General features: G+C 39.2%; 2 protein-coding genes and 1 pseudogene across 2 annotated transcripts; 2 read left to right on the top strand and 1 right to left on the bottom strand.

Moving 5' to 3' along the window:
• Nucleotides 1-2,951: 2,951 nt before the first annotated feature.
• LOC142441446 (olfactory receptor 5K3-like) lies at nucleotides 2,952-3,881 on the bottom strand. Its single transcript, XM_075543426.1, has one exon. It carries the CDS (start codon nucleotides 3,879-3,881, stop codon nucleotides 2,952-2,954), a length of 930 nt encoding a protein of 309 aa, XP_075399541.1.
• A 29,872-nt stretch (nucleotides 3,882-33,753) lies between these two features.
• Nucleotides 33,754-34,722, top strand: LOC142441447 (olfactory receptor 5K1-like). Its single transcript, XM_075543427.1, has one exon. The coding sequence runs from the start codon at nucleotides 33,754-33,756 to the stop codon at nucleotides 34,720-34,722; it is 969 nt and encodes a 322-aa protein (XP_075399542.1).
• A 25,971-nt stretch (nucleotides 34,723-60,693) lies between these two features.
• On the top strand, nucleotides 60,694-61,600 carry LOC142440585 (olfactory receptor 5K3-like; annotated as a pseudogene).
• The last annotated feature ends 10,489 nt before the right edge of the window (nucleotides 61,601-72,089 follow it).

The raw sequence follows: 72,089 nt of genomic DNA on the forward strand, positions 1-72,089 counted from the left end.
AATAAGGGGTCTTCAAAAACGCTGTGAAAAAAGCCATTATTTTTATCCTAAGAGCTTTATAAAGCTGCCTCCTGTGTGAATATACATATGCACACAAGAGCATAGGCATACATATGCCTACAGATATATCTTTACATGAACACATGTACACACCCATGTCCCTTCCTCTGCACATTTATGCTCACTTTTATTTATGTATGTGGGAGCCCTGATGGTGCAGTGGTAACACACTGGACTGTTATCTTCATGGTTGTCAGTTCGAAACCACGAGTAGCTCCATGGGAGAAAGACTGGGCTTTCTACTCCAGTATACAGTTACAGCGTCGGAAACACACAGGGGGTCACTAAGAGTTTGAAATACACCCATGCATATTTTTTGGTCCTAAATGATATGGTTGTAAAATTGTCCATAAAGTGTAAGAAAAGTGTCACCTCCTTTTTATGCATGTTAAGTGTAATCCTTTATCAAGTTCAAGTTGTGCAGATTGCACTTACATCCGATATTTCCATTCTCATCACCAAGCATAGCATACTATTTAGAGAGAGATTTCCCCTCCTCCTAGCTTCTCCCTGTTCACCAGAAAGGAACATTGCTTCTTGTATGCATACTTACTTGCCTTTTCATAAAAATGAGGTCATACAAGGCTTGTACTTTTGTGATTGAATTTTTCATTCAGAATAATGCCTTCAGATTTATCCATGTTACATGACTTTTGAGGACTTGTCCTTATTCTTTATGATTGTGTATTCACTCACAGAAGTTTTTCACAAACTTGTTATACTCCAAGTATGACAAATATTTATGTAAACTACCACAGTAGTAAAAAGTAATGAAAAAGGACATTGTCATCGGGAAATATTATTGAATGCCCAAATATGCGAGACTGTTTTAAGTTCTGATGATATACAATCAGCTATGATTTGGTTGATACTGACAAGAAGATAACACCTTGATTTTGTTATCCAGCAATTGCAAAGTGCTACTTGTTTCTTTTTTAAAATGTTCTTTATCGCTATGTACCTCTTTCTTTCTTTTCTTACACTTCCCAGTGTCACCTCTTGAGAACTAATGTTTGTATCATTGCAGTCACCCCATTGTTTCTAGCTTCTCTGTCTAGTCAAATGCCAAACCAGTTTTCTAAAAGAAATCATATTATTCTACTACCAGGATGTTTGATGGCTTTAAGCAGATTCAGTTTCCCTAATGTGTAGAAGTTCATCCTGCTTGGTAGAGTCAAAAGTGAGCAATAAAGAAGAAGGCACCAAGTGAGATGGCTTGTACACAATACCTTCCACAATGGGCTCACATTTAGGGGCTATTCAGAAGATTGCACATGACATTGCACAGATTTCATTGTGTTCTGCATACAGTTGTTAGGAGTCTAAACCACCTCGACAACTGTAAGCAACAACGTGACGTAGAACATGTCAGGAAATGGATTCACTTCCATCCTGGTTTCCTGCACTCATCGGCTTTCACCAATAGCATTGCCAGTTTTCTACCTCTACCCCCCACCCCTTCTTCCTCCTTCGCCCAGTGTTCACACACATGGCCATCACTGTTGTCTGTGCTCGTGCTTTTATGCCTATCCCCCCTCCAAAGTGAATGTTTCAGCTTTGAAACATCTCATGTCTGTGGATAGTTTAAGACCCAGTATCTCAGGCTACATCAATCTCCATTTTCTTTATTCCCAAGCACATACCTAACACATCCCAATATTACACGTGTGTAACCTACATAGATTTCCACTCCTCAATATGTGTATGTCCAATTTCCTTACTAATTTTAAGAATTTTGAGATCTTCTGTGACTTAAATTTCTGTAAAAAAGAGCAGTAAAATAGTATGGGCAAAAGGTTCATTGATTCAGATTTATTGGGGTGCCTACATGAATGTGGGAAAGCTACTAATATTTCAAAGAGGATTTTTTTAATTCTTAAAAGCATGGACAATAATGCACAACTCATCTGAAGGTAATTTATAGAAAATTTCCAGTTTGATGTCTACCAGAGGGAATATTTTCAGTAAACTAAGTTTCTTTCATATATGTACATTTAATTGATCAAAAATATTTTTATTTGTCATTTTAAAATTTTCACAATTTGCTGCCTGACATGTTGAGCTGAGCAGCAGCATCTGGTTTCTGTTAATGCTAATAATATATCAAATGTTTACATTGGAATTGGTTCAGGTAATTGATTTTTCTAATAACCAAACAAGCAAGGCTTTCTAAGGGGAAAATCATTTAATTACATTCAGGAATTGCACTGTCATGCATCATAGACAACTATCAATCTATGTGAAAACATTCAAATCATAGGACTTTATGTATAAATAGCAATATTTTCAGCTAATGATTTTAAATTATAATAGAAGCATTCTATTCCAGAGAGTTTGAAAAGCAAAATGACTTAACACTAGAATTACAGAGGCCCTTGATTGGATAACCTGTATTCTTTATATGTCTATATTCAATCATCAATTATTTGGAGAACCAAATTCAAAATCGTAAGTTATTTCTGGTAGATGGTGTGGTTTAAGTAACCCATATGAGACCTTGAAATGAATGAGACTTCTTAGTAAGATTATGCGTAGGGATTACATAAATGTGCTACTGATGCTAAATGGATTCGTTTCCATCTTTATTTGGAAGCCTACCTTTCTACACTGAATTTTATGGCTAGGGGTTGTTGAAAATGTTGAAATTTGTGGTTAGTTCCTCTGTGACATAATATATGACCTTGGAAGCAGTCGTTTAAATCACTGAAAAGAGATTTAGAAAAATATAGGTTAGCAGAATCACTTCTCTCTGAATTCATTAAAAATAACCCATAATTTAGTTTTTAATATGTGATATGCAACTTGGTCATTTTCCATTTTCTCAGAATCATTGATATTGAAAAGTTTAAATAAAATTAATTTGTCATAAGTGATATTTACTTTAGAAAATTCTAAGATTTTCTCTTCATAAACTTTTTCATAGCATTTATTATTTCCTTATTCCTTAGACTATAAATAAAAGGGTTTAATAAAGGAATTATTATTGTGTAAAAAACAGCAACTGGTATTTCTTTGTCTCCTTCTTTGACTGAAGTGGGCCGAATATACATGAACAGAAGAGAACCATAGAATATTGAGATAGAAAGGAAGTGAGATGCACAAGTGTATAAACTTTTGCCTCTTCCCCCCTTGGATTTCATTTGGAAAATAGTGAAAAGAATGCAAATATAAGAAATCACGACTATGGCAACCGTTAAGATTTGAATTAACCCTGCAATGATCAGTATCATCAGTTCATTGATATATGGGTCAACACAAGAGATTCTATATAATGGAAGAACATCACAAAAAAAGTGATTGATCTGATGAGACCCACAGAAGGTTAGCCTAAATAAAAGTCCTATATGAACCACAGAATGCAGGTTCCCAGCTATATAGGCTCCTATGGTCATATGATAGCAAAGTTGCTTTGACATCATGGTGTGGTACTGCAGTGGTCTGCATATGGCCACGTAGCGGTCATAGGCCATTGCTGCCAGAATAAAGCAGTCTACGGTTTCAGCAAGGCAGAGAAAATAAAACTGTACCATGCATTCATAGAGCGAAATCATTCTGTCCTCAGAAAAGAAGTTCTGTAACATCTTGGGGGTGATGGCAGAGGAGCAGCAGGAATCCATCAGAGCCAGGTTGCCCAGGAAGATGTACATGGGTGTGTGCAGACGGCGCTCCGTGGAAATCAGCACCACCAACCCTAGATTGCCCACCATGGTGATCAGATAGACCACAAAGAACACCACAAACAGCAGGGCCTTTAGATCTGGGTATTCCGTAAATCCCATTAGGATAAAGTTCATTGTCGAGGAGTGATTGTCCTGGATCATCTATTCTCTGATGAAATAAAAATTAGGGAGATGGGATACTAATTCAGGGTGTGCTCATTTGTCTTTTGAATTTCTCTTATACAACACAGAGTACAGCCCCATCTTCAAACTTTCTTTGCTGTCTCTAAAACACGCATACATACTTCTAAGGAAAATTTGTCTTCCAAAAGCATTATCTTAGATGACCTCAAGAACTGAAGCTCAGGATTCACAAGAATACGTCAGTATTTCCAGGGGAATATTTGAAATGAAAAAGTTTGTGTTTAAGAATTTAAAGAGTTAAGATACGATGAACAAAACCTCTAGATTTATTGTTCTTGGATCATTTGCTGTCAGTTTTTGTATTGATGATCTTTAATGAGTACCTAAAATCAACTTTATACCTTGCTTCACCCGAGTAAACATTTGTTTGGTATACTATGCAGTGAGTGAATGTTTTAATAAAGCATTCTATAGATGTACTAAATGTATAATTAACCCATTATGCTGTGACAGAGCATATTTTCTGAGACAAGTTGTAAATAAATTTTTTTCCTGTAATTTTATTTTATTATTATTTTTAATCATTTTATTGGGGGGCTGGTACAATTCTTATCACAATCCATAAATACATCCATTGTGTCAAGCACATTTGTATATTTGTTGCCATCATCATTCTCAAAACATTTGCCCTCCACCTGAGCCCCTGATATCAGCTCCTCAGTTTTCCTCCTCACCCCCGCACCCCACTCCCTCATGAACTCTTAATAATTTATAAATTATTATTATTTTGTCATATCTTATTTTGTCTTTTTCCTTATTGGAATGCTTTGCATTTCTAACGCCAGTGTCTTTTTGTTTTACCATAATGAGATCTGGTTACAATATTATATAAATTATGACCATATTATAAGATTTGATATATATCCATTTGTATCCTCTCCAGTTTGTTCCATAGTCTTCTACCACTTTCTAGACAGTCAAGATAATTTTCTCTCTATTTACATTTGTTGGTGTTCAGTAGTCATCAGTTCATATTTCAGGAAGAAAAGCTTTGCTTCGCTGAAGACCTCTGCATTTCTTGTTTATCATGTGTATAGTTTAGGATGGCACTTACATTTTTCTGTCCCATATGCAGCAAGAGCTCTTCTGCCTTAAGCTTTTATCCCATTTTCAATTCTTTATCCCTCATCTCAGTGCCACACCCTCATTTTCATAAGCGCTGACTGTCCTTTCTATGGACTTACTGAGTTTGAGTCAGAGCTGACTCGTGGCTATGCTGTGGGACGGAGAAGAACTGTCCCACTGAGTGTCCAAGACTGTATGACTTCACATCAACAAACTGTCTTACCTTTCTCGCTAGGTGCAGTAGTGAGTTTTAGTTTCCAACTTCTGAATTTAGATGTCCAAAGATTACCCTTTGCTCCCTACTCATGCTATTATCCCTTAGAAATAGTTATTTCAAATATATGTATTTGGGAATTTGATGAAATAGTCTTTAAACTTTTTTATTTAAGGCACAGTATGACTATAATGAATATTATTTAATAGAGTGTTAATTCAATAATCTGGACCACACTGATCTCCATTTCCTGAGTCTTAAGCATGTGTTATATTTTCAACATAACCAAGAATTTCTAGTATTTATTCTTTCTTATGTGTATACATGCATTTAAAAATAAATCTTAAGCATTTGAGATAATTGCTGACTCAGATTTCTATGTGCGAAATTATAAAATGCTAAGCTAAAAAATGCTGAGGTGCTGTAAATCTTGACTTCACCATGAAGACCTAGGACAAATGAACTGCTCTTAAGTGGCTCAACTATGTCTCAACAAAGTAAGTGAAGTTTTTGACATCTTCAGAGATTACTTGAAATTTGAAGAACAGCCTACAATGAATATTAGTTAATGTTCTCTTTTTAAAATTAGGATTTTTATTATTTGATTTGAATTAAAAACTTTTGTAAAAATATGGGCAAGACAATATTTGTAAGTTAATGTTCAGGTATACAATTTAGTGATATTTATTTTTAATAATGCTGGGAAATATTTTCTACCATATTTCCTATCTTGAAATATTATATATTACAGCACAATAACTTGTGGATTAATACAGTAAGGAAACTCTTAATATTTTATCAAATATATTTTAATTTTAATATATTTTTAAATTTAAAATATATATTGTATATTTTAATTTTCTAAACTTTTAAAAGAGAAAAGACTAAATATTTTGAGAATTTTTTAGAGTAAAATTTCTTTGGCTTATAATGGTTATATGTCTAATTTTTATTCATAGTAGCAACACAACACAAATAATAATGTAAATTTTATTACAGTTAAAATAAATTAATTTTTCTATAATATTAAAAGTAATTCTTAATCATAAAAAGAAACTGGCTAAACCTTTTACCAACATTTTAAAGTGTTAATTATAAACTATTAAATCATCCAACTGAATTAAGAATAACTTTAAACATATCTTAATTATTTAATAGAAATATTTCATGCTTCTCCCTGTCTGCTTTGTAATTCTGCCTTATTCAGAAATTACAGTAGTGTATCTCATCCTAGTTCTCCAATTATTCAACTTATACAGATGATAGAAAGTAGCTAATAACTTGAAATCTAAAAACAACACAAATAATAAAGTCTGAGCATTAAAAAATATATAAAGTTCAATATTAAAAGAAAAAATCAATTAGAATATTTACCCAAATTTCTCTGAGAAGGGTTTGTAATAGATGATTGCTTCCCTTATAGTGTTAGGACCAACAGAAGTTCTGCATATAAATTTTGGCCTCTAAACATTTGGGATTAAAAGAACAAACAAACTAGGTGACTAGTAATAGGTCAATGACTGTAATTATAGTGCAAACTTCATTTTCCATCCAAACCTAAGGGATTTACTGGAATTGACAGCCATGTATTTCTGTGGGGAGATTGTCTTCAGAACACCAAAACTATGTGGCATTAATTAAAAATGCTTCATAAGTCACTTTGGTTAAGAAAATGACCTTCACTAAAATCTGTGGTGCTCATGCTGCTGACTCTTAAGAATCATTCTAATACAACCATTAACATACAGACTTAAGAGGGTGTTCTCATGTGTTCACTATTATATTCTAAACACCTGGATTATGCCTGACCCTTTAGAGCACTCATTTAATGTTTGTTGAATGAAAGACCAAAAAAAAAAAAAACCCTGACAGTCCAATGCTCAAGAATGATTAATGGTGCCTTATTATTTTTCAAACCGAATCCATTTTGTGTGTTTTGGTATTTCACAGACTACATACCCCACCTGCATCTAGTGTGGCTCGCTTTCTTCCTTTCAGTTCAGGTCATTTTCCCAGGCCCATTGCCTTACTGCCTTTCTGTGCACTCGGTTCACCTTTGGTTCAATGAACTTGTTTGTAAAGTTTCCCACTTTTCATTCCCCTCATACACAGTTTTGAGCTCAATCTTACCTCCCCATGAGGACTACTCAGGCCCCTTACATCATATTGATCTTTCCTCTTTCTGACCTACGTGTCACTTGCTTGCCACCCTAACACACTTGACAATAACTTACTAAGTGTAACTTATATAAATGTTCCACTACACTAAAATATTATGGGAGCAGATCCCCCCCGCCCCGGAAAAAATTGGAAAACAGCTCATCTGGTTGGAGCTTTCGTCGTATGCATTTCTTCTGCTAGGTGAGCATCCAGCAACTTTCTCTGAGTTAGTGCACTAAGTGGCATCGCCTGAGAAGGTTCTTTCTGGTCACAGTGAATTTTTTCACTCAAACCTCCTTTTTGGTGTTGGGTGATTTAAGAGAACTGCATGCCACCGTAAAATTTTATTTCCTGCTAGGGAAAAATGCCACAGAAACCATTGTGATGTAGAACACAGCATACAATGACAGCATTATGGGGAAAACTCAAGTGTACACGTGGTTTACATGTTTCCAAAAAGGTAAAATGATGATTGATGATAAACCTCTGTCAACTTTCCAAACAGATGAAAATGTTGACTTGTAATGCATTTGGAGTTTGTTCTATCAGGTAGCTCAGACTGTTAATCAAGCTTTCTATTTAGAGGTTCTAAAAAGGTTGCATAACATTGTGAGAAAAAAAGGCCTGATTTTTCCCCCTGGAAGAATTTACTTTAGAGGACAGCACTGAAGCTGCATCTACGGGAGAGGGACATGGCTGATCAGAGCACACGGAAACAAATTAATGTGGGGTGGGGGGGGGGAGGGTGGAACACATCATGGCCCACCAAGCCTGGAGGACAATATCCCTGCCAATGCACAGAGTGGGCCACTATGAGACATGACGTCCCTCACTGACCCACGCCCTACAAGGGACAACACTGGAGACAGGATTGGCCAGGACTGACCCCAGGACACCTAGGCAAAACAAAAAAGGAAGGCAGGAGAGCAAATGGAAGGAGCAGAGCATGCAGCTCCCGATGGATTGCGAAGGATAGACTTTGGTCTAGAGTGTAGCACACCATCAGATTTGACTGGAGGACATGCCTAGAGATAAAAAAAATCAGACCTTGATCTATTTACAGGGTTTTCTTTCTCTTTTAAATTTAATTTTTTTCTTTTTTATTTAATGTATTCTTCTCTGGATCATTGGTTTTCTTTTTGTTGTCAGCGCTGTGTTCTCTTTTGTCACTTGTCTTGCTATGCCTTTTGGCGGGGTGCATATTTTGTATATTTTCATCTCTGCAGCTATATCTAGATAAAATAAGCTAGATGAATAATCTGGAGGAGAAAACAACGGGACTGATGGTTCTGGGGTAAATGGGAGAGGAGGAGGCAGGGAAAGGAGGTGGTGTTGACCAATCCAGGGACAAGGGAGCAACAAGTGATCCAAAATTAGTGGAAAGGAGGGTGTGAGAGGCATGGTAGAGATTCAGCAAGGGCAATGGAACCGAGAGAAATTAAAGGAAATAGAGGAAAGAACTAGGAGGAAAGGGGTTTTTAATAGAGGTCTAAATACAGGCATGTACATATGTAAATATATTTATATAGGATAATGCGGAATAGATCTATGTGCATATATTCATAGGTTGAGTGTTAAGGGAGCAGATGGACATTGGAACTCTACTCAAGTACTTAATCTATGCAAGGGCACTTTGTTCTATTAAACTGGCATCTCATGATGCCTACCTTCCCGATATGATCACTGCAGACAAATGTGTGCATAAACAAATATGATGAAGAATGCTGATGGTGCCCAGCTATCAAAAGATATAGCATCTGGGGTCTTAAAGGCTTGAAGATAAATAAGTGGCCATCTAGCTCAGAAGAAACAAAGACCACATGGTAAAAACACACTAGCCTGTGTGACCAGGAGGTGTTGAAGGGATCAGGTATCAGGCATCAAGGAATAAAAAATCATATCATTGTAAATGAGGGCGAGTGCAGAGTGGAGACCTAAAGCCCATCTGTGGGCAACTGGACACTTCCTTACAGAAGGGTGACAGAGAGATGAGCCAGTCAGGATACAGTGTAGCAAGGATGAAACATTCAACTTTCCTCTGGTTCTTAAATGCTTCCTCCCCCCACTATCATGGTCCCATGTCCACCTTACAAATCTGGCTAGACAAATGATGTAAATAGGTACAGATAGGAACTGGAAACACAGGGAATCCAGGACAGATGTTTCCTTCAGGACCAGTGGTGTGAGTGGCGATATCAGGAGGGTGGAGGGAAGGTAGGGTAGAAAGGGGAAACCGATTACAAGGATCTACTTATAACCTTCTCCCTGGGGGATGGACAACAGAAAATTGGGTGAAAGGAGACATCATACAGTAAAAGATATGACAAAATAATAATTTATAATTTATCAAGGGTTCATGAGGGAGAGGGGAGCAGGGATGGAGGGGGGAAATGACGAGCTGATATCAAGGGCTCAAGTAGAAAGCAAATGTTTTGTGAATGATGATGGCAAAAAATGTACAAGTGTGCTTGACACAATGGATGTATTGTGTATTGTGATAAGAATTGTATGAGCCCCCAATAAAATGTTTTTTTTTTAAGGCCTGACTTGTGGAAAATGGAAGACTGGTTTTGCCACCACAACAACACGCCTACTTCATGCAGCCATCTCAGTGCACCAGTTTCTGGGGAAAAAAAATAGCATACTCCTTTTGCCCCCTGACTCACCTGATCTCGCCCCATGAGACTTTTTTTGTTCCTACAAATGAAGAAGAACATGAAAGGACAGTGATTTGATGTCCTTGAAGATGTGAAAAAAAATGAGGGAGGTACTGTCAGCCATCCAAAAGGTGAGTTTTTAAAATGTTTCCAAGAAAGGAATTGCAGGTTTGACACATGTGTTAAATGTAATTGAGAGTAATTTGAAAATAAGGTTGTTTTGTTTAAAAAAATGTAAATACATTGTTTTGAAAAAAATTCTGGTGTCTTTAGGGGACCCCCATGTATTTGATATAAAACACTAAAATAGAAATGCAAAAAAGATAGAGACTAGGTAAAAGGATTCATTCTAAAATGTTTTCATGTATTGATGATAGAGCTTTGTTGCTCACTAATACTACTATTAGAATAATAGTAACATTTGTTAGATTCATATAAAAATGTATACATACCAACCAAACCAAACTCAAACCCACAGCCATCGAGTCACTGCTGACACAAACAACCCTAAAGGACAGAATAGAATTTCCCCCTTTGAGTCTCTATGATTACATGTTAGGGGGTCTCATCTCTCTCTCAAGGAGCAGTTATTCTGTTCCAAACACTGACCTTACCATTAGCAGCCCAACTTGTCACCCACTGTGCCACTTGTGAAGTTAAGTGTAGTATATTATCTTTGAAATCTTTGATACAGTAATTCGAGGTCCGGCTTGAAAGTATTTCCTGAGTTTCTCAATGTCCTAAATAGCTGAGGGTTACCCAATGCAGACATGGCTGCTCAAACGGGAGAATAATACAAGCGGTAAATTCATTCAAGAAGAGGAAAGGGCTCTTCAGGGAATTCAAACCAGGCACAAGCAGGCCTGAGCTTTGGGTCCTGGATCTTAGACATATCTGAAGGGGGAGGAAATGTAGAGTTTATGGCAAGGCTCCAATGGAGAATGACAACAGACCCCCTATAGTTTTGAGAAAATAACTTAATGCCTACAGTAGATACTTATTATTAGTTACTCAAAAGGAACTCCCTGGCACATAATGAACTTTTAGTAGAGAAAGAGCTCCTAATCCTGGGACAGTGAATGATCATAAAAGCAGAACTACACTTTATGACTAGAATTAGTCAAACTAACCAAGTGCAAGGTGGCTTTCAAAACACTCATGAAGATGAAATCCAATTAAAAGATAATGGAATTCTTGCAAGGGCTTTTCAAAGCCCCTTCCTATACACCCACGCAGAGACAGAAACAATCCATTATAAGTGAAAAGTTGTAGATCCAGGATGAGGCAGGAATAGGGTCAGAGGACAGACAGAGTAAGCTGCACACACAGGTGAGTCAGAATTCATGTCACGCATCACTATTGCACTTACATCTAGCCTTGCACTCATAATTCTGGCCTCACCAGTTGATACAATATTAAATGCCAACCTTGATTCTTGAATGATCAGCTTGGCAAGCTGATATAAACAGAAACAGGTTGCTCGTGAGCTACCATACCTCCTAGTAATGGTTTCAAAAGGCAGCAGAAAAAGGAAATTACCACTGTGTAATTAACTAATCTTTTATTTATGTTTTATAGAAAAAAAGTTGGCCAAAATACAAATATGTTGGGAGGAAAAAAAAGATACAAATATGTGGTGTTAGGGTAGAGGGTGGTTGATGTTGATCAGTGATATACACGGAGACATATAAACATATCTGTGGAAGATGTACATGAATGGATCTACTAGAGTAAATATGAAGTATAGAAAAAGGTATATGCCATTTTCAAGCTGAGACTACGTATCATGGGATTGACATTAACAACGAGACAGAATGAAACAGCTTGGGTCCTCCAGCTGAGACCACAGCTCAGATCATACAGCTTTGTCATGCGCTTCACTTTGACTTGAAAATACACAACTTGCCAGTGAATGAGACCAATGTGGAACCCATAATAGGACAACACACCTATATGTCTTAGTCAGGGTAGATTACAGAAACAAATTCATAGACACTCATATGTGTATAGGAAAGAGTTTAATATACAAGATTAGTTGACATTGAGAAAACATCCCAATCCTGTCCAGATCAAGTCCATAAGTCTGATATTAACCGATATGTTTGATTCCAATCTATGAAGTCTTCTTCTGATTCATAAACCACATGCAATGATGCCAAGTGCAGGAAGATCACAGGCCAGTGGGTGGGAAATCTTGTGGATCCAGTGGCGTTGTAAGCATCTCAGTGCTGGCAGGTGTCTCCACGTGGCTCCTCCAGTTCCCAGGGCATGGGGTCTATCAGCAAAGTGCCATGTGTCTTGTCAGTAGAGCGTCTCTCAGGGAGTGGGAAGAGAGAGAGGGTGTTTCCTATCTCCAAGGAGGAAATACAGGAATTTCCAAAATCCTCAGGGGAAGGACATGCCCACAGAAAGGCCTCATTATTTATGACCCAATTGACAGATGAGACTCAACTCCTTCACTCTTAATCCTTGCAAGTACCAAACTGACACCAGATTATGTAACTACCACACTTGGTGACAATTTAGCTACTATAAATATATTTGACCTTGAAAAGAGTAGAAATTCACTTGACAGGATATAGTACATAATACAGGTATTGACTATCTTGTCATATCAAGATCTCATGAGGTTTCATCACCTGCTTCACATTACACGCTAGTATGCTGGATCTGATGGAGTCGGACCCAGCAATGCTTCTGAATGTTTTTCATTTGGAATCAGAATTGACTAGATGACACTTGACAGTAGCCTGCGTGGTCTTGAACTCTAGAGCACTGGTTCTCAACCTTCCTAATGCTGCGACCCTTTAATACAGTTCCTCATGCTGTGGTGACCCCCAACCAAAAAATTATTTTCACTGCCACTTCATTATTGTAATTTTGCTATTTATGAATTAAAATAAAATATTTGATATGCAGGATGTATTTTCATGGTTTTCCAAATTGAACATCATTAAAGCATCATGATTAATTACAAAAATAATATGTAATTATATATTGTGAAATATTTCTTTCTAATTACAAATAAATGAAATCTTGTCTGGAAGCATGGTGTAGCATGGGTAACAGTCTTAATATAACAACAGTAAACTACATTACTACATTTTGCAACAGTATGTGTGAAAAGCCAATGTCAGTGAGAAGGTTGAGATAACTTCTTTCTCACTGGGTCAGAAATTCTTGGGGCAGTCTTTTCAAAAGCACAATAAAGATCATCATCATGATCATCGTCGTCATCGTCGTCTTTTTCTTTTTTCAAATAATCATTTTACTGGGGGGCTCATACAACACATCACAATCCATCCATCCATTGCACCAAGCACATTTGTATGTTTGTTGCCATCATCATTCTCAAAACATTTTCTTTCCACTTGAAACCTTGGTATCTGTTCCTCATCTTCCACAACAAGTCTACTTCTGTATGTAGACTCGAAAATCAACAAGCTGGAAAACCCTATTTCACAAAGATAAGTTGGAAATGGAAGAAGAAGGTTCAACACAATATCAGACAGAACAGGATAAGACTGCAAACACTTGATCCAGAATTTTGTACCTGGTATTGTAGAGGAATCAGTTCTCACTGCATCGCTGTTAATGAGTTAAATTAATTCCTCTTGTGCTGTCTCAGGAACATCTTCAACTTTGATTGTGAATGGGATTCTGGCAAGTGAAAATAGGGTGTCAGGTAGATTTGGAAAGTGCAAATATATTTTGTCTGCATCCTGTGCAAGTCTTCTTTCACATAAATTATCATTTTAATCCTTTATCTGGCTCAATTTCATGTCCCTCAATGAAAGCAGATAAGGTAGGCAACTTGTAAATTTTATTTTCATCCAATTATATATATATATATATATATATATATATATATATATATATATATATATATATATATCTCCAAAAGCTGAAGTTTCATTTGGAATGATGAGATCTTTTCAGACAGCTTGAGGCATGTTGCATTTGGTCCTTGTAGTGATAAATTTAACTCATTCAAGATGGCAAAGATGTCAATCAAGTAAGCTATTTTCTGAAGTTCACTTTTATGGCTGTAAAGTGCTTTGAACTGTGGTCTTGTCGTCTGATTACAAAGGTTTTGAGTGCATCACGAAGCTCAAAAAACACATTTTAAAACTTTTCATTGACAATCATTTCACGTCAGTGTGAAATAGCAGAGTATTATTCAGCACATCCAACTCATTGAACAGTTATGAAAACAGTAAAGCATTTAAAGTGCTCTCCTTTACAAAATTGGCAGAACTAGTGATGGTTTTCATTACTTCACCTAACTCCTTTGTAAAAATATTATTAACACTTTTATTAAATGTCCAAATGGTTATGTTTTGGGATACACGGAGTTTAATAGAATAGCAGAATTATTTTTACTATTTTTTAAAAATCATTTCATTGGGGGATCATATAAGCCTTATCACAATCCATTCATACATCCGTTGTGTCAAGCACATTTGTACATTCGTTGCCCTCATTGTTGTCAAAATTTTTGCTTTTAACTTACCCTAGTATCAACTCCTCATTTTCCCCCTCCCTTCCTGTTCCCCTCCCTCATGAACCCTTGATAATTTATAAATTATTATTATTTTGTCATGTATTACACTGTCCAAAGTCTCCCTTTTCTGTTATCCATCCCCTAGGGAGGAGGTTATATGTAGATCCCAATAATCGGTTCCCCTTTTCTACTCTACCTTCCCTCCACCCTCCAGTATTGCCACTCTCACCACTGGTCCTGAAGGGATCATCTGCCCTGGATTCCCTGTGTTTCTGGTTCCTATCTGTACCAGTGTATATCCTCTGTTATAGCCAGATTTGTAAGGTGGAATTGGGATCATGACAGTGGCGTGAAGGAAGCATTTAAGAATTAGAGGTAAGTTGTAGGTTTCATTGTTGCTACACTGCACACTGAATGGCTGTGTTAGACAGGGTTCTCTAGAGAGACAAAACCAGATTGCTAATAATTTTATATATATTTATACAGATAGATAGGTAGATAGATAACATAAGAAATAAACAGTTAGTTAAATTATAAAGCAATACAAATGGGTCAGTTCAACTCACTCCCATAGACAGTTGTGAAACACTGGAAGTCCTTCAAGTCTTTTGGGCTACCAAATAGTCCTCTGTCAAACAATTCAGGCCATCCGGACAAAGGCAGTAAACAGAAAAGCAGGTCACCAACAGTCATCCAGATGACAGGGTCTGCCAGTCCCCAGCTCAAGAGATATAAATTTCAATGGTGTGGCAAAGCAGGTCCTCAAGGAACCTTAAATAATTACAGCAACACGCTCCCGGGTTAGGTGTCCCACAGGTCATGTAGCTTGCAAATTGAGGCACAGAACAAGCAAAGCAGCCACACACTGGTCTGATGATCAAAGAGCAAGACACGAGAAAGGCTAGGCTCGCTGATCCATTTATCTCTCTGTCCTTCAATTGATGCCACATGTGTTTATGGGCCAGATAGGCGCAATAAATTAACTACCTTATTGGCTCATCTCCTCCCGGACCCTTCTGTAAGGGGATGATGTCCCATTACCTACAGATGGGCTTTGGGTCTCCACTCTGTACTCTCCCTCATTTATAATGATAGCGTTTTTTGTTCTTTGATGTGCTTCTCCCATGTGGGATTTGTTGCTTCTGAGCTAGATGGCTCCTTGTTTACCTTCAAGTCTTTAAGAATCCAGATGCTCTATCTATTGATAGCTGGGCACCATCAGCTTTCTTCACTACATTTGCTTATGCACACATTTGTATTCAGCAATCATGTCGGGAAGGTGTGCATCATGAAATGCCAATTTAATAGAACAAAGTGTTCTTGCATCGAGTAAGTATTTAAGCTGAGGTCCAGTGTCCATCTGCTGCCTTACTACTAAACCCATAAATACATGCATGTAGATCTATTTCCCATCATCCTACATAAATATATTTACATATGTACATGCCTATATTTAGACTTCTATAAATGCCCTTTGCCTTTGAGTTCATTCATCTAGTTCCTTTTATTTTCCTCTTGTCCCACTATCGTGCTCTGCCTTCATTTGGGTTTCAGTAATTTCTCTTGGTTACGTTGCCATTGATGAATCCCGACCAGGCCTCCTACACTCTTCTCACCATAAATTTTATATGACTTGTTCCCTTGTCCCTGGGTTTGTTAACACCCACTTCCTTTCCCTTACCTCCCCCCTCCCATGTCCTCCCATAACTGTAGGTCCTGTTGTTTTCTCTACCAGATTGTTTATCCCACCTAACCTATCTAGATATTCCTGAAGAGATAATAATATGCACAAAAAACAAGACAGAGCAAAACAAAGCAACCAAACCAAACAGCAACAACAAAACAATAAAAAAAATGCCTGTAAATAGTTCAAGGCCTGTTTGTTGAGCTTTAGGAGTATCTTCAAGTTGAATCTGATGGGATGTCACACTCTGGCCCCGAAGTCTATTTTTGGTATTCCCTGGGGGACTTCCTTGTTCCTCTTTCTGTTCTGCTGCACACCCTTTGTGGGAAGCAACATTTCTATGGCTTTAGTTTTGCTACATGTGTTTTTACTTAAGAATCTTAAATGATAAAATTCAGTGGGATAACCTACAGTTTAACTTGTTGGAATTATTCTGGAGACCAATATTTATATTCTTCCCATCTCTGGGTTTCCATCCCCCTTAGCTAATACATCTGCTGGCGTTGATGGCTAACCTGGTGGGATGACACAGAAGTCAGATCCCGACACCTTCCTCCGAGCGGGGGATCATCTCTCTACCCTGAACACAAACACGTGAGCGGAATCCTCCTTTTTATTCCTGACATGAGTCAGACGCGGCTGCTGATTAGAGCGCTCTTCTGGGTTTCTGTCAACATTGCGGAACAAGTGGATTAAATTTAGTGAAAGCGAGAAAAACAACTGAGTTTATAAAAACAACTTTCTCGAGAAGGGGGAAGATGGCCGACAGGGACACCCGCATACTCTGAGAGCTCCTCCAAACAAAGCAGGATTGGCGACCAGGTAGCTGAATAGTAAGAGTCTGGTGAGTGAAATATCCCCCTGGGTCAGCACCCCAGTCCTACCCCACGTATTTGTCCGGAGCAGGGGTCTAGGTGAAAGAGGACCGGACTAGTGGGACATCTCTGGCCACTAAGCTGCCGTGAGCTCACTGGCGACCGGCTTAGGCTCCATCCCCAAACCCGGCGCCTAGGCCAGAGCCACTTGCCTGCCCTGCCTACTCCAGCGGCCCACTCCCCACTCCCTATCGCGGATCCCCACTGGGAGAGAAGCTTTCCTCTCCCGCAGTTCCCCTCTCCCCACAGGGCAGCGATCTGCCCTCGGGCCCACGTCCCTCCCTCCATTCATCCAAGCTCAGGGGAGCGGACCCGCGGGTTGTCTGGCGACCCCCACGGGGGACCATCCACCCGCACCGCTGCCGCGGACCTCTCCACCTGCCCTCCGTGCGCTGGCCTCCCACCCCCGCCCGCCCCCGCCAGCCCCTGGCAGCCTAGCGCCAGCTCCACTCCTGGCGGGGACCCTGCGCTGAGCACTTCCCGCCAACAGGAGCCATAGCCCAACCTGCGCCTGTCCCGGACCCTGAGCTTCCGCGGAGCGCCTCGCCCCGCGCTGCTGAGTCTGCCCACCAAGGGCCCCCCCCTGCGCAAGGCACAAGAGTAGGTGCCCTCCCCAGGGTGCTGCGGGGACCCCAGCGGCCGCGACTCTGAGCCTGAGCAGAGGAAGGGCACCATTGCCCCCTGCGGTTTCGCGCCAAGCCTCCTTTGCCAGCGCCATTACCCCCTGCGGTTTCGCGCCAAAAGGGCGGAGAGCGAACACCATTGTTCCCTGCAGTGTCCCGAAGCTGCCTGCGCAGCTATCCAAGGGGCCGCTCACAGCCCGGGCAGATCAAACACTCCACCTGCAGTCTCGGCTTTGCAGTCCCTGAGGAGCCTTCAGTGAGCTCCAGCCAGCTCTCACCATCTGGGGCCCTGTTGGGTCCCCAGTGCCAGCCCTAAGCCTGCCGCAGCCCGCCCCAGCCACCCCAGGAGACGGCACAGTGGCCTGAGCCTCCACACAATAAGGTTACTCCTGTCTCCCAGAAGCATGGGGCCTATTAAAGGATCAAGGAAAAATCAACAGACCACATCACTCCCAACAAAAAAATCAGAAAAACGAGGCACTTTAACAGACCTAACGTCACTCATAGAAGAAACAGATATAGATCAGCCACAAAAGGAAATCTTCAGAACTCTGCTTGCAGTAATACAGGAGCTAAGAGAAGCAAACCAAAATAAGGATGCAACGATAGAAGGGATGAAATGCACAATAGAGGGGATGAAGCCCACAATAGAGGGGATGAATACTATCCACCAAAAGGAACTGCAGAAACTAACAGAGGAGGTAGCAGAGGCCACACAAAAGGTCACAGAAGCTATATCTAGGCTTGAGGAGGCTGAGAACCGTATCAGTGAACTCGAGGACGCTCAAACCAAACGAAGCAAGCGAGAAAAACAATCAGATAGGAAAATTAAAGAAACAGAAGACAGCCTGAGATCAATGACAGATGCTATGAAGAGGAATAATATTCGAATAATCGGTCTACCGGAACACAACATAACACACAAATCGACCGCCAAGATAGCAAAGGAATTCCTGGAAGAAAATTTCCCCAACCTAACAAAGGAGAATCCGACTCTCATACAGGAAGCAGAGAGGACGCCGGCTAAGCTAAACACCAAGAAGAACACGCCAAGGCATATAATTGTAAAATTATCCAACTTAGAGGAAAAAGAGAAAATTCTACGAGCATCAAGAGAAAGGAAGACAGTCACATACAAAGGAGCGCAGGTAAGGGTATGCTCAGACTTATCAGCTGAAACCATGAAGAGGAGGAGAGAATGGAGCACCATCTTCCAAATTCTGAAAGATAAAAATGCCTCCCCCAGAATCCTATACCCTGCCAAGTTATCCATTAAGATAGAGGGTAAGATAAGGGTCTTCCAGGACAAGGAAGAACTCAAAAAATATACTGCAAGTCACCCGACCCTGCAGAACATACTGGCTGACTCACTATGGCCAGAAGATCAAGCTCCAACTAGAACCTCCAGGAGACCACCATATAGCCCATCTCCATCTAGAAGCCAACATGCCAGCAACACGCACCAGGACAACACGGTCTCAGATGGAAAAGAGGACAGGATAGAAACCCTCCACTCAAACGCAGTACACTGATATGAAGGAAGATAGGCAAAGACCCAAAACACAAAACAGAATATGGCAACCATGAAGCCAGAGATTGTAATAATCACTTTGAATACAAATGGGCTCAATTCATATGTTAAAAGAAAGAGGCTGGAGGATTGGATTAGAAAACATAACCCATCAATCTGCTGCCTGCAAGAGACACACCTTAAGCAAGCAGACAAGCATATGCTGAGAATAAAGGGCTGGAAGAAAGTTTACCAAGCAAATGGTAACTCCAAGAAGGCAGGAGTGGCTATCTTAATCTCCGACAAAATGGATCTCAAGATCCAAAACATAAAAAGAGACAAAGAGGGACATTACATAATGCTCAAAGGCTCAGTAAACCAGGAAGCAATAAGCATACTGAATATTTACGCACCTAATAATGGTGCGGCAAATTTCGTCAAACAAACTATTAAAAAAATGACAGAAGAAATCACGGAAACAACAATAATAGTGGGGGACTTCAACACTCCACTATCAGAGAAAGACAGGTCACAGGGAAAGAAGCTCAGCAAAGAGGCCAGAGAGCTAAACAATGTAATTAGGCAACAGGGCCTGATAGACATCTATAGAGCCTTTCATCCAAAAGCAAAAGGTTTCACATTCTTCTCCAATCCACACGGATCTTTCTCAAGAATAGATCACATGCTGGGGCACAAGGCCAGCCTGAGTAAATTCAAACACATAGATATTATCCAGACGTCTTTCTCAGACCACCATGCCATAAAGCTGGAGATTAATAGGAGGGCACCCAGAAAAGCAAGGGTCACCAATTGGAGAATAAACAACGATCTCCTGCGACATGAATGGGTTAAGGTCCAGATCAGAGAGGATATCAGGAAATTTCTAGAAACTAATGAGAACGAGCATACAACATATCAAAACTTATGGGACACTGCAAAGGCAGTCATCAGAGGTAGCTTGATATCACTGAATGCATACATGAAAAAAGAAGAAAGGCGTATGACAGATATGTTAACACAAAACCTCCAACAACTAGAACAGAGTCAACAGAACTACCCCTCCAATAGCAAGAGAAAAGAAATAATAAAAATCAGGGCGGAGTTAAACCAATGGGAAGACAAAAGAACAATGCAAACGATTAACGCAACTAGAAGCTGGTTTTATGAACGAATTAATAAAATTGACACTCCCCTGGCAAAGCTTACCAAAGATAGAAAGGAACAATCATCAATAGCCAGGATAAGAGATGAATCGGGGGCAATAACAACAGACCCCAATGAGATAAAAAGGATAATCACAAAGTACTATGAAGGTTTGTATTCTAATGAATTCAGAAACCTGGAAGACATGGATAAATATTTAGAAAAACAATCTATCCCTAGATTATCTGAGACAGAGATCAAGAACCTCAACAAACCCATAGCGAAGGAAGAAATAGAGAGTGTCATCAAAAACCTACCAAGGAAAAAGGCCCCGGGGCCAGATGGCTACACAGCAGAATTTTACCAAACATTTAGGGAAGAGCTGACACCGATCCTCCACAAAGTATTCCAGAACATAGAAAAGAACGGCAAGCTCCCAAACTCATTTTACGAAGCCAGCATTACTTTGATACCCAAACAGGGAAAAGACCCCACAAGTGTAGAGAATTATAGACCAATATCTCTAATGAACATAGATGCAAAAATCCTTAACAAAATATTGGCCAATAGAATACAAAGGAACATCAAACATATCATTCACCACGACCAAGTAGGATTCATCCCAGCGATGCAGGGATGGTTTAACACCCGAAAATCCATCAATATCATACACCACATTGAGAAGAAAAAGGATAAAAACCATATGATAATATCCATAGATGCAGAAAAAGCATTTGACAACATCCAGCATCCATTCCTAATCAAAACACTCATGAAGATAGGATTGGAAGGTAAGTTCCTCAAGCTCATACAAGCTATCTATGAAAGACCAACAGCCAACATCATAGTCAATGGAGAAAAGACAAGAACAATACCACTGAAAAAGGGTACAAGACAAGGATGCCCCCTGTCCCCTCTTCTATTCAATATCGTTTTGGAGGTTCTGGCTAACAACATAAGACAGCGGAAGGACATCAAAGGGATCCAGTTGGGAGAGGAGGAGGTGAAACTATCGTTATTTGCAGATGACATGATCCTATACATTGAAGACCCCCAAAACTCCACAGTTGGAATACTTACAGCAATAGAGGAATACGGAAGGGTAGCAGGATACAAGATCAATAAACAGAAGTCGGTAGGGTTTCTATACACATCGGACAGGGCCATGGAAGAGGCGATTAAGAGGGAAGTACCCTTCACAGTAGCCAAGAACAAACTGAAATACCTAGGAATATACTTAACAAAAAATACTAAAGACCTATATAAGCATAATTATAAAACCCTATTACAGGAAACCAAAAGTGACCTTCACAAATGGATGAAGCTCCCCTGCTCATGGTTAGGTAGGCTGAACATAGTAAAGATGACAGTTCTTCCTAAAGCACTCTACAAGTTCAATGCTATACCAATCCAATTACCATCAACCTTCTTCAAAGAATTGGAAAAACTGACCACCAACTTCATATGGAGAGGGAAGAAACCCAGAATTAGCAGAGAACTCCTCAAGAAGAAGGACACAATTGGAGGACTCGCCCTGCCTGATTTTAATGCCTACTACACAGCTACAGTGGTCAAAACAGCATGGTACTGGCACAATGATAGACACTCAGACCAGTGGAAAAGAATAGAAAGCCCAGGAGTAAAATCATCAGCATATAGACAACTGATCTTCGACAAGGGTCCCAAAAACGTCAAGTGGGAAGCAGATGCCCTCTTTAATAAGTGGTGCTGGAAACAATGGATATCCACATGTAGAAAGTTGAAACAAGACGTCTACCTCACCCCATGCACAAGAATACACTCAAGGTGGATCACAGATCTAGAAGTCAAACCCCAAACCATCAGGACCATTAAGGAAGGAATCGGGACTAATCTCAGAGCACTGGCCCAGGGAGCACATAGGCTCACTGCAACAGGGAAGGGGACACACACAGGTGATCTGGAAATCGACAAATGGGATCTAATAAGAATAAAACACCTGTGCACCTCGAAAGACTTTGCCAAGAGGGTGACAAGGCAACCCACAGACTGGGAGAAGATTTTTAGTAATGACACGTCAGACAAAGGGCTCATTACTAAAATCTACAACACCATCATGACCTGTAAAAAGAGGAAAACAGTTAACCCCCTAAGGAAGTGGGCAAAAGAAATGAGAAGAACTTTCACTAGAGAGGAGATCAATATGGCCAATAAATATATGAGAAAGTGCTCGAAGTCCCTTGCCATAAGAGAAATGCAAATCAAAACAACCATGAGATACCACCTAACACCCCTGAGGCTAGCCCAGATCAGTAAATCAGAGAGCAACAAGTGTTGGAGGGGCTGTGGTGAAATAGGAACCCTCCTCCACTGCTGGTGGTCGTGCAGATTTGTACAGACACTGTGGAAAGCAATCTGGCGATACCTAAAGAAAATGGAAATTGATCTACCTTACGACCCAGCCATCCCTCTACTGGGCATATACCCGGTTGAAGCAGCAAATAAAACACGACCAGTCATATGCGCTCCAATGTTTATTGCGGCACAATTCACAATAGCAAAGACTTGGAAACAGCCTAAGTTTCCATCGATAGACGAGTGGATTAGCAAACTTTGGCACATACACACAATGGAGTATTATGCAGCACTGAAAAGCACCGATGAGCACATGAAACACGTTATTTCATGGGAAGAGCTGGAAGGAATTATGCTAAGCGAGGTAAGCCAGTCCCAAAGGGACAGGTACAACATGAGTCCCCTGAGGTAAGTACAATCAGCATGACAGAAATGGGGCATTAATCCACCCAAGGGGAGGGTATTGTTTATATCTCCACAGGGAAAGTGGGACCAGACTTCAACCCAGTGTCGCAAGGTGTGAATGCATTATCCCGGCGTGGAGGACGGAACCGGTGGAGAGGTCTGGGAGGCAGGCCCCAGCACCATAAATTAAGTGGATTCCTGCCCCTCCCCCGAAAAGAACTTGTTCCAAAGGACGACATTGACCCTGCAGCTATGGGAGATGGACATATTTGATCAGAGCACACGGGAGCAGATGAAGGGGCAGGAGGAGAGAGTGGAGCACAGCCTGGCCCACCAGGCCGTGAGGATAATGTTCCTGAGTAGAGCAGCCAGTCCACAGAGAGAACAACATGGCTGGCCCTACTATGAGACATGATGCCCCTCAGTGACTAAGGGCGATACAGGGGACAGAACCGGAGACACAGTGTGGGAATTGCACCTGACCTGATCCCACCACACCGAGGCAATGCACTGGGGGAGTGCAGCGGAACAGCAAGGGAATGGAGTGGCAAGGTCCCCAGGGAATGCTGAAAGTGGACTTTGGGGCCAGGGCGTGGTGCCCCAACAGACTGGACTGGAAAACGCTCCTAAGGGCCAGCAAAGATCCCTGAACTAACTACAAGCTTTTCTCTTGCGAACTGTTTTGTTCTGTTCTTTTTCAGTGGTTTGTTTTGGTTGTTTTGTTGTCTGGTTATATACTGTTGCTTTGTGTTCCTCTGTCTAGTTTTCGTGCATGTTAGTGACTCCACAGGTCTGTCTGAATAGGACAGGCTGGATGAACTATCTGGAGGAAAAACAACGGGACCGACAGTTCCGGGGGGACTTGGGGTGGGGGGTAGGGGGGGGTAAGGAAGTGGTGTTAACAAACCCAGGGACAAGTGAAAAACATGGGACCCCAAAGGGTAGAGAAGGGGGAGTGGCAGGCCTGGTGGGAAATGATCAAGGGTAAGGTTGCTTAGAGAAGAGGTATACTCTAGCCCAGGTGGCAATGAAGCATGGTAGTAGGGCAGGAGGAAGGTCAAGGGAGATGGAGGAAAGAGCTAGAAGTCAAAGGGCATTCATGGAGGTCTAGACAACGACATGTACATGCAAATATATATAGGAGGTTGGGGAAATAGATTTTTGTGTCTATATCTATAGGTCAAGTATTAAGGTGGCAGAAGGACCTTGGGCCTCTACTCAAACACTCCCTCTATGCATGAATACCTTCTTTTATTAAATTGGAACTCTATGATGCTCACTCTCCCGACACAACAGCTGGAGCCAACATGGGTGAACAAGTAAATGTGGTGAAGAAAGCTGATGGGGCCCGGCTATCAAAAGAGATAGTGACTGGGGTCTTAAAGGCTTGAAGATAAACAAGCGGCCATCTAGCTCAGAAGCAACAAAGTCCACATGGAAGAACACACCAGCCTGTGTGATCGAGTGGTCCCAAAGGGATCAGTTACCAGGCATCAAAGAACAAAAAATCATATCATTGACTGCACACCTCCATGATAGGATCGCTGAAGACAAATGGGTGCATAAGCGAATGTGGTGAAGAAAGCTGATGGTGCCCGGCTATCAAAAGAGATAGTGTCTGGGGACTTAAAGGCTTGAAGGTGAACAAGCGGCCATCTCGCTCAGAAACAAATAAGCCCATATGGAAGAAGCACACCGGCCAGTGCGATCACGAGGTGCCCAAGGGACCAGATATAAGGCATCATGCAAAAAAAAAAAAAAAAAGATATAAGTGTGTGTATTTATGTGTATTTATGTGTATATGTATATATGTATGTGTATATATATATTATATTAAATGAAGGGGGAAGTGCAGAGTGGAGACCCAAGGCCCAAGTGTCAGCCAATGGAGATCCCCTCACAGAGGGGCTTAGGAGAGGAGATGGGTTAATTAGGGTGTGAGGTAGTATCGATGAAGAACACAGCTTTCCCCCAGATCCTGGATGCTTCCTCCCCCCAACTACCATGATCCGAATTCTACCTTGCAGGGTTGGATAGGACAGAGGCTGTACACTGGTACATAGGAGGGTTGGAGATACAGGGAATCCAGGGTGGATGATACCTCCAGGACCAAGGGCGTGAGGGACGATGCTGGGAGAGTGGAGGGTGAGTGGGTTGGAAAGGGGGAACTGATTACAAGGAGCCACATGTGACCTCTTCCCTGGGAGAGGGACAGCAGAGAAGGGGGGAAGGGAGACCCCGAATAGGGCAAGATATGACAAAATAACGAGGTATAAATTACCAAGGGCATATGAGGGAGGGGGGAAAAGGGAGGGAGGGGGGGAAAAAAAGGAGGACCTGATGCAAGGGGCTTAGGTGAAGAGCAAATGCCTTGAGAGTGATTGGGACAGGGAGTGTATGGGTGTGCTTTGTACAATTGATGTATGTATATGTATGGATTGTGGTAAGAGTTGTTGGAGTCCCTAATAAAATGTAAAAGAAGAAAAAGAAAAAAAAAAAAAAAAGAAGTCAGATCCCTAAGGTTCTATATCCTTGGTGAAGACGCCATTTTCAAGTCCTGGTTCTTATCACCTACCCTTTATTGTCAAACTATACAGCAGCGTCCTGAGATGTCTGATGGATCATCTGAATCCTAAATATATTTTTCCCAGAGCCATACCTATCCTTTGTGATCAAAGTCACCTGTGAGTCTTATAACTTCTTCCTTGCCTCTGGTCACTCAGTGCAAGACACTCTAAATAAATGAGTGGCAGACATAGATTTAAATATAAGATTCTATGCTTTATAATAAGAGCATTTTTACTCTGAGATCCAGGACGACTGAATCCCTACTGCGCAGATTTCTTGTTAATAAGTGCACATTTCCCTGAATAGGTTACTTAAGAAGTTCTAGGATTCAGTAAATATGCCCCAAATAAGCACACTATTGAACACATTGAATTATATAATAGTCATGGATTTATGATGTATACTCATATTGTATTGGCTCCAAGATTATTCCTTAATTTCATTTTTATAAGGCCATTCTATCAATGTATTAAGTCATCCATTTTTGGATAATGTGAAATATAAGACCACTCATACACTAATTGTGAAATGCCATACCTGCTTTGTGATGAAGTAGGGTTTTGATCTGCTACAGTGTCATACACCACCACCCTAACAGCCTTCAGCCTATGCTTATGCCTGAGATCTTGTTTACAAGACAAGGTAGTTCATACTTGTATTATGTAGCAATTACAGTCAAGGTGAATTTCTTCTGTTTTCAAGTTAAAATGGGATTTTTACTTGTTTTCAAGTTAAAAAGCTTAACTTGTTTTCAAGTTAAAAAGGGTGCTTGTCACCAAGTACCTGATTGCTCTGCTTGGGGCATGTTGTCATATTAAGAATTTCACATTGCAGGGGTGGTGGGTGGGGCGACATGGTAGAGGAGGAGGCAGGGGAAAGGAGGTGGTGTTGACCAACCCAGGCGTGAGGGAGCAACAAGTGAACCAAAAATTAGTGGCAAGGAGGGTGTGTGAGGCCTGGTACGGATTCAGCAAGGGCAAGGTAACCGAGAGTAATTACTGAAACCCAATGAAGTCTGAGCATGGTAGTGAGACAAGAGGAAAGTAAAAGCAACTAGAGGAAAGAGGTAGGAGGCAAAGGGCATTTATAGAGGTCTAAATACAGACATATAAAGTATGCAAATATATTTATATAAGAGGGTGGGGAAATATATCTATGTACATAAATTTATAAGTTTAGTATTAAGGCAAGAGATGGACATAGGACCTCCATTCAAGTACTTAGGCAATGCAAGAACACTTTGTTCTATTAAATTGGCATTCCATGATGCACACCTTCCCAACATGAACGCTGAATACAAATGTTTGCATAACCAAATGTGGTAAAGAAAGGCTGATGGTGCCTGCTATAAAAAAGATATAGCATCTGGGGTCTCAAAGGCTTAAATGTAAACAAGCAGTCATGTAGCTCAGAAGCAACAAAGCCCACATGGAAGAAGCACCCCAGCCTGTGTAGCCACGAGGTGTAGAAGGGACCAGGTATCAGGTATCAAAGAACAAAAAATCATATCACTGTGTGCCTACCTTCCAAATGTGATCACTGAAGACACATGTGTGCATAAGCAAATGTTGTGAAGAAAGCTGATGGTGCCCGGCTATCTGGGGTCTTAAAGGCTTGAAGGTAAATAAAAGTCTATCTATCTCAGAAAAAACAAAGCCCACATGGAAGAAGCACACCGGCCTGAGTTACCATGGGGTGTCAAAGGGATCAGGTATGAGGCATCAAAGAAAAAAATCCTATCATTGTAAATAAGGGGGAGTGCAGAGTGGAGACCCAAAGCCCATCTGTAGCTAACTGGAGATCCCCTTACAGAAGGGTCGCCGGGAGGAGAGGAGTCACTCAGAGTGCAGGGTTTCAGGATGAAATAAACAATTTCCCTCTAGTTCTTAAATGCTTCCTCCCCTCCACTATTATGATCCCAATTCTGCCTTTCAAATATGGATAGACCAGAGGATGTACACTGGTGCAGGTGGGAAACGGAACCTCGGGAAATCCAGGACAAATGATCTCTTCAGGACCAGTGGTGAGAGTGGCAATAGCGGAGGGTAGAGGGAAGGTGGGGTAGAAAGGGGGACCCGATTATAAGGATCTACATATAACCCCTCCCTGGGGGATGGACTACAGAAAAGTGGTTGAAGGGAGATGTCTCACAGTGTAGGATATGACAAAATAATAATAATTTATATATTGTCAAGGGTTCGTGAGGGAGTTGAAGCAGGCATGGAGGGGCGAAAATGAGGCGCTGATATCAAGGGCTCAGTAGAAAGCAAATATTTTGAGAATGATGATGGAAGCAAATGTACAAAAATGCTTCACAAAATGGATGGATGTATGGGTTGTGATATGAGTTTTACGAGCCCTCAATAAAAGGATTTAAAAAAAAAAAAGGAATTCCACATTGATGTCTTCACTGGCAAGTTGGATATTTTTGAGTGAAGGTGATTCCGGTAACTTTGGAAAGTAGGCGCCTTGTTTACAGACATAGCCTTAATCCCAGCCACCATATGTCCAATTGTTCATATGCCCCTTATCCAGCAATGGAACAGCACAGGACAAAGCTGGATGATCTGATCTATAATCTTAGCTGGAGGATCCGAGTTAAAGAGTTTTGTCTATTGTGGTTGTTTAATGTCACCCCAATGGTACATATTCTCAGCTCTAATATAATATATGATGTAATTTTCCCATACATTATATCTACTCCAGTAGATTCATTAATAAACTTTTTTCCAGAGACATTTTAATACTTCTTTATGGATATCAATATTCAACACCAAACCATCCTCTTCTCTAAATCTATATATTCTTATCTTGGACCACTTCTCTTTCCAAAAAACAGATACTGATGATTAGTTATTTTCACAGTGTGAATTTCCCTTTTCTGATTACTTAAAAAACCACGACTTGGGTGTATGATAGCTCAACAACAACCCATTTTAGTTTATACCAGCTTATTAAACTGATCATTCAAGAACCAAGTTGGCATTTTATATTCTATCAACTGGTGAGGCCAGAATTATGAGTGGAAGGTTAGATGTAAGTGCAACAGTGATGCGTGACATGAATTCTGAGTCACCTGTGTGTGCAGTTTACTCTGTCTGTCCTCTGACCCTATTCCTGCCTCATCCTGGATCTACCACTTTTGTCTTATAATGGATTGTTCCTGTCTCTGTCTGGGCTTACATGAAGGGGTCTTAAAAGGTTCTTGCAAGCGCTCAATTATCTTTCAATTCCATTAATGTTCATGAGTGTTTTGAAAGCCACCTTGCACTTGGTTAGTTTGACAAATTTCAGTCATAAAGTGGAGTTATGCTTTTATGTTCATTCACTGTCCCAGGATTAGGAGCTCTTTCTCTACTAAAAGTTCATTATGTGCCAGGGAGTTCCTTTTGAGTAACTAATAATAAGTATCTACTGTAGGCATCAAGTTATTTTCTCAAAACCACAGGCGGGTGTGTTGTCATTCTCCATTGGAGGCTTTCCATAAACTCTACATTTCCTCCCCCCTTCAGATATGTCTAAGATCCAGGACCCAAAGCTCAGGCCTGCTTGTGCCTGGTTTGAATTCCCTAAAGAGCCCTTTCCTCTTCTGGAATGAATTTGCCGCTTGTATTATTCTCCCGTTTGAACAGCCATGTCTGTATTGGGTAACCCTCAGCTATTTAGGACATTGAGAAACTTAGGAAATACTTTCAAGCCGGACCTCGAATTACTGTATCAAAGATTTCAAAGATAATATGCTACACTTAACTTCACAAGTGGCACAGTGGGTGACAAATTGGGCTGCTAATGGTAAGGTCAGTGTTTGGAACAGACTAACTGCTCCTTGAGAGAGAGATGAGACCCCCTAACATGTAATTATAGAGACTCGAAGGGGGAAATTCTATTCTGTCCTTTAGGGTTGTTTGTGTCAGGAGTGACTCAATGGCTGTAGGTTTGAGTTAGATTTGGTTGGTATGTATACATTTTTATATGAATCTAACAAATGTTACTATTATTTTAATAGTAGTATTATTGAGCAACAATGCTCTATCATCAATACATGAAAACATTTTAGAATCATTCCTTTTACTTAATCTCATTCTTTATTGAATTTCTATTTTAATATTTTATAATACATAGTATTTTATATAGTGGAACATTTATATAAGTTGGACTTAATAAACTTATTGTCAAATACATTATGATGGCAACTAACTCACATGTAGGTCAGAACAAGGAAAGATCAATTTACTATAAAGGACCTGGGAAAGTCCCCATAGAGACATAAGAATGAGCTCAAAGTGGGGCAGGAATAGAATGCAAAGAGTAATAAGAAAGTGTTTTAGTTAAGCAAACATCACAAACAAATTCATTGAGCTAATGTTCACCTGAGTGCACAGAAGGGCAGTGAGGTGATGTTCATGGCATACTGGCCTCAACTGAGAGGAAGAAAGCAAGGGAGACTAGACACAAGTGGAGTGTGTAGTATCTGAACCATTAAAACATAGAAAAGGGATTTGGTTTGGTAAATAGTGCAGACTATTAAACATTCATGAGAATGGGATTGTCAGGCTTCTTAAAAATTATTCATTCAACAAACATTAATTGGGCACTCCAAAGGCCAGACATAATCAAGGTGTTCAGTCTATAATAATGAACAAATGAGAAAAAGTTCCTCCCTCTTAATTCCATGTGTTAAGGATTGTGTTAGAGTGCTTCTTAAGACAAGAATCAGCCCCATGACACTAACTACAGGTTTCAGTGAGGGTCATTTTCTTTAACCAAAGTGACTCACAAAGCATCTTTAATTAATGTCACACATTTTTGGTGTCCTGAAGACTGACTCTCCCCACAGAAATGCATTGCTGTAAGTTCAAGTAAGTCCCTTAGGTTTGGATGTAAAATGAAGTTTGCACTATAATTACAGTCATTGACTTATTAGTAGTCACTTTGATGTTTGTTCGTTTAATCCCAAATGTTTTAGAGACCAAAATTTATATGCAGAACTTTGATTAGTTCTAACAGTATAAGGCAAGTAACAATCTATTACAAACACATCATAGAGATAATCCGGTAAGGGAATTATTCTCATTGACTTTTTATTATTGACTTTCATAAATATTTTATATTTCAGAATTTATTATTATGCTGTTCTTAGATTTCAATTTATTAGTTATTTCTTAGCATCTATGTAACTTGAAAACTTGGGGAGCTAGGATGAGATACACTATTATAATTTTTTCAGACTTTCTATATAAGGTAGAGTTAGAAAATATACAGGTAGAAATACAAAATAATTCTATTAAATAATTCAGGTATATTAATTTAAAGTTATATCTAATTCAGTTGTTTAATTCAATGGTTTACATTTAACACTTTAGACATGGTGGTAAAACATTTAGTCAGTTTCTTTGCTTTGATGCTTACCAAAAAATTACTTTTAATATTATAAAAAATTAAATCCATTGTAACCATAGAATTTACATGACTATGATGTGTTACTGCTATGAATAGAAAATGAGAGATATAACCTTTTTAGGCAAAACAAAATTTGTTTTAAAATTCTCAAAATATTAATTCTTTTCCCTTTTTAAAGTTTAGAAAATTAAAATATAAAGACAAGCTTCCCTTAATGTATTATTTCACAGCTATTGTCCTGTAATACAGAAAATCTGATAATTTTCAAGGAAGCAAATATAATAGAAATATTTCACAACATTATTAATATAGTTAATATCATTAAATTGTAAGCTTGAACTTAGATTGACAAGTGTTGTGTTGAATATACTTTTGCATTTTTAAGTATAATCAAATAATTTTAAAAGAACTGATTTTTTTAAAGACCTTTCCTAGTTTACTTTGTAGGCTCTTCTTCAAAGTTCATAATTATTTCCTCTACAGATGTCAAAGACATCACTTACTTTCATAGTTAAAGCACAAAAAAAGGTTTGTTCCAGGTGATCAGGACAGAGTCAAGATTCAAAGCAATTCTGCCTTCTTACTTTAGCATTTTAAAGTTCCCTGAATAGAAATCTGAGCCACAAATAACCTCAAATGCTTAAAATCAGTAAAGAAATTGTATGTGTACATATAAAATATTAAATACTAGAAATTCTAGATTATGTTTAATATATAACACATCCTTAAGACTCAGGAAGTGGAGGTCAGCGTAGTCTTGGTTATCGAATTGAAACTCTATTAAATAATATTCATTAAGTGCAAATTACACCTCAAATGAAAAGTTGAAAGAATGTTTGGCCAAATTTCCAAATACCTATATCAAAAACAATTATTTCTAAGAGATAATAGCATGACAATTGAGCAGTAGGTATACATTGGACATCTAAACTAAAAAGTGGGAAAATCCAAGCCACGACTGCTCCTAGGGAGAAAGGTAAGACAGTTTGTTGACGTGAAGTCGTACAGTCTTGGACACTCAGTGGGACAGTTCTACTCCCTCCCATAGCATAGCCATGAGTCAGCTTTGACTCAACTCAGTAAGTCCATAGAAAGGGCAGTCAGCGCTTATGAAAATGAGGGTGTGGCACTGAGATGGGGGATAGAGAGCTGAAAATGGGATAAAAGCTAAAGGCAGAAGAGCTCTTGCTGCATATGGGACGGAAAACTGTAAGTACCATCCTAAACTATACACACGATAAACAAGAAATGCGGAGGTCTTCAGAGTAGCAAAGCTTTTCTTCCTGAAATATGAACTGATGACCACTGAACACCAACAAATGTAAATAGGGAGAAAGTTAGCTTGACTGTGTGATCAGACAGTAAATGTTTTCTATCTGCTGAATGGTAGGAGACTATGGAACAAACTGGAGAGGATACAAATGGATGTTTCTCAAATCTTACAATATGGTCATGGTTTTTAGAATACTATAACCAAATCTCACAATTAAAAGAATAAAAGACACGAGTTAGAAATACAAAGTATTCTGATAAAGGAAAAATATAATATATATTTACAACTTATCTCAGAAAAAATGCTCTGTCATAGCATAATGGGTGAATTATAAATTTAGTACATTCAGATAGGGACTGGATACATGGGGAATCCAGGACAGATAACCCCTTCAGGACTAGTGGTGAGAGTGGCGATACTGGGAGGGTAGAGGGAAAGTGGGGTAGAAAGGGGAACCGATTACAAGGATCTACATATAACCTCTTCCCTGGGGAATTGTAAACAGCGAAGTGGATAAGAGGAGACATCAGTCAGTGTAAGACATGAAAAAATAATGATTTATAGATTTTCAGATAGAAGGGAGGAAGGTAGGGGGGAAATTAGGAGCTGATACCAGGGGCTCAAGTCAAAAGTGAATGTTTTGAGAATGATGATGGCAACAAATATACAAATGTGCTTGACACAAGGGATGTGTGTATGGATTGTGATAACAATTGTCCAAGTCCCCAATAAAATTATTTTTTGATTTAGTCCATTAAAACATTCACTCACTGCAATGGTATACAAAAATGTTTATTCAGTTGGGGGGGAATGCATAAAGTGGTTTTAAGTGTATGTTAAAGAGCATCAATACAAAGGCTGACAAAGAAGGATCTAAGAACACTAAATTTAAGGGTTTCATTCACTGTACTTGTTAACTCTCTAAAATTCATAAAACAATCCTTTTCATTTCCAATATTCCCCTGGAAATATCAAAATATTCTTGTGAATCCTGAGCTATCGTTCTGGAGGTCATCTAGGGGCCTCACACCTTTTAAGCAGGGGGTCAGTTCACTGTCCCTCAGACTCGTTGGAGGGCCAGACTATAGTTAAAAAAAAGAACTATGAACAAATACCTATGCACACAGCACATATCTTATTTTGAATTAGAAAACAAATGGGGCAAAAACACCCAGCAGCCCGGATAAATGTTCTCAGCAGGCCGCATGTGGCTCAGGGCCATTTATTATTCTAAGATGATGCTTTAGGAACACTAATTTTCCTTAGAAGTATGTATGCTTGTTCTAAAGACAACAAAGAAAGTACAAAGACATGGCTGTACTCTGTGTTGCAGAAAAGATACTCAAAAGGTTAATGAGACACACTCTAAAATAGAATCTTATCTCCCTATTTTTTATTTCACCACAGAAGAAGAGATGATCCAGAACAATCACTCCTTGACAATGAACTTCATCCTCACAGGATTTATGGACCACCCAGATCTGAAGACCCTGCTGTTTGCGGTGTTCTTTGTCATCTATCTGATCACCATGGTGGGCAATCTGGGGTTGATGGTGTTGATTTCCACGGAGCGCCGTCTACAAACACCCATGTACATCTTCCTGGGAAACCTGGCTCTGATGGATTCCTGCTGCTCCTCTGCCATCACCCCCAAGATGTTACAGAACTTCTTTTCTGAGGACAGAATGATTTCGCTCTATGAATGCATGGTACAGTTTTATTTGCTCTGCCTGGCTGAAACCGCAGACTGCATTCTCCTGGCCGCAATGGCCTATGACCGCTACGTGGCCATATGCAGACCACTGCAGTACCACACCATGATGTCAAAGCAACTTTGCTATCAGATGATCATAGTAGCCTATATATATGGAAATCTGCATTCCATGGTTCATATAGGACTTTTATTTAGGTTAGTCTTCTGTGGGTCTCATCAAATCAATCACTTTTTCTGTGATATTCTTCCTTTATACAGACTCTCCTGTATTGATCCTTATATCAATAAACTGATGGTATTTATTTTATCAGGATCAGTTCAAGTCTGCACTATTACCGTAGTCTTAATCTCTTATCTTTGCATACTTTACACCATTTTCCATATGAAATCAGAAGAGGGAAAGGGCAAAGGTTTATATACATGTGCATCTCACTTCCTTTCTATCTCAATATTTTATGGCTCTCTTCTGTTCATGTATATTCGGCCCTCTTCAGGCAAAGAAGGAGATAAAGAAATACCAGTTGCTATTTTCTATACAATAATAGTTCCATTGTTAAACCCCTTTATTTATAGTCTAAGGAATAAAGAAATAATAAATGCTATGAAAAAACTCATGAAAGGAAAACTTCAGAACATTCTAAAACAAATACCATCCTGTATGACCAATTGATTTCAAGGAAACTTTTCAAAGTCAATGATTCTGAGAAAATGGAAAATGACCAGTTTGCTTATCACATATTAAAAACTAAATTCTGATTACTTTTAAGTCAAATGATACACGCATGTTTGAGTTCAGAGAAGAGGGATTGTGCTGAACTGTATTTCAAAATCTGAACCATGAGGGTCTCTTATGAGTGAATTAAATGACTGCTCCTAAGGTCATAGAGTTTGTCACAGTGGAATTAACCACAAATTTCAACCTATTTAATAAATTCCAGCAATGAATCCCATGTAGACAGGCAGGCTTCATTTATATTGTCAGCAAATTTGTGGAATTCCCTATAATTTTACTGTCACATTCATATCAACTATTCATGTTGCTTATGTATGCCTCATCATCTACCAGAAATAAATTGTGTATTTAAATTTTATTCTCCAAAGAATTTATGATTGAATACAGATTTATACAGAATGCATATTCTCCAATCAAGGACCTCTCTTTATTTGGTGTTGATAATTTTTATTCTCAATTTGTCTGAAATAGATTGGTTGTATGATAATTTAACAATCATTTGTTGAAAATATTGCTATTTACATAGAAAGTCCTATGGATTTGAATGTTTTCACAGAGTTTGCTGGGTGTCCATGATGTATAACAATGCAATTGCTTAATGTATGCAGTAATTTAATGATTTCCCCCTTCGATAGAATTACTTGTTTTGTTTGTTATTAGAAAAATCAATTACCTGAACCAATTCTAATGTAAATCTTTGATATGTTATTAGCACAGAAAATACTGTTCAGCATACATCCTGCAGAAAATAGTGAAACCTGTAAAATAACAGTTAAAATAATATTTTGACCACTTGAATATATATAATATGAAAAATAGTTTAATGAGGACCCTTCCTCTTGTAGAGACCAAACTGGACCTTTCCTATAATTTACCTACTGATGAGTTTTGTATACATTGTTTTTCATGCTTTCCAGAATTGGAAAAAAAAATTAAGTAGCTGTCCCTATTACATGGAGGCATCCCCAATGAATCTGAATGAATGACATCTTTTACCACACTATTTTCCCTGTCTTTTTACAGAAATGTAGGTCACTCTTGATCTCCACGTTCTTAAAATCAATATGGAAATTGGGCATTCGCGTATGAGGGAGTGAAATAAATGTAGGTTATATACAGGTATCTTTTAGGATGCCTTGGTTATGTGTTTGGGAATTAAGAAAATGGGGACAGTGTAGCCTGGGATACTAAGCTATAAACTATTAACAGACATGAAAGATGCTTAAAAACTGAACATTTAAATTTGAATTGAGAAAAGAGGAATAAAATCATGAGCATAGACAATATTTATGAAAATTTTTGTGAAAACCGGGTTAAGGAATGATGAAGGTGAGAGTAGATGTAGAAAATTGACAGAGCTATTGGTGAAAGCAGTTGACAAATGTAGGAAATATAGATGGAAGTGAATCCATTTACTGAGATGTTATATGTCACATTGGTGTTGTTCAGTGCCGTCAAGTTGGCTTAGGCTCCTAACAAAGCTGTGTACAATAGAATGAAACATTGCCCTGTTCTCTGCAATTCTCAATACAGCTCTGAGTTTGAGCCCACCGGTGAAGCTATGGTGTACAATCCATCTCACTGAGCATCTTTCTCTGTTTTGCTGACCTTCTACTTGACCAAGAATCATAACCTTCTACACATTAGGAATCGAAATCTTCTTAAAGCCACAAAGCATCCTGATAGCAGTGTAATATGATTTCTTTTAGAAAACTGGTTTGGCATTTGACTAGAAAGGGAACCAAGAAACAATGAGATGATGGCAATAATACAAATATTAGCTCTCAAGAGATTAAACTGGGAAGTCTAAGAAAGAGTCACATAGGTATAAAGAACATCTATAAAAAGGGAAAATAGTACATTGTAGTTGTTGGGAAAAAATCAATGTGTTACCATATGTACTTGAGTATCAGCAGACCCAAGTATCTGCTGGGACACCTAACTTTACCACAAAAATGCACAAACAAATGCTGAAAAACTTGTCTTATACACGAGTAAATATGGTATCTTCTCATCAGGATCAACCTTATCATAGCTGATTGTATATTGTGAGGGCTTATAATACTGTCTAGCATATTGGGGCATTCAATAACATTTCCTAGGGACAACTACATGTTTATTTCTAGTTGATTTAAGTATGTCATACATTGAAGCAAAAAAGGCTTATGAAAAATGTCTAGGAGATGCTACACCATAACGAAGAATAATGATGGGTCCTCAAAAGTCCTATAGCATGCATAAATCTGAATGAGTTATTTTGTATGAAATATTTCAATCAAAAGCGCAAGTATTGTATAACCTCATCTTTATGAAAAGACAAATAAATGTCCATGCATAAAAGAAGCAATATTCTTTGATGGTTAACAGCGAGGAAATAGGAAGAGAGATTTCTAAATAATATGTCATGCTTACTGATGAGAAAGGCAATATTTAATGTAGGTAAAATCTGCACAACTTGGACAAGAAAAGGGATTACACTTACAGGTACACAAAAGAGAAGTGACACTTTTCTTATGTTGTATGTGCAATTTTGCAGCAATATCTTTTTAAATCATTTTATTAGGGGCTCTTACAACTCTTATCATCATCCGTCCATACATCAACTGTGTAAAGCACGTTTGTACATTCATTGCCCTCATTATTCTCAAAATATTTGCTCTCCACTTAAGCTTCTGTCATCAGGTCCTCATTTTTACACCTCCCTCCCCAAATCCCCCTCCCTTTTAAAGCCTTGATAATTTATAAATTATTATATTGTCATACCTTGTCCTGTTAGACATCTTGCTTCACCCACTTTTCTGTTGTCTGTCCCCCCAGGGAGGAGGTCACATATAGATCATTGTAATCGGTTCCCCCTTTCCAACCCACCCTCACTCTACCCTCCCATTATCACCACTCACACCACTGGTCCTGAAGGATCATCTGCCCTGAATTCCCTGTGTTTCCAGCTCCTATCTGTACCAGTGTACATCTGTGGTCTAGCCAGACTTGCAAGGTAGAATCAGGATCATTATAGTAGGCAGGATGAGGGTGAAGGAAGCATTCAGGAATTAGAGGAAAGTTGTATTTTTCATTGCTGCTACATCGCACACTGGCTGGTGTCCTCCCCCAGATCCTTCTGTAAGGGGCTCTCCAGTGGCCTACATATGGGCTTTGGGTCTCCACTTGCACTTCCGCCTCATTCACTATAGTAAGATTTTTGTTCCAAGGATGCCTGATAGGTGATCCCTTCGACACCTCGTGATCACACAGAATGGTGAGCTTTTTCCATCTAAGCTTTGTTGCTTCTGAGCTAGATGGCGGCTTGTTTACCTTTAAGCCTTTAAGACCCCAGACTATATCTTTTTGTAGGCAGGCACCATCAGCTTTCTTCACTACATTTGCTTATTCACCCGCTTTGCCTTCAGCGGTTGTGTCAGGAAGGTGAGCATCATAGAATGCCAATTTAATAGAAGAAAGAACTCTTGGATTGAGGGAGTACTTGAGTGGAAGCCCAATGCCCTTCTTGCAGCAATATCTTTAAGGAACAGAAAATATACATGCATACATCTAAAAATCACTGCAATCCAGTCCATACTGACTAATAGGGATCTCCTGTGAGTTTCTGAGACTAACTATTTAACGGAGTACGTGCTCATCAATATTATTTTATCAGTATGCTGAGAAAGTGATCAGAGAAGTTGTATTACATGATGAATAATTTTGTATCTAGATTAGTTGTTGTTAGGTACCATTGAGTCAATTCTGAACTTTAGCAACCTTACACACAACAAAATGAAGCACTGCCTGGCCATGCACCATCCTCACAATTGTTTCAATGCTTGAGTCTATTATGGTGGTCACTGTGTAAATCCATCTCCATGAAGACCTTCCTCTTTACTCTGGCCTCCACTTTACCAAGCATGATGTTCTTCTCCAGGAATTGGTCTCTCCTGACAACATGTCCAAAATATGTAAGACAAACTCTTACCATCTTTGACTACAAGTAGCACTCTGACCTCGCGACTTTCTAAAAAGATCGGTTTGTCTTTCGCAGTCCATGGCACTGTTATTATCTTCTCCAGCACCACCATCCAAATGCATCAGTTCTTCTTCAATCTTCTTTATTCAGGTTCAATTTTAAAAATCATTTTATTGGGGGATCGTACAATTATCACAATCCATACATACACCTATTATGTTGAGAACATATGTACATTTGTTGGCACCATCATTCTCAAAACATTTGCCTTCTACTTGAACCCTTAATATCTGCTGCTCTTTTTCCCCCTCCCTCCTTAATGTTTAAGTTTTACATGCCTGTGAGGCAATTGAAAATAGCATGGCTTGGACAAGTGTGCCTTTGTCTCCATAGTAATATACTTGCTTTTCAACATTTTTAAGAGGTCTTCTGTAGAAAGAATTTACTGCTACTGTGAGCATGATTATAGATTCAAACAAGATAAAATCCTTGACAATTTCACACTTTTCTTCATTTATCATGATGTTGGTCCAATCTGAGAATTTTAATTTTTTTTACATTGAGTCACAGTCCATACTGAAAGTTGCAATTCTTGAACTTCCTCATAAAATGCTTCAGATTCTCTTCACTTTACAAGCAATATTGGTTTTTGTATATCACAGGTTGTTTTTTTAAATCATTTTATTGGGGGCTCATACAATTCTTATCACAATCCATATCCATCCATTGTGTCAAGAACATATGTACATTTGTTGCTATCATCATTCTCAAAACAGTTGCCTTCTACGTGAGCCCTTAATATCTGCTGCTCTTTTTCCCTCTCCCTCCCCACTCCCCCTACCTCATGTACCCTTCATACTTCATAAATTATTATTATTTTGTCATATATTACACTGTCTGATGTCTCCACCTGCCTTCTTCCCTGCTGTCCCTCCCCCACGGAAGAAACTATATGTAGATTCCTGTAATCAGTTCCCCCTTTCTACCCCACATTTTCTCCACCCTCCATGCATTGCCACTCTCAAAACTGGTCCTGAAGGAGTCATCTGTCCTGGATTCCCTGTGTTTCCATTTGCTATCTGTACTTATGTACATCCTCTGGTCTAGCCAGATTTGTAAGGTAAAATTGGAATCATGATAGTGGGGGGAAGGAAGCATTTAAGAACGAGAGGAATGTTATGTTTCATCGTTGCTACCCTGCATCCTGACTGGTTCATCTCCTCCCCACAACCCTCCGGTAAGGAGTGTCTGGTTGGCTACCAATGGGCTTTGATTCTCCACAATGAAGTCTCCCACATTTTCAATGATATGATTTTTTGTTCCTTGATGCTTGATTCCTGATCCCTTCAACAGCTCATGGTCACACAGGCTGGTGTGTTACTTTCATGTGGGCTTTGTTGCTTCTAAGATAGATGGCCAATTGTTTATATTCGAGCTTTTAAGACCACAGATGCTATATCTTTTAATAGCTGGACAACATTCGCTTTCTTCACCACATTTGCTTGTGCACACGTTTGTCTTCATTGATCATATCAGGGAGGTGGGCAACCATAGATATGATTTTTAGTTCTTTCATATCTGGTAACTGGTCCCTTCTGTACCTTGTGGTCAGATAGGCTTGTGTGCTTCTTCCATGTGGGGTTTGATGCTTCTCAGCTAGATGTCCACTTGTTTATCTTCAAGCCTTTAAGATCCCAGACCCTATATCTTTTGATAGCCATGCACTGTCAGCTTTCTTCACCACATTTGCTTATGCACCCATTTCTCTTCAGCAGTTGTGTCAGGAAGGTGTACATCCTGGAATGTCCATTTAATAGAACAAAGTGTTCTTGCATTGAGTAAGTGCTTGAGTGGAGGCCCAATGTCTATCTGCTGCTTTAATACTAAACCTATAAATATATGCACATAGATCTGTTTCCCCACACTCATATAAATATATTTGCATATGCACATTCCAGTCTTTGGACCTCTATAAATACCCTTTGTCACCTAGTTCTTTCCTCTGATTCCTTTTACTTTCCTCTTGTCCCACTACTATGCTCAGCCTTCATTTGGTTTTCAGTAATTTCTCTCAGTTACCTTGCTCTTGCTGAATCCTTATCCCTACCAGCCCTCTCACACCTTCCTTGCTACTGATTTTGGATCACTTATTGCTCCCCTCTCCCTGGGTTGGTCAGCACCACCTTCCTTCTCCCTCCTCTCACCCCCCCCCACCCCGCTGGGAATCATTGGTCCCCCCGTTGTTTTCTCCTCCAGACTTTTCATCCAGTCTATCTTATCTAGAGAGATCTGTAGAGATAATAATATGCTTCATAAATCAAGTCATAGCAAAATAGGCGAAGAGTGAGAAAAACCTGTAACTACATAAAGGTCTGATTTTTTATCTCTAGGCATGTCCTTTAGTCAAGTCCAATGGGGTACCATGTTTTCATGCCAGAGTCTGTCCTTTGTACTCCTTCAGGGGCTCCTTGCTCTGTTCCAATGGTTGCTCTTCCACACACTTTTAGTGGTTTGCCTTAGTGTCACAGAGTCAGTCTGGGCCAACCCAGACCTGAGTCTCCAGTGTTGTTCCCCTTAGGGCCCTGGGCCATCAAGGGATGGCGTATCTCGTAGTGGGATTAGCCATATTGTCCACTCTGTCCATTGGCTGTTCAGAGCAGGGATATCATCCTTCAGGCCTGATAGGCCAGTATGTGTTCCACTCTCTCTTCCTCCCCCTTCTTTGCTCCCATTTTCTCTGGTCGAACATGTCCCTCTACCCTCACAGCAGCTTTAGTACCGTCCTCTCAAGTAAATTCTTCTGGGGTGAGGGGCAGTTGTCCACATAGCTGGTATGGGGGCCGAACCCTTAGGCTCCTCCGCTGGCTCCCCGCTCCTTGCTGACACACTGCATTTGTCTGGCACTGGCTTTATATCTGGTCCCTATTTCCCTGTGGAGACACAAACAATACCCTCACCTTGGGTGAGTCAATGCCTTATTCCCCCATTATGCATCTTTTTTTCCTTTGCCCTTTCCTTTACTCCCTCCGCCCCCATTTTGGTAGGCTACCATAAGTACCCCTGGATTTGGTCAGGCCCCTGACATATTACCTGGACCTCACCCCTGGAGTGTTTGTGTACAGTAGTAGCTTTTTCCCTGTGCCCCTTTTGCACTGATAAGGCTTCTTCCAATTGTGATGCCACATTCTTCTCCATATAATCCAATTCATCTTATTATTGGCTAAGCACATAGATTGAAAAACTATGGTGAGAAGATAAAATCTTGACACACAGCTTTTCTGGTTTTAAATCATGTGGTATTCCCTAGTTCTGTTCACCAAACTGCCTCTTGATCCATGTACATATTATGCATCAGTGTACTGAAGTGTTCTGGAATCCCCATTCTTCTCAAGGGTATCCACAGTGTGTTATGATTTACACAGTCAAATGCCTTGGCATAGATACAAGTAAACATCCTTTGGTAGTCTCTATTTTGAGTCAAGATCTATCTGACATCAGCAATGATATCCCTTGTTCCATGGCATCTTATGAATCCAGTCTGGCCCTCTCAGAGTTCCCTATCAATGTGCTGCTGCAACTGTTGTTGGATGATCTTCAGCAAAATTTTACCGGTTTGTGATATCTGTGATACTGTAATATAATGTGAGTCTTCTGTTGGCTTACCTTTTTTATTGGAATGGGTACAAATATGGATCTCTTCCAGTCAGTTGGCCAAGTAGTCATCTTTCAAATGTTCTGGCTTAGATGAGTAAGTGCTTGTAGTATTTCATCAGTTTCTTGAAACAATTGAGGTATTCCATCAATTCCTGGAGCCTCATTTTTGGCTAATGCTTTCAGTTCAACTTCAACATCTTTTATTACTATTGGCTCTTGATTATCCGCTACCTCCTGAAATGGTGGAATATCTACTAGTACTTTTTGGTACAATGATTCTGTAAATTCTTTCATTCTCTCATGATGCTGCCTTCATCATTCAATATTTTGTGTATAGAATCTTTCAAGATTGCAATTGATGCTTGAATATTTTCTTTGTTTTGGATATTCTGAGTGCGTTCTTCCCTTCTGGTTTTCTAATTGCAGGTTTTTGCACATTTCATTACAATATTTGGCTGTGACTCTTGGAGCTGCTCTCTAGAGTTTTGTATTCATCCAATGACTTCCGTTTGCTTCAGCTGCTCTATGACTAAGGGCAAGTTTCATTCTCCTCTGATACCCACTTTAATCTGTTCTTAATTTCTTGTCTTCTTAATGACATTTTGATTTCTTTAAATATAATGTTCTGGATATCTTCCACCAGCTCCTCAGATCTTCTGGCATTATTGTTTGTGTCAGTCAAGGTAGACTAGAGAAACAAATTCATAGACATGCATATGTGTATAAAAAAGAGGTGGATATACAAGAGCAATTGAATATTGAGGAAAAAGCCCAGCCCAGTCCACATCAAGTCCACAAGTCCCATATTAGCCCATAGTTCCAATACCAATCTATAAAGTTCTCTTCTGACTCACGAAACACATGCAATGATGCCGATTGCAGGAAGATGACAGGCACATAGTTAGATAGTCCTGTGGATCCAGTGGTATTGTAAGCATATCACCGCTGGCAGGAGTCTGAATATGGCTTCTCCAATCCCAGGGCTGCTGCAGGGTAGGTCCATCTGGCTTCTCCTCAGGGATGTCTTGCAGGGAATCAGCCTTGCAGGTAGGGCATCTCCCAGGGAATGAGCCGAGAGAAGTGTCTCCCGCCATCAAGTAGGAAAATACAGTAGTTCCCATACGTCTCAGGAGAAGGAGATGCCCACACAGAGGCCCCATTGGTTATATCTTAATTGACAGGCTAGACACCACCCCTTCATTCACACTCCTCTCAAATTGATACCAGATTATGTAACTACTATAGTGATCAATGTATCAAGTCTGTTCATACTATAATCTCTAACTTCAGGTCGAATAGGCTTAAGGTCCTATTTTGGTTCTTGTGGATTCATTGAAATTTTCTTCACTTTTTATCCTGGATTTACATAGGAGTAATTGATGGTCTGTTTCTCAAGTAGCCCTTGGTCAGGTTTTAGCTGCTGATATTGAATTTCTCCATCATCTCTTCCCACAGATGTAGTCAAATTTGTTACTGTGTATTCCATCTGGAGAAGTCTTTTGGTGTAGTCACTTTTTTTGTATTGTTGAACAAAGGTATTGGTTAAGAACAGGTCACAGGTTTTTGCAAAAATGACCATATTTTCCAACTACCATTCTCTCCTCTTTCTTTCAAACTTTTTCATTCCAATTGCCAGTAATTATCAATGCATTTCAATTGAATGTTTGATAAATTTCAGGCTGAAATGATTGGTAGAATTTCTCAATTGCTTCATCACTTTCTTTTGTGGTTGGTGCATAAATTTGAATCAGGAGTTGTATTGATTGCATTTCTTTGACGGCAGATAGATGTAATCCCATCATACATAATATTTGACTTCATGATGGATTTTGCAATGTCCCTTTTGAAGATGAATGCCATGTCAATCCTCTTGATTGTGTTATTTCATCATAGTCAATCATATGATTTTCTGGTTCAAAATGACTTATAAATCCAAATCTCACAAATGGATCAATAAACAACATCACAGTAAACAGACATTTCATCTAGTTTATACCCACCATCATTGCTCATGGAAGCAGTCACCAAGAGATCAAAGGACACATTGCCTTTGGTAAATCTGCTGCCCAAGAACTCTAAAGTATTGAAAAGCAAGGGCATTTCTTTGAGGACGAGAGTGCACCTGACCCAGATCATGGTGTTATCAATTGTTTCATATGAGTGTGAAAGTTGGCCATGGCATAAGGAAGACTAAATGAGTGCATTTGAATTGTGGTGCCGGCAAAGAATATGAAAAATACCATGGATTTCCAAAGGAGCAAACAGGCCTGCCTTGGAAGAAGTACAGCCAAAACTTTTCTTGGAAGCAAAAAAAGGTGAGACTTCATCTCACATATTTTGGATATGTTAACAGTACAACTCCGACCCTGGAAAAAGAAAGCATGCTTGGTAAAGTGCAAGGTCAGTGAAAAGGAACAAGACCCTCCACCAGATGAAGTGACACAGTGGTTACAACAATTGCCTCCTGCGTAAAAAATATTGTGAGATTGGCACAGGACCAGGAAATATAATTTTCTGTTGTACATATGGTTTCTATGGCCTAGAACCAACTCAACTGCATCTAACAAGAACAACAACTCTTTCCTATCTCTTACTTGATGTTCAGTTTGACATGTTATGGCAGCTTGTGTGCTGCTGTGATACTAGAATGCCAAGAGTATTTCAAATGCCAGCAGGTCAACCAAGGTGAGCTGTTTCAGAGAACTTGTAGACTAAAAACAGATTACAAAGAAAGAATAGATTATCCACTTCTGAGCAATCAGCCACTGAAAATATTTTGGATAGCAGGGAAACATAGTCCGATAGCGAAAACCTCATGAATAGTAGTGAAATATTGTCAGATATAGTACCAGGAAATGAGTGTCTCGGGTCACTTAAAGTAAAGTCAATCATAATGACATGGTTGAGCAATGTTGGGACCTTCATTTGCTACTGGGGCATTACTTAAAATGAGATGCAACAGTTGCAAATATCTGTTAATAATAGAACCTTGGAATACATTAACTATGAATCTAGCACCATTGGAAGTTGTTTAAATTAAATATAATGCACAAAATTGATATGCCAAGGAGTAAGCTGAAATAACTGGTATTAGTCATTTGAATCATGTGGTTTACTGTTGTAGGTAGTGATAAATTCAAGAAGAATGGTCTCACAGTCATCATCAGAAAGATATAATAATACCTATACACATACAAGGAAATCCAGTTAGAACTACCATGAAAATTTACTGACCAAATCATTAAAGCTAGTGTGGAAGAAATTGAAGAATTTTACCAACCTCTTGAGTCTGATATTGATAAAAATGTAATCAAGATGCACCAATAATTATTGGAAAAGGGACAGAAAAAGTTGGAAATAAAGAGGAAAACACAGTAGCTGGAGGAGATGGTCCAGAAACAATGCTGGAGATCTCATGATCGATTTTTTAAAAAAACCTAAGATGTCTTCATTGAAAATAATTGTCCTTTCAACAAAATAAATGGTGAGTCCTCCAGGTGTAATATGCAAAAATCAAATTGTCTAAATCTGTGGAAAGAGACCATGGACAATGGAAAGAGACCAATAACAACTCAAGGTGAGGACAGGGCCTGACAGTGGAACCCATATGTCAGTTCAGGTTAAAGCAGAAGAAAAGTAAAATCTGTCCACACAAGTCAAAGTGTGACCTTGAGGTTACCCCACCTGGATTTTGAGTTCATCTCAAGAATAGATTTGACAGTAAAAACCTTGTCAGTTGATCCCCCCAATCAATGCAATTGGACCTTCTCTGTCTTTCTTTGTTTTTGTTTGTTTGTCATGGGGTTTATCTCAGATGAGCTTTGTCATTGGGGGCAACCCCCCTTGAATTTGTGATATACGAGTGTCTCTCTGTTTTTCAGTATATGAAACCCAGAATTGATGAACCTATAGGGACAGCAAATAGATGAAGGGTTTCTGGAGGGTAGGGAAAGGTGCAGTGGGACAGGTGCTGGGTAAAAGGCAGATGATGTCAAGGAATCCAGGAAGGAAAAGAATGTTCAGAAACTGATGTAGGTGCCAATTGTACAATATTGCTTGATGTGATTGAACTATGGAATGATATGATAAATGTATTAACTCCCAATAAGCAGATATAAAGAAGATAAGTTGACAATCACAAACACCGCTTTTGCAATTGATCACGTGGTCTTAACTAATAGGTAGGACTACCTACTTCTACTTTGCTTTTGTCCAGTATCTCAAATGGTTGTGCTTTATTGCCTGGTGCGGTGACCCAGACCTTCATTCCTCAGAGGTCTGGGTTATTAGATGTCCTGTCAGGATTGGGTTGCTGTAATTTACCATTTACTTTAATCACAGGAATGGTAGTACTAAGAGTTGGCCTATGGGATCTCCTGGATTCCAGACATATTCTTCTTTACCGCCATTATGTAGCATCAGTCCAATTTCTCTTTGGTAATCAGGATCCATCACACCACTCAGTACAGTGACACCCTTCCTGAACTGTTGATCCAAAGACATGAGAAGCCCAAAGTGGCCAGGGGCATCCTCAGCTACCAGTTCAGAGGAATCCATGCTGTGTTTCTGGGTGAGAGAGTTCCTTCCTTTCGGACTAGGGCCTCCAGGCCTGAGGAACAGAGGGTTGCTGAGGCAGGAAGCAAAAATGCTGCAAGTGGATCACTAGGGGTAATAATGAATGGTGTCACTCCAGCTTCCACCCCTTAGTTCCTGGACCCATGGATTCTGGCTATTGGAGACACAGCACCATATATTGGCCGCTGGTTTAGCACATATACACACTGCTGGAGAACTTTGCCCCAGCCCCGCCAGTTGTTGCCACCTAGTTGGCATTGTAATTGTGTCTGTAGGAGCCCATTCCACTGATCTATCAAGCCAGTAGCTTCAGGATGATGAGGAACATGATATGAACAATGGATTCCATGGGCATGTCATTGCCACACTATATTTGCTATGAAGTGAGTTCCTTGGTCCGAAGCCATGCTATGTGGGATTCCATGCCAGTAGATGAGGCATTCTGTAAGTCCATGAATGGTACTTTTGGAAGAATCATTGTATGAAGGGAAGGCAAATCCTTATCCAGTGTAGGTGTCTGTTCAAGTAAGAACAATACACTGCTCATGCAATGATGAAAGTGGTCCTATGTAATCAACATGCCACCAAGTTGCCGGTTAATATCCCTGAGGAATGGTCTCATATCTTGGAAGTAAAGCTGGTTTCTGATGCTGGCAAATGGAGCAGTCAGCAGTGGCAGTGGCCAAGTCAGCCTTGGTGAGTGGAAGTCCATGTTGCTGTGCTCATTCACAACCTCCATCCCCTCCACCATGTCCTCTTTGTTCATGTGCCCATTGGGTGATAACAGGAGTGGCAGGGGAAAGAGGAGGACCAGTCTCCACAGTGTGTCTCATCTTATCCACTTGATTGTTAAAATCCTCTTCTTCAGAGGTAACCCTTTGGTGAGCGTTCATATGAGATACAATTACCTTTACTTTCTTTGCCCATTCAGAGAGGTCGGTCCACATACCTCTTCCCCATGCCTCCTTGTCACCAATTTTCCAATCATGTTCCTTCCAATTCCCTGACCATCCAGCCAAACCCTTAGCCATGGCCCGTTAATCAGTATATAGTCTCACATCTGGCCAATTTTCCTTAGAGGCAAACTGAACAGCCAGGTGCACTACTTGAAGTTCTGGGGAAAATTTCTCTTCACCACTGTCCTTTAGGGAGATCCCAGAAAGATCTGTAGTGCTGCTGCTGTCCACTTACGAGTGGCACCTGCATATCATGCAGAGCCAACCGCAAAACAAGTATGACTTTTTTGGCCTTCAGTTAATGTACAGTAAGGAAATCCCCAGGAGGCCATAGGTACAGACTGGGAGAAAAAAACGTACTGTGAGAGCAGTGGAGACTGTGGATGTTTGGCCACTTATTCATGCAGCTTACTTGTCCCTTCAGGTCCTGCTTTGGCCCGATCTTGTATATACCTTCCATTTAACAATGGAGTGTTGCTGTGCACCTCCAACTTTATGATTCTGTGGGTCAGACAATACCCAGGTAGTTCAGGCCTCATGGTGACTTTGTTGCCCATAGGGGGGTATTCAGTCTCCACCAAGGCCCAGTAACAGTCCAACAGCTGATTTTCAAAGGGAGAGTGTTTGTCTGCAGAGGATAGTAGGATTTTACCACAAAATCCCAGCGGTCTATGCTGTGATTCACCAACAGGGGTCTTTCCAAAGACTCCATACTACATCTTTATCTACAACTGACCACTCCGCACCATCAGGTCAGCTGGATCATATGGTGCCTCGGGAGTGGGGTACTGGAGAAACAAATCATAAGATGGAGGGTAGATGTTTGTTTGACCTCTCCCTCATGGTAGTTTTTCTTCTTTGTCCAGCCAGAGGTCAGATAAAGCCACACTTTGCTTGGTTGTTTCCGGAGAAAAATACGGGAAATATGAAAAAGAAAAATTATATGCCCACTTGCTTTCAGCCATTAAAATTTGATCTTTAGATGGATTTAGACCATGCTTGTAAAAAAGCTTTGAAAAGATATGCCGCAAAGCAAATGTGGCGAAGAAAGCAGATGGTGCCCGGCTATTAAAAGAGAGAGTGTCTGGGGTCTTAAAGACTTGAAGGTGAACAAGTGGACATCTAGCTCAGAAGCAACAAAGCCCACATCGAAGAAGCACACCAACTTGTGTGATCACAAGGTGCCAAAGGGATCAGGTATAAAGAATCATCCAAAAAAAATACCATAGTGAATGAAGGAGGAAGTGCAGAGTGGAGACCCAAAGCCCATTTGTCGGCCACTGGAGATCCCCTCACAGAGGGGTCTAGGGGAGGAGATGAGTCAGTCAGGGTGCGATGTAGTACCGATGAAGAATACAGCTCTCACCAAGATCCTGGATGCTTCCTCCCCACCCACCCCCAACTACCATGATCCAAATTCTACCTTACAAGACTGGATAGAGCAGAGGTTGTACACTGGTGCATATGGGAGCTGGAGGCACAGGGAATCCAGGGTGGATGATACCTTCAGGACCAGGAGTGTGATGGGCGATACTGGGAGAGTAAGGGTGAGTGGGTTGGAAAAGGGGAACCGATTACAAGGATCTACATGAGAACTCCTCAATGGGGGACGGACAACAGAGAAGGGGGTGAAAGGAGATGCCAGATAGGGCAAGATATGACAAAATTGACAAAATAATAATATATAAATTATCAAGGCCTCATGATGGAGGTGGGAGCGGGGACGGTGGGGGAAAAAAAGAGGACCTGATGCAAAGGGCTTAAGTGGAGAGCAAATGCATTGAAAATGATGAGGACAAAGAGTGTACAGATTTGTTTTATACAATTGATGTATGTATATGTATGGATTATGATAAGAGTTGTATGAGCCCCTAATAAAATGTTTTATAAAAAAAACATATGCCGCACCCCATGCTTTGAGTACTCAGGAACCAATGGTCGTTGTCAGAAGCTGGAAAAAATCTGGAACCATGAGGACAACTCCCCTCTAGGACAGAATGTTAAAGGAAGCCTGAGAACAAGCTACAATGCTTGCTAGGTGACCACCTGGATCTACTTGTTGAGCGGAAGTGGGAGAAATGCAGCAAATAAGAGACAGGCTGACTTTTGCTACTGACACCTGTGGACTTGGTTTACAGGAAAAAGAGGAGAAGGTGAGAGCAGGTTGACTGGTCTAAAGTTCATGATCTACCATGAGGGAACTAGGCTTGAGGAGTATTGATGAGGGCCTTTGGTCTAAACCAAGGTGACCAATGGGCACCCTGTGGAGACTGAGTGAGGCAGCCCATATTGAGTGGACCAGTACCCGACCAGATGGAGATTTTTGAGTCTGTGAACTGGTGCATATTGTTGCTGATTTTATGGATGGCCTGTCCAGATTTGACTTTGCTTATGGATGCAGACTTCACAAGATTCCAACTGGAATGAAGATTCTTCATGTAAGAAAATATTATTGTCTCCTCAGAGCACTGGATTGATGTAAGTGGGCAGTATATAAATTGGATACCCTAAATTGGGGGGATAACGGCATGAAGTGGCTGGCTTATAAACTTTCATAGGTGGAGAAACATTCACAGGATTATAGGATTAAAGTGTAGGTGTTACTTAATGTGCACCTGCCAAGTTGGCAAGGGGTGGATGGAGGTAGTTAATTGTATCAATCTGGCCAATAAACACATGTGGGTTTAATCAAATGGGGAAAGGATAAATGGCCCAGTGAACCTCGCTTTTCTAGTTCTTGGATCTCTTACTTTGTGATGGTTGCACCAGGGTGCAGCTGCCTTAGCCAGTTCCCTGCTTCAGCTGGCAAGGCTGACCTCCTGCAAGACATCCCCAAGGAGAAGCTGCATGGACCTACCCAGAGGCAGCCCTGGGTGCAGGAGCAGCCGTGTGGAGACCCCTGTCAGAGCTGAGATGCTTACACATTCACTGGCTTGGCTTTCTCCCGACAGTCGGCATCATTGCGTCTTTATTGTGAGATGGAGGAGGACTTTGTGGATTGGTGATGCCTATGTGGGTTAATGTTGGACTTGTGGCCTTGGGCAGCACTGGGTTGGGATGTTTCGTGGTGTGCACTTAACCTTCATATAAAAATCTATCTTAGGAGTTGTTGTGGATTTGTTTTTCTGATATACCCAGATTAACACACTCACAAAAACAATTGTTTTGATTGAACCTTTTTTTTTGGAAGGCTCCTGAATGGCACTAAACATACATTAGTGAGAGAAGTCTGCAGGCATCCACTAATCTCATGAGACAGATAAAACTGTTTTACTTTAAGTAAACCCATGCCTGTATGAATTGGAATGTACGTTTTACTCTCATATATGCCTGTATGCACAGTTTATTGTTAACATACATACAGCAATGAATACATATTTAGAAACCTACTATGCATATATCTTGCCCTCCCTTGAAGTGGTTGTTTAGTACTGTGGTGTTCTAATTCTTCATGTATTACTAAAAAGTACAGCTTGTCGCTGTTGCTGTTTTTCAGTCCCGCCGGATCAGTTCTGGCTCATAGTGCCCTCGGCACAATAGAATGAAACACTGCCCGGTCCTGTTTCATCCTCACAATTGCTCCTATGCCTGAGGCCACTGCGGCAGCCGCTGTGTCAGTGCATCTCATTGAGGGCCTTCCTCTTTTCCCAGCCCCTCCATTGTACCAAGCACAATGTGCTTCCACAGAGAATGGTCACTCCTGAAAATACAGCTTTGATAGATATACAATTCTTGTCTCAATCTACTCTCCCTTTCAGTATCTTGAAAATGACCCATACTTATTTTATTTTCTATGGTGCTCTTGAAATCTCAGACTTCAACCGGGTTCTTTGTCTCTCAATATGGAGTTATATTTTTGGATATTTTAAGATATTAAATTTGAATATATTTGCTAGTCTCTAACTTGAAATTGATTTTTCTGAATTTGTTATCACAAGAATATGGTGAGTTGTTTTAAAATGTAAATGTTAATCTATTTTTCCTGAAGCTTTTCTTGGATTATCATTTTAAATATGATTTCTACTTACATGTTTTCTACCATACCCCACCTTAAGCCTGCCTCCTTAGCACACCAGAAATTCAGTGCAAAATGGGAATATAGGCACAATGTTCAGGCTAGCATTTAGAATACATGACACAACGAGGGACTATGCTTTCGAAATCCAAAGTAAGCAGTGAACTGCATGACATTGGTCAGCATTCTAAGTAACTACAGCCCTGTGCTTCTCACTCCTTGGTAACCAGATATTATTAGGTGATTATAGCTCATATACTTGTCACATTGTCATCACATTTAGACAGGGGAGTCCCCACACATACCTGTAGACCACTTGAATGCCAAACATATTTTTCCCAGCCTCCATTAAATAAAGGGAGCATTGTCTTTACTCGTTGGACTGGGATCTGAAAGGTGAGAAGTTCGAAAACACCAGGTGTGTCTCTGGAGAAAGATGGTATTTTACACTCCCTTAAACATACAGTGTCAGAAAGTCACAGAGCAATTCTACCTTGTCCTATTGGGTCCCTGTGCATCTGCATCACGTGGTGACAGTGAAGTTGGTTTGGTTTTTGGGGGTTTCCATTTAATAACTAGTAATACCTCTTTCTCATGATCAAGGTCAACTATTCCTGTAAGTCTTGTAATGCCTTTCCTTGCTCATTGTTTTCTTTTTCCCATAAAACACTCAAAGAAACTTGGTGGAAGTTTGAACTTTCAGTACACTGGACCTCTCAGGTGTTTTCCCTAAGAAAAACATTTCTACTCTGAGATCTAGGATATCTAAATCCATACAATTTAGAGTTCTGTTAAAAAGGTGCAATTTCCAAAGTAAGTTCCTTAGAGAGTTCCCTGATTGAGTTTATATGGCTTACATAAGTGTACTCTAAAAGACATGACACCATATAATGGTCATTGGCTTATGATGCATACCTACTGCTTCCTGGAAAAAGAGGCCTTCACAGTATAAGATATTCACTCTAAGACACCTTCGTTGTACTTTCAAAAGGTCACTCCTCAATGTATTAAGTGGAGAATATATGGAAAACATCGAACATGATAAAGCCAGTAGGTCACAAATTGCCTAGTACCATATCTCCTTTGGTATAAAGTTGCTTTTCAAGGTCATACCTTGAATGAGTATAGTTCAGTATCAAAACATTTTTGTTTATATCTTCATACCAATATGTCACTCAGGGACCAGTGTGGCATTTTATAGCATCTATCTGCTGATCACGAGGAATCCCCGAGATGTGGGGGACCAGTAGCTACAACCATATGGGTCCTGGGGGGTGGGGTGGTTGTGTAACTGAAGGGTAAATTAAAGAAACATCAGACAAGGCATGCAAAGGCTCACCTCTTCCATGATGACTGGAACAGGAGAGTAGGTGAATGTATTCTCTCACAAGATTATATAATCTTGGGCATGCAAGCCATGCCACACACATACACATACACATGAGAACAGGAAGGGGGTTGTATTAGAGGCATATACATAACAGGAAGTGGACGAGCTATGGAGATACACGTTACAGGAAGTTACATATGTAACAAGATAGGCAAGTTCTAGAGTTACGATTACAGCTTAACTTTGCTTGTCTCTGAGTTGACTTGACCTTAAATGCCCCTTAAGTGGACCAATCTATAATCTTTATCAGAAGAGAGTGGGCCATCCACAGGGTCTGATCACTCATGATGACAGATAGCCTTCAGGAGATAACATTCCAGCATCTAACCTTCAAGGGTATAGTAGCAACCATGTGCTTGCAAAAAGCACCTTAAAATTGTCATTATTCCGGGGAACATTGTAGCAAACAACTTTAGTTAGGAGAATGTGACTGGGATGCATCTGCAGCCCATTAATATGAAGGCCTCTCTCCATGAGAGTCTCGGCCTCCCAGACTCCTTAAAAGAGGAGCATAGAGCATTTGTCCACATACACGATCTTCCTAGAATTATGAATTGATGGAGAGTTGTCATTGCCAGACTAGTGGATTATATGGGTTCTAGGTCACCTGTTGGTGCAGATTATACTCTCTACCTGCCCTGTTCATGCCTACTTCTGTATCTACCACTTTCAACTTATAATCAATTGTTTCTGTGCCTGCTTGACCTTACATGAAGGGACTTCAAAAGTTGTTTCAAAAATACACTATCTTTTGATTCTTTTTTATTAATGGTTTGAAACTGCTTTGTTCTTGGTTAATTGGATACAAATTGCTGCTCATAAAATGAAAATAAAAATTATTTTAATATCGTTTAAAATTTTTGATTGGATTCATTTTAAATTACTACTTTCCTGTTTCAAAATATGCATATAGAATTACATATATAACAATAGATAAATTAATATATTCAAATGATTTATTTTTATGAATCGACCATCATAGATTTGGAGGTATGCTCCCATAGTGAATCTACTAATAGATGGATGGATGACTGTTGAATGCACAGAAGCAGGTAAGATAATCTCAGGAAAACTATGTAGAATAAAAAAATAAACTAAAACAACGTAGAATAAAAAATAAATTATAAAAGGAAGATCTCCATCATGTAAAGCCAATCTGTGCAAGTTAATATTTAAGGTATTGCAATGTGTAGTTAGCTTATCTTGTTTAATCTCCCTTTCTCAATTACGTTTTAAATACATCACCATGGGGTAAATCAGTGACACTATAAACAGAAGGACTTTATGCTCAAGGGGGATGATAGATAAGATGTTCTACCATAAAATTACAAAGATTTCTCTAAGGTAAACTAGAGGGAGATAGAAAATGTAGCTATAGGGATGGATTTGGGACTCACACTTAATCCTAGCTCCAATCTAAGAATAATTAATTCTTACCACCTGACTCTACTCTATACTCAAGCTCCTGCAGGAAATGTGGAGGGTAATGGTGTTATAGCACAGTGTGGTAGAGATATTAGATAGTGTCAGGACATCAGAAAGAATGGTATCTGGGGTCTTAAAGGCTTATTACCAATCAGGCAGCCATCTAAGTGAGATATAAACTAAACCCACACGGAGGAAGCACACCCACATCTGTGATCCAAGGATTGCAAATGATATAATCCAAATCTGAAGGAGGGAACAGCATCAGAGTTTAAACTGTGAAATTATGGCTTTGAATGACAAATGGAATAAGCTTCCAGTGTTTCCTCTCTGAAAATAAGTGAGGGGTAGCAATGACCTGGATATCAGAGATCCCTGGAGAGCTGATTGTACTAGATTAAAATAATAAGTTTGATTAAAATGGTTAAAACTTGGTCATTTGATCTCCCTTTTTGATACATTTTGTGCTTGCTCTGTTTTTTAAGATTTTCCCTCTTTTTTTTGCTTGTTTGTTTCAAATTGGGGCTTATCTCTGTTGTATTTTGTTACTATTGATAGTTTTCTTCATTTTGTTATACATCTTTCTATATTTTTCAGCATACAAAGCTTTGTTGAGGGACTCTATAGAGAAAATAATTGGAATAATGGGAGTAGTGGTAATGGGGAGCTGATGTCAAAGAGTTCAAGAAAGAAAAAATATTTTGAAAATGATTGTGACAGTGAATGTACAAGACCGCTTTACATGACTAATGATTGGATGGTATGCTTTCTCCATTGTGTCCTCATGAAATCATGTGAAAAATTTTTGGACAAAAATTAAATGTGAATGAAAAAAAAGAAAAATAAAATACACAACTGAGAGACTGGAGAAATGAGTTCTTTTCACAGAAGCTATAGCCAGGAGATTTTCAATAATACCAAACACCGAAACTTGCTCAGGAATATAATTAGAAAGCATCCTTTAGGGCCATTCAGAAATTGGGTGTGACTTTAGTGAAAGAGGGCAGGGCAAAATAGGAGAGAACCAGGGAGAACAATTTCCAATCTTAAACCCTACTCCACTTCATTTAGCAATATGCCCATCTCTCTTGGACACTTAAGGCCCAGTCTCCTTGGTTTACTATTCATTCTCTGATTAAAATTTCCTTTTTTGCACTCCTAAGCCTTTACTCTTGTGGTTCATTCAGGCTAATGATCTCTCTATCTACTCATCATGCAAGGTTCATCTCAGATGGCACCTAGTTGAGAACTATGTCTTTCTCCCTTCTGGCTCTCTTCCTTACTTCCCACATGATGTTACTCTTTCTTATAATGCCTATGACAGCTCACTCTCTAGTTCAGAGGTTCTCAACCTTCCTAATGCTGCAACCCTTCCTCATGTTGTGGTGACTCCCGAACCATAAAATTATTTTCGTTGCTACTTCATAATTGTAATTTTGCTACTGTTAAGAATCGGGCAACCCCTGTAAAAGAGTCGTTCAACTCCAAAATGGGTCACAACTCACATGTTGAAAACCACTGTTATATTTAGTAAAACTTACTGTCAAGAGCCACTTCTCATATCTACAAGAGTCCCATTTCTACTTGGCTCAAATCATGGGCTGCCTCATGCCTATTGTCTCATCCAATGCCCTATACATGATCTGTACTTAACCAACTAAGTGATACTTAACAACAATTAAAGAATTATGCAAATACAAGATAAAGAATTATGCAATTTTAACAAATAATTTCATATTGAGTTAATGGCTCAGTTTTCTTTGAGTAACTTAAATTTTATATATAAATAAACATATATGATTCTTAATTCAAAGATATTTAATCAAGTTATAATTAGTTTGCACTTAATTGTCAAATGTGTTGGGAAGGCAACTAAGTTTCATGTATGCCAGGAAGGAAACAAATACAAAACTTTATTGAAAGGGACTAAGAAAGTCTTCATAGGAGAAATCAGATTCCGTTTAAAGATTAATAGAATTGGAAAAGGAATAGAAAGATGAAAGATCATGAGCAGGTCATTGAATCAAATCTGTATAGTAGAATAGTGTAGTGATGAGAATGGATTTGGTTTGAAAAATGAGAGATTACTAAATTTTTTTTAATTGGAAGCAGCATTTCAAAAATAATGTACTCATCAAATATTTGTTCAGTACTTCAACATGCCAAACAGTAGTCAAGGCGTTGGGAATATATTAGTGAACAAATCAGAGAAAACTCCTGTTCTTTTAAACCTATATGCTAATGATGGTGTTGGATTATACAAATATAGCACATAAATATATAGTATGTTGAGGAGTTATTTATAATATGACAGAAAAAAAAAGAAAAAAGTCCCAACAACTAAGATTACCAGAAACATAGGCGAGCAAGTTCAGTAACTCATTGAGGGTAAATAGTATTATGAGTCATCCGACGTGGACTTGAGGGGCATGAGGACCAATTTCATTCCCACAGTAAAGAAGTTGTTGCCCCTGACTGAACTCATCATACCATTTCATCTTTTCTTCACCATTTCCAAATTAAATTTGATAAGCCACATTAAACATATTTCCTCTAATAAGTGGTCAAGCCAATGTGAGACAGTTTTCTCCCCATTTTACATGTAGTGCAGGATTTTAAAAGTATGTAAGTTCATAAAAAAGCAAAGTGATGATTATCATACTCTTTAATGAAGGTCATTTGCTTTAAGCATAGTGACTTAACAAAACATCTTTAATTATTGCCACATAACTTTCTTTGCTTTGAGTACTGAATCTCCCCACAGAAATACATTGATGTAAATTCAAGAAAATCCCGCTAGGATTGGATCCAAAACAAACGTGGCAGTGTAATAATCGGTACTGACCTATTAGTAATCTCCTAGATTCTCATTCTTTTAATCCCAAACATTTTGGAGACCAAGATTTATATCTAGAATTTCTATTATTCCTAATACCATGAGGCAAGCAACAAGATGTAACAATGCCTTTTCAGAGAAACCGAGGTAAAAGAAAGGTTCTAGTTTATTTTTACTTTTAATATTGATAGCTATAAATATCCATTTCTCAAATATTATTATTTTCATTATTCTTATATATAAGCTCACTCATTATTATTCTAGCATTTCTATGAATTGAAGATTGTGGGGAGCTAGGATGAAACCTATTGCTGCATTTACCCTGACTTCTTAGAATTATAAGATAGAATTTCAAATTGTACAGTTAAGAGAACAAAATAATTCCATAAAATAATTCAGGTACTTGTATGTAAAGTTATTTCAAATTTAGGGTAATAAATTACTGGTTTATATTTAACATTTTAATCTAGAAATAAAATGCTTGATTGAGAGTCTATTTCTTTTTATATTTAGCAAAAAAGCGAAGTTCCATGTTATGTGAAAAGATGCTCATTTGGACCATAGAAGCAAAATAATTAACATCTTCAGTTGGGATAACCTACTGCTATCCCTAGATAATGAAGGGGATAATCTTTTTTTTTTTTAAATCATTTTATTGGGGACTCGTAAAACTCTTATCACAATCCATACATCCATTGTGTCAAGCACATTTGTTCATTTGTTGCCATCATCATTCTAAAAACATTTGCTTTCTACTTGAACCTTGATATTAGCTCCTCACTTTCCCCGCCTCCCTCCCTGCTCCCCCCAAAAGATAACCTTGTAAAGGAAAACAAAAATTAGGTTTAAAAGTCCTCAGCGTATTTAAAGGGTTTTCTCTTTTAGAAGTGTTAGTAAAATAAAGTATAAAGGCAAAAAAGCTCTCACTTCCATTGGGTAGCTGCTGACTCATAGTGACAGGGTAGAACTGCCACGTGGGGTTTTGAGACTGAGACTCTTTATATGAGTAGAAAGTCACGTCATTCTCCAGCAGAGCTGCTACTAGTTTTAAACTGTGTACCTTGTGTTCAACACTTAACTGCTGGCACCAGGGAACCTAAGACTTCCTTTAATGTATTAATTTATAAGCTATTGTGATATAATGCAGAATATTTTATAATATTCCAAAGAAATAGAGTAGAAAAGATTGCACAATTATATTAATCTAATTAGTGCTACTGAATGATATATTCAAAAATATTTTAACTTGGCAGATACTCTGTGATACGTAGTTTTACAAACTGAAAAAAATCTCTAGTAAAACAATATCTTTTTCAAATAGAGTTATAAACAATTTGCTTTGTAGACACTTCTTCAAAGATAACCATTTTAATTTGCTGAGGCCGAAGAGATTACCCAGTATTATTGGTATGATACTGAAAAGAAGTCCACTTATCTCAGGTGATCAAATTGAAACTAAGCTGTGAATCAAATCTACCTTTTCACGATTGCAATTAACAACTCTCCTCAAAGAAGTTGAAATCAAACTGAATCACAAATGCTTAGAATGTATTAACATTTCTTGTTTATATGTATTTTTAAGCAATTACATTAAGCTGAGAAACACTAGATTATGCTTAAGAACTCAGAAAATGGAGATTTGAGTGGTCTGGGTTATTTAGTTAGAACATTATTAAGTAGCACTATATAAAAACTATGCCTTAAATAATTAAAAGGATGCAGATATTTGATCAGCTTGCCAAATATCAATATTTAGAATAGTGACTAGAAAAAAATAATAGACTGGGCTGAATCAGTGTTTATGGAAATCTGTGAGTGTGGCGCTGCAGTTGGGGGTTAAGGGAGTTGAACGATGTTGGATACAGTGAGGAAGCCAGAAAGATGCTGGTGAATGTGGGAACTAAGGGTGGATGTGGATCAGGTTGCAGACACCGCTAATGCAATCCTAAAGAATCGGAGGTTATCTTAGCAACAACTACTCCTGAATTCTTCTAGTCTGTAGAACATTATTTCTGGAAATTTCATGAAATGATGATCACTCTAATCCTATTAAGATAAAAGACTTGGGAATGATCAGGAGAATGTGACCTTAAAAAAAAAGAGGACCTGATGCAAAGGGCTTAAGTGGAGAGCAAATGCTTTGAGAATGATTGGGGCGGGGAATGTATGGATGTGCTTTATACAACTGATGTATGTATATGTATGGATGGTGATAAGAGTTGTATGAGTCCCTAATAAAATATAAAAAAAGAAAAGAGGAGAAAAAAAAAGAAAATGATTAGGGCAAAAAATGTACAGATGTGCTTTATACAATTGATGTATGTATATGTATGGACTGTGATAACAGTTGTATGAGCCCCTAATAAAATGTTTTTTAAAAAAAGAAACTGAAGACAGAGGATACAGAATGGATGTTTATTAAATCCACTATGTTTTTAGTTATAATACTATGATCTCCAGATATCCAGATGAGTGCTGGTGGAACAGCGGTTATGCGTTGGGATACTAACCACAAGGTTCGCTGTTGGGAAACTCCCTACCAGCCGCAGCCAGAGGAAGATGAGGTTTTCTGTTCTCATAAATACTTACAGCCTTGGAAACCCACAGGGGAGTTCTAGCCTGTCTATGTTGTCACTATGAGTCAGAACAGAAGTGATGGTTTTGCTTGACAGGATACTGTTTTAAAGTACTAATTCAATGGCCACAGTATATTAAGAAACATTGGCTCAGTGAGGCGAGATTGCAACATAGTTTTTATGTGCACTCAAGTTTGTCAAAAACGTGCATTTTAATATTTTAGAACAGTAAATATAGGGTACCTTGTATTTTTCATTAGTTTTTCATACATGTATATGTCAAACATTGCCCAGGAACTATGGGAATATTCTTGTGAATATTGAGCTTCAGTACTTGAAGTCCTATGACACCTTAAGGAGCCTAGTATTCCTTAGAAGTGTGCATATTTCATGTACAGCAGGGAAAGCTGTAGTAGTGGATCTACTTCTTGTTGTCCGAGGAACGCTCAAAGGGGAAATTGAACACACTCTAAATTAGAATCTTGCTTCCCTAAGTTCTATCTCAACATAGAAACTAGAGATGACTGAGGAGAATCACTCCTTGACAACTCATTTTATCCTCCTGGGATTTTCAGACCACCCTTCTGTTTGTGGTGTTCTTTGTCGTCTATCTGATCACCATGGTGGACAATCTGGGGTTGGTGGTGCTGATTTCCATGGTGCGCCATCTGCAAACACCCATGTACATCTTCCTGGGCAACCTGGCTCTGATGGATCCTTTTTGTGCCCTTGTCATTACCCCCAAGATGTTACAGAACTTCTTTTCTGAGGACAGGATGGTTTCCCTCTATAAATGCATGGCACAGTTTTATTTTTTTCTGTTTTGCTGATACTGTGGACTGTTTTCTCCTGGCAGGAATGGCCTATGACCACTATGTGGCCATATGCAGACCACTGCAGTACCACACCATGATGTCAAAGCAACTCTGCATTCAGATGATCATAGGAGCCTAGGTAGCTGGGAACCTAAATTCCATGATTCATGTAGGGCTTTTATTAAGGTTAACCTTCTGTGGGTCTCATCAGATCAATCTTTTGTGATGTTCTTCCATTATACAAACTCTCCTGTGTTGATCCTTCTATTAATGAACTGATGATCCTTATTTTTGCAGGTTCAATTCAAATATTAACTATTACTGTAGTCTTAACTTCTTATCTTTTCATCCTTGTCACTGTTTTCCACATGAACTCCAAAGAGGGAAGAAGCAAAGGCTTATCTACCTGTGCATCGCATTTTCTCTCTATACTAATATTCTATGGTTCTCTTCTCTTCATATATATATTTTGCCTGATTCAGATAAAGAAAATAATACAGATATACCGATTGCTATTTTTATACTCTAGTAATCCCCTTTTTAAACCCTTTTATCTACAGTCTAAGAAATAGAGAAGTAATAAATACTACGAAAAGAATTAAGAAGAGATAACAGTTTGAAACAAATGTTCCCATTGACAAATTGTTTTTTCGGTAAACTTTTTAGAGTCAAGAACACAGAGCAATTGGAAAATGACCACGTAGTATGTGAAATCACTAAATCATTTTGATTTTTTGGTGACATTATTGTATCAATGATTAAATATGTTCAGAAAGGAGGCAACCTGCTAACTTAGTTTTCAAAATCTCAACTACTAGCACATTAATATGCCAAGATAAAAAAAATGTGTCAGAGTGGAATTAGCAACAGTTCTCAACATACCCAACAAATAATAGAAATAAAAGTTAGTACATAAAGGTAATTTCCATTGATTGTTGGCAAATTTATGGAATCCCTAACATGATCTTACAAACCACATTTCAGGTTCTCACATATTAATTACTGAAGCCATATCTTCTACCATGTGTAAACTGTGCATGTGCATTTGAATTTGTTAACAACTTTCCTTGAGTTGTTCAAGAGTTTGTTTGCATATGAATTTATACAAAATATGTATTTTCAAGGCCAGAGCATATTTATCATTAGTACTTTAAGGTTTATTTTCTGTCAAGCTCTCTGAATCAGTGCATTCTGGAAACATTCATCTTGAGTTGGAAATGCTGCTATTTACATTGAAAGTCCTATAGATTGGATAATAGCTTTGTAGTTTTCCACGATGTATAGCAATGTAATATCTGTGGACATCAATCGATTCAATGGAGTGTTCCTGGATAGTATTGCTTGTCTGGTTTGTTATTAAGAATATCAATTATCTGAATCAATTCCATTGGATATTATTGGTATATTATTATTATTTTATTGGTGGATCTTACAGCTCTTATTACAACCCATACATGCATATATCCATTGTGTCAAACACATCTGTTTTCATTATGTTTTTCAAAACATTTTCTTTCTACTTGAGCCCTTGACAACAGCTCCTAAGTTTCCCTCTCTCTCTCTCTCCCACCTTCCCTCCCCGATGTCCCCTTGATGTTTTATAAATTATTCTTTTTTTTCATGTCTTACACTGACCCCTGTCTCATTTCACCCACTTTTCTGCTGTCTCTCCACCTGTATGGGGCTGGAGAGGCATACATCAATCATTGTGATCCATTCCCCCTTACTCCTCCCACACTTCCTTTACCCTCGTAGTATCACTGTTCCCCTTATTTGGTTCTGAGGGGGTTATCTTCTCTGTATCCCCTGTGTTGTGAGTTCTTATCTGTGCCAGTGTACTTTTTCTGGTCTAGCCAGATTTGTAAGATAGAATTGGGGTCATGATAGTGGGGGGCGTGGAGAGGGAGCATTAAAGAACTAGAGGATAGTTGTGTGTTTTGTTGGTGCTATACTACACCCTGACAGGCTCTTCTCTTCCTTGTGGCCCTCTGACAGGGGGTGTCCAATTAACTACTGATGGACTTTGGGTCTCCACTCTGCCAACCCCCTCATTCCCATTGATAGGCTTTTTTGTTTGTTTGTTTTGTTTTGGGTCTTTGATGCCTGATATCTGATCCCATTGACACCTTATGATCACACAAGGCTGGTGTGCTTCTCCCATAGGCGCTTTGTTTCTTCTCAGCTAGATGGCCGCTTGTTTATCTTCAAGTATTTAAGACCCCAGATGCTATATCTTTTGGATGTGTCTGATCCAACCCCACCACACTGGGTGAAACACTAAGCGTGTACAACAGAGCAGCAAGGGAAGCAAAGCAATGAAGCTCCCAGGAATGCCCAAGGTGGATTTTGGGGCCAAGGCGTGGCACCCCAGTGGACTAGGCTGGAAAACACTCATAAAAGTCAACAGACAGACTTGGAGAAAAAAATGATATCAATAAATTTCCATTTTTAGTCAAGCATGATTTCAATGAAAAATATTAATAGAAAGTTCATCAATACAAAATTTATTTCTTTAGCAATTACAAATCACCTCGCAAGATTGTGTTTCTGGTCAATCTCCTAACATTTAATACTGATGTTGTGTTTTGCAGTCACTAGGTAAATAAAACTTTATTATACATTCCTATGGTTGTATGGTGATTAACCATTGGACTCTGATCCTCAGGGTCGGCAGTTCACTGCACTGCATAAGAAAGACTGGAGTTTTCTACCCATAAAGAGTTATAGTATCAGGAATACATAGGGGCAGTTCTACCCTGTCGTATAAGGTTGCTATGAGTTAGCATCTACTCTATGGTAGTAAATGTATTCTCCTTAGAGCATACCATCTACCGGGAGCTTTTAAATCCAATATTCTTTTTTACTTTGAGAGTAAAACTAAATTAAAAACAAAACCCACAGTCATCAAATCATGTCAATTTCAACTCCTTGCCACTCTCTGGGACAGAGTAGAATTGGAACTGTGGATTGAGAGGCTGTAAATCTTTAGGGAGCAGAAAGCCTCATCTAATTCCATGGAGTGACCAGTTGGGTTCCAACTGCTGACCTTGCATTTAGCAACCTAAAAGTAACTCATGTGCCAAATGTCTTAATTTTTCATCACTTATGGTCCTAATGATACACCACATAGCATTTAAAAAGACAGCACCTTATCTCTCCAATGCTCATTCCTACTGGTCAGGTTATCTTAAGACCCTGCCACCTGAGAGGAAGACGCAGCATCAGTCATCAGGACGCTACTTTTGTGCCGTCCTCAGGACCAGGCTTAGTGCTGTGCGAGATGGTGCTGCCAGAATGAAATTGCAGCCAAAGTTGGAATACACTCTTTGAGGACTGGGTTGGATAAGAGAATGTTGGAGATATAAAACTCCTCTAAGAGGGCTTTCAGAAGGACAGGGTAAGAAAGCATCCATGTCCAGGAAGATAAAGAGAGTTTTACATTATATTTATATTTATTCCATTAATTTTCTTAAAATGTGTATGTGCTCCTTTTCTTTAACTTTCAAATCTTCATCCAGTAACAATTTTAAAATCAAGCATTTTAACTTTTTCACTAAATAAGTTTTTATCTCAATTAATATACATGTGATATCTTAACTTCCAATATATACTATATTTTCACATATGGAATGACTACATCTATGATTTGCACATAGTAATGGCAAACTTACATTTGAAAAATACCTGGAAAAGCTTTTACATGTATACACTATGCATGTGCATGATATTTCCAGAAGTGAATTGTGTCCCAATTCAATTTTGTCAATAGTCCAAGAATAATGCTATTGATCATATTTGCATAGTAACAGTGAAAATCATGGACCAGTTTGGATGTTTGTGTTGGTCTTAAGTGCTGTCAAGTTGACTGAGATGCATAGTGACTGAGAATGAAGCACTGCCTGGCCCTGGGCCATCCTCACAATCCAAGCTATATTTGAGACCATAGTTGCAGTTACCGTGTCATGTTATTGAAGGTTTTTCCGGTGTTCTGCAGATGGTTCACTTTAGTAAATATTCTATTCTTCTCCAGAAGTTGGTCCCTCCTGAATAAATCCTAATTGCTTTAGACAAAGTCTTTGAATCCTTCTCTCGAAGAAGCATTGCAGTCTGCTTTTTCTAAGGGAGACTTGTTTCTTATATTCCAGCAACATTCATTCAATACTCCTTGCCACGCCAACGATGCTTCCCGAGTCTCCCCAATTCAGTGCCCAACTTTCACATGCATTAAATGTGATTAAAAACATCCTGGGTTGGATAAAGCCCACCTTCATCCTCAATCTGATGTCATTGCTTCACAGTCTAAAGAGGACTTTTACATCAGATATTCTCAGTGCAATTCCTCTTTTGATTTCTTGTCTGATTCTTCCATGGATGTTGATAGCAATTCTAAGCAAAATAAAATCCTTAACAATATTTTCCCACTTTTCATGATGTTGCTTACTGGTCTCATTGTGAGAGTACTAGTTTTCTTCATATTGATGCGCAATCCTGTAATCTTTGATATTCATCAGTAACTGTTCCAAGTCTTATACACTTTCAAAAAGTAACTTCATGTGTTCTCATAACACAAAGTTATGAATAAGCCTTTCTCCATTCATGATACTGCATTCTTTTTTCTATGCCAACTTCTCAGATACAAATCAATGTTTAAAGGATAAACCCTAATGAGCACATTTCCTGATTGTAAACCATGAAATATCCCTTTATTTTCTTTAGATGACTGCCTATGTCTAAGCACAATTTCAGTATGAACTCAATTAAATAGTCTGGAATTACTATTAATTGTATCATTGCCCATAATTTCTTATGGCACATACAGTGGACTTAATTTGCATAATTCAATTAAAAAAGAGGTTAAAATCATCCGGCTATGTAATGCTTTCATTCCAGAACCACCTGATATCAGCAATGATATACTTTCTGCATGTCTCCTTCATCCAGCTTGAATTCCTGGTAGTAGTTACATGTCATTGTTTTGTTACAATACTTTATATTAATGATATTGTCAATAATTTACATATGCTAATGGCCATCTTTATGCGAGATGCATGCAAATACGAATTTCTTCTAGTAGATTGGAATGGTAATTGCCTTTGAATTTCATGGCATAGATGAGTGCTACCAGTTCTGCATCAGTTTATTGAAGCATTTTGATTTTTATTCATCAATTTCTGGAGCCTTAACATTACTGCAGCTTAGGCTTCTTCCTTCAGTGCCATCTGTTCTTCTTCAATACTACCACCTGTAATAGTTAAACATCCTGGAATTATTTTGGATATAGTCACACTCTATATTTCTTCCATCCTCGCACAACTCCCACCACAATCCATACATACATCCACTGAGTCAAGCGCATTTGTATATTCATTGCCATCCCCATTTGTCCCCCTCCTGAGCCCTTAATATCATCTCCTCGTTTTCTTCCATCTTCCTTTGATTCTTCCTCCACCATTCAATTATTATGCACATAAAATATTTTCTTCAGTTCAGGAACAAATTTCAAAATCTCTTCGGATATACATTTTGGTCTTTGTTTTCCAGGATTTTTTAAATGACTTCTTGCATTCCTCCTATCTGAAATTTTTATTTCCCAACAGTTTTATTGGCATATAATTCATATATAATACCACTGAATAGTTAATACCTTCAAGAAGGGTTGTACAATGATCACTACAATCAGTTTTACAACTCCTTTTCAGTCTTGTCCTCATCATTGTTAGCTCACCATTTCTCCCTACCATCCACTGCCATGCCATTAAGGAATCATTAATCTAGTGACAGTCTCTATAGATTTACCTATCCTGGGTAAATATACAAAATATATAAAAAGCTATAATATACAAAAGCTATGTATATTAAAAAAAACTAATGACAATAGCAAAGTAAAACAGAGAAAAAACTCAATCAAAAAGAAAGCAGAAAATAATGAAAATTAGAACAAATTGCTTCCTCCCCTCCCAATTATCATGATCCCAATTCTACCTTGCAGACCTGGTTAGACCAGAGGATGCACAGCGGTGTAGTAGAGATCTGGAAACACGGGGAATCTAGGACAGATGAACCCCTAAGGACCAGTGGTGGGAGTGGCGACACCAGAAGGGAAGGGGGTGTAGAAAGGGAGAAATGATTTTGGGGATCTATGTGTAACCTCCTCTCTGGGGGATGGGAAATGGGGAGGTGGGTGAGGGGAGATGCTGGGCAGTGTAAGATAAGATAAAATAATTAATTGTAAACTATTAAGGGTTCAGGGGGAAGGGGGAGCAGGGAAGAATGGGGAGGGGGAAAAAGCAAAATGAGCTGATACCAGGAACCCAATTAGAAGGGAAATTTTAAGAATGATGAGGGCAACGAATGTATAAGTGTGCTTTACTCAATTGATGTATGTATGGATTGGGATAGGAGTTGTATGAGCCCCAATAAAAAGATTTAGTAAATTAAAAAAATGGATCATAAGAGAGATCTGCCAGGAAATTAGGAAGCTGCTACTGGATCTCACTGAAGAGATCCATATCGGTGTCCATTCCAAAAAAAGACAACCCCATAGATGCTCAAACTATGGAACAATATTATTGATATCACAAGATTTTGCTTAAGATCATCCCACAATGGATTCAGCATTTCAATGTATACATTGAAAGGGAGCTGCCAGAGATTCAGGCCAGACTCAGCAGAGTGCATGGGACAAGAGATTTTATTGCTGCTTTGAGATAGATCTTGGTTGAAAACAGAAAACCATAAAGATGTTTTCTTGTGTTTTATTGACTATGCCAAGGCATTTGAGTATGTGCATCATAACAAACAATAGGTAGCCTTGAAAAGAATGGGAATTCCAGAATGCTTCCTTGTGCTCATGTGGAACCCGCAGATGGATCAAGAGGCAATTGTGTGAACAGAACAAGGGAATACTGCATTGCTTTAAAATAAGGAAAGATGTGCATCAGGGTTGTATCCTCTCACCATACTTGTTCATTCTCTATGCTGAGCAAATAAACAGTGAAGCTAGCTTATTTGAAGAAGAATGTGGCATTAGGATTGGAGGAAGGCTTATTAACAACTGAAAGCCTGTAATGGACAGAGGAAGCAACCTTGCTGGCAAACAGTGAAGAGGACTTGCTGCACTTGCTAATGAGGATCAAGGATTGCAGCCTTCATTATGGATTGTGACTTAAAGTAAAGAAGACCAAAATCCCCACAACTGGACCAATAGGTGACATCATGATGAAAAAGTTGGAAGCTGTCATGGATTTCGCATTGCTTGGATCCCACAATCAATGCTCATGGAAACAGTATTCAAGACATTGAAAGATGAGTTACGTTGGGTAAATCTACTGAACAATAGCCATGAATAGTGTTGAAAAACAAGGATGTTGCTTTGAGAACTAAGGTGCACCTGAACCAAACCATGCTTTTTCCTTGGCTTCATATGCATGTGAAAATTGGACATTGAGTAAGGAATACTGAGCTAGAATCAATGTATTTTAATTATAGTATTGGAGAAGAATATTGAAAGGATCATGGATTGCTCAAAGGACAAACAAATCTGCTTTGGAAGAAGTACACCCAGAGTGCTCACTAGAGGCAAGCATGGCAACACTTACAACCTTTAGAACTATTGTCAGGAGAGACCAATGCCTTGAAAAGGACATTTTCTGGGTAAAGTGGTGGGTCAGCGAATAAAAGGAAGGTCCCCAAATGAGATGGATTGACACAGTGACTGCAACTATGTGCCTGGGTATGGGAATGATTATGAGCATGTGACATGACTATGTGGTGTTCCTTTCTGTTGTGCACATGGTCGCTTTTGGTTGGGATCAACTCAATGGAATTCTACAACATAAGGGAGATCAAATGATAAGGAACTACATTTTACTGTAATGGAATCTTTAGAAATATACTTTCCAATGCAATCTGCATGATAATAAGACTGTTTGCACTCCTGGTGCCTAGTCAGAGGTAATTCATTAGGGGCTTAATCCATGTATGAATACTGCAAATGGACTTTGGGCTTCCACTGTCATCTATAGCCTCCTGCAAATGAGGTGGTTACAAAGCTCCGATTCCATTTCTTCTTTTAGATTTGGAATATATTATTTATAATCCATAGATCACACAGGCTCATGTGTTTTTTCCATGTTAACTGTTCACTTCGATAGCTGCATGTTTGAAAAACAAATCCTTAAGATCCCAGATATATTTTTTCTGAAAGTCAGGCACCATAGAGTTTCTTCACCACATTTTGATATTGTCCCCCTATCTGCATGTGATCACTGTGTGAAAGCAAACATATGTCATTCTTGATATCATATCATAATATATCTGTCTGTAGTCATTAGTATGCAGGGAAGTTTTATATCATCCAGATAGTTCCTCCTGTTCCTGATGTTCTTAGTGATCTAACTCATGTTCATGGTGGGTAATCTTGAACTAATTGCTCTTATCTAGAAGGACTTTCATGATCTCAAGCAAAAGTATTTATTCCTTAATTGTTTAGCATTCCACCCCCCCAAAAGTATTTTTATAGATGCTTGAATTTCATCCTCTATAATACTCAAGATATCTATGTTTCTTTTTAAATCTTTTTTTATACAGACAATATGATTCCCTTGTTGATCACATCATGTTGTTTTGTTTGTTTGTTTTGCTTCTAATGAAAACACATAATATTTTCTTTTGGTAGCAATATGTATGCGTTGGAATTGACTAGATGGCATATACAAGAGCGTATATGAAGGTATACAGGGAAGAGAGTGTCAAAAGCATCACTACAAAATCATGGAAATAAGTATTAAACAAAAATATCATACTGTGAAACCAGTTTGTTGACATAGCCTTCATCTATATCTGTACACATCTGCACGTGGTGTTCCCATCCCACGAATACAAAGAACCCTATTCACAGTACATCAAATTGGCAGTCGTGGCATCCTCAAGGAATTCAGATTGTTCCATTTTAGATGTCCATGGAGCTCAGGGAACAACAAGAAGTCTGCAGGATCTTGATCAGAGGAATGGATCAGGTTTCCCAATGAAATGCTTCTAGACAAATTCTCGCTAACCTTGAAGAGATGAGCAGGTGCATGCTCATGATGGTTATTAACACACCTTGACTCCATTTCCTTAACTCTTTCTCACCGACCCACCTTTTCATTATTATAATTTCTTCATCATATTTCCTCACAGTCATCTCTTTCCTTTGAAAAAATATATGAATGCAGTGCCCTTTTGGGATACACACACACACACACACACACTGTTGATACACTATTCTGAGCTAATATTTCTTTCTTGAACTCAACTTTGAGACCTCCTGATATCCCTGAAAGTGTTTGATTTGTCTATAAATAGCTGATTTATGTCGTACCACATTTCTGTTAACCTGTTGTAAAGGTTCAATGATTTTGGAAGATTTCCCTGTGAGTTTTATTTTTGATTATAATCTTTTCAGGATTTTAAAACATGCTAAATAGGATTGAGACGTGACTTAATTTTTTGTGTGTGAACTGCTTATTCTTGCCCCTTTTGTCTTACATATTAAATTGTGTGCTTAGAATCTAGAGAAAGGTTGACTAAAAAATATATTTAGCATTGTGTTTGGACTCTTAGAGATATTAATACCTTCATACTTACATTAGATCAAGGACAATTGTACAATTGCTATCCTCATAATTTTCTTTTTATATATATATATATTTTTTTATTTACATTTTATTAGGGGCTCATACAACTCTTATCACAATCCATACATAAACATATACATACATCAATTGTATAAAGCACATCCGTACATGCTTTGCCCTAATCATTTTCTTTCTTTTTTTTTTTTTAATCTTTTTATTGGGGCTCATAAGGCTCTTATCACAATCTGTACATACATCACATGAGCAAAGCACCCTTATACATTCGTTGCACTCGTCACTCTCATAATTCACCTTCCACTTGGGTTCCTGGAATCAGCTCGTTTTCCCTTTTTTCCCCCCATCCCCCTCCCTCCCCGATCCCACCCCTCGTCCCTTGATAGTTTATAAATAATTATTATATCTTATCTTACACTCCCTGGCGTCTCCCCTCACCCACCTCCCCCTTGACAATCTCCCAGAGAGGAGGTTACACATAGATCTCCGAGATCAGTTCTCCCTTTCTACATGCTCTTCCCTCCTGGTTTCGCCACTCCCACCGCTGGTGTTGAAGGGTTCGTCTGTCCTAGATTCCCTGTGCCTCCAGATCCCCACTGCACCGCTGTACATCCTCTGGTACAACCAGGTCCGCAAGGCAAGGTAGGATTGGGGTCATGATGGTTGGGAGGGGAGGAAGCGTTCAGGAACTAGAGGAAGGTTTTGAGTTTCATTGTTGTTACACTGAACCCTGTGTGGCCCATCTCCTCCTCACTACCCCTCTGGAAGGGGTGTTCAGCTCTCTACAGGTGGGCATTGGGTCCCCATCATGCACTCCCCCTCTTTCACGGTGACGTGATTCTCACCACCACCCCATCTTTCATGTTGGAGACTTGGTCTCCTCTGTCCTTCATGGTCACCTATGTTGGTGTGCTGCTTCCGTGTGGGCTCGGTTGCTTCTGGGCTAGATGGCCGCTTGTTTGCTTTCAAGCCTTTAAGTCCCCAGACGCTATATCTCTCAGTAACCGGGCACCATCTGCCTTCTTCACCACACTTGCTTATGCACACTTTCGTCTTCAGCCATTATGTGAGGAAGGTGATCACACAATGATTGTTTTTGTTCCTTTGTATCTGCTACATGGTCCATTCAACACCTTGTGTTCGCTTAGGCCGTGTGCTTCAATACATTTTCTTTTCTTCTTGAACTGCTTGTTCAGCTCCCCTTTAAACCCTCCCACCCTCCCAACTCCCCAAGCCCTCACTACATGATACATTAATATTATTCTTTAATTTAAAAAAGAAACAAGAACTCTTCTCATTTCCACCAGTATTAAATATCTCTATTATTTCTAGACTAGCCACCAATATTTAATAAGATTTATGCATTGTAAGTATAAGTCAATAGTGCCAACAAATCTCCTAAGGGACCCCAATGATTTTCTCATTGTATTATGCAATGAGGGGAGGGGCTTCTTCATTTACTTTGTGAC

The sequence above is a fragment of the Tenrec ecaudatus genome, chromosome 2, assembly GCF_050624435.1.
Source record: "Tenrec ecaudatus isolate mTenEca1 chromosome 2, mTenEca1.hap1, whole genome shotgun sequence".
In the NCBI taxonomy this organism is placed as follows: domain Eukaryota; kingdom Metazoa; phylum Chordata; class Mammalia; order Afrosoricida; family Tenrecidae; genus Tenrec; species Tenrec ecaudatus.

Bases quoted from the DNA above. Each gene is read 5' to 3' on its own strand.
- LOC142441446 (XM_075543426.1), bottom strand. From the start codon at position 3,881: ATGATCCAGGACAATCACTCCTCGACAATGAACTTTATCCTAATGGGA.
- LOC142441447 (XM_075543427.1), top strand. From the start codon at position 33,754: ATGATCCAGAACAATCACTCCTTGACAATGAACTTCATCCTCACAGGA.